Source organism: Lissotriton helveticus, chromosome 6, assembly GCF_964261635.1.
Source record: "Lissotriton helveticus chromosome 6, aLisHel1.1, whole genome shotgun sequence".
Taxonomy (NCBI): domain Eukaryota; kingdom Metazoa; phylum Chordata; class Amphibia; order Caudata; family Salamandridae; genus Lissotriton; species Lissotriton helveticus.
Window position 1 is genome coordinate 577794445 of NC_136067.1, and position 72089 is coordinate 577866533.

A 72089-nucleotide genomic window follows, 5' to 3' on the forward strand; every position below is an offset into this window, starting at 1 on the left:
ATTAGTCAAAAGGGAAATTAATGGAGATTGTCTGTGCACAACTTTCATTTCCAAAAAAGAGCCATTTTGGAAAATATGTCTGACTTTGCCTCATTTACATCCGATGTTTAAATTAATATCCACCAACTGATGATGGCAAGTGAGAACGCCCAACTCTATAATTCCTGGCGTATAACACACAACCCTAAGAATGAAGAACAAGAAAAAAACATTACGAGTAAGTGAAATTCAGCCTGCCTTGGGTGTGTGCTTCCTGCTCTTCCATTATTCCACAATAAATATGTAACGCACAACCCCTTAAGTAAAAACCAGCCACTAATGGTACAGCCAGTGAATCACACCACGCTCCACGTCAAAATCTTAAAACCCGTCCTCGACAACAATATAACCCTCGACAACAAGACTGATTCTCTGATGACACTTTCTACTAATGCCTTCGATTCTTCAAGGTTCTCCTCTTACCTCATTCTGAAGACTGTCTAGTAGTATGGGAAGGCTACCTTTAACCCTGATCTCAATTTTGCTGAGACACTGTTTCTGTGGATGCAGGAGTTGGGCATTGGTACTCGCGTTTAGGGACAGGGACATTTCATCATCAAACTTTCATCCACAGCAAGATTTTAAAAAAGAAGAAAAGGAAGAAAGATATGAATACAGTAACAAAAGGAGAAAACAAGAATGAGAAGTCGCTGGATGGTAGGGCAATACAAGAAAGAGGCATGAGATGGCCTTAAAACTAGGCAGCCTCCGACCTTCCGATTCAGACAGTGCTCCAGTGTGTCTTGCCACATTAACTTTGTTCACATCTTAACATCCTGGGCCCTCATTTATGAAGAGCTTGCGCCGGCGGTGCGTCAAAAATAATGGCGCATCGTCGGCGCAACGCATGCGCCATATTTATGAAGTGGCGCATCTCCGACGATGCGCCACTTTCTACCCACTGCGCACGGAAATCCACTGCGTGAAAATGCCCTGCGACACGTAAGTATTAATGTATGCATGGTGGGCGTTACGACGGAGAAACATGCGCAAAAGTGACGCATCCATATTAATGACTCAATCCACTTTTGTCGCATCTGTTGTGGAAAATGCGCATCGTTGCGGTTACGTCAGAATTGGTGCGCCTGCAAAACGGACGCGCAGGAAATGACGCATCGGCACATAGCAAGAGGAGAGGCCACAGTGGACATTGCTGCAACAATCCCCACACCATGGAGGTGGTAATGCTGCGAGTAGCTGCCAGACGGAGACGACTAGCACAGGGAATCCAACCACAACCCCCTGCCCCACAAAACCCCCCCCCCCCAAGGCAACGCCGCAGAAAGGAGCGGTTATTCCGTCAAAGGAGTGTCCTGAGAGGCCTCAGGAATGAGGAGGTCATAAGTCTATTTCGCCTCAAGAAGCAGACCATACTACATCTACTGCGACTCATTGGACCAAGGCTAGAGGTAGGAACCAACAGGCCTACCAACATACCGCCACAGGCAAAGCTCCTGGCTGTGTTGCACATGCTAGCGTCGGGCTCCTTCCAGACAACAGTTGCCAAAGTGGCAGGAATATCCCAGCCAGCTTTCTCATCATTCCTACCAACTGTCCTGGATGCCATCATCCAACTGACACCCCGCTACCTCTGTTTCCCCAACAATCCACAACAGCAGATGGAGATCAAGCAAGGATTCTATGACATAGCAGGCTTACCCCATGTGCTGGGTGCCATTGACTGTACACATGTGCAATTAGTACCTCCGGCAGCAACAGCACATTTGTACATAAATCGCAAACATACATATTCAATCAATGTACAGGCCATTGTGGATCACCGTGGACTATTCACCAATGTGCTGGCAAAATACCCTGGCAGTGTACATGATGCCTTCATATTCCGGAACTGCATCATAAATGACCGCTTCAAGAATGGCCAGTATGGCAATGGCCTACTTGTAGGTAAGCAAAAGAGTATGATACAATGCACCATCCATGCTACCATGCTGTTAATATTGCTTCAATTACGCTTTAATGAGGACATGGATGGAATAATGTTGCACTGCCATATACATATACATCAATAGAAGGGGCATAATTAATTTAGGTCATGCGCTGCTGGTGCCTAACTTTAAAAAAATTACAAAGTCAGGCACCAGTGGCGCAAGTCCTTCAAAAAAGAGGGCCAAGGTCATGTAGAGGCATATAGGGAGTCAATGCATGTCCGCCCAAATCTGTGTCCATTTCCCAGCATAACTATGTGCCAAAGGTGTCTTGCATGTGAGTCACTGGGTGTGTTCACTGCAACATCCATGCCCAATGGACACTGTCAAAAGAAATATTACACACAACATATGGCCTGTACTCGACCAGAACCATTACAAGCATTTCATTGTACCTTCTCATTTATTCCATTACAGCTGACCAGGGATATGGCATCCAGCCATGGGTGATGACACCTTATGGAAACCCACAGTCGCCACAGGAAGTAGCGTACAACCAAGCACATTGCAGGACCAGGAACATTGTCGAAAGAACATTTGGTCTGCTCAAGGCCAGGTTTCGGCGCCTGGACAAGTCTGGTGGACGTATGCTGTATTCACCAGAGACAGTGTGCAAATTAATTTTGGCTTGTGCAATACTGCACAACATATGTGTGCTCACAAAAGTCCCCTGGGATGAGGGACCTGAATTAAATCCACAAATGCCGGAGGATGACCAGGAGGACGGCCATGCTCCTGTAAACCAAAGCACAGCAGCAGGCATCCGCAGACGTGCTGACATAGTGCATAATTTTTTTTAACAATGTCAAAAATAACAGCCTCAGCATGCATTTTGAGTTTTTGTAAGGATTAATAAAAATACATCATACTACCTTTACTCCCTTGTGTATGATTAGTTTTCTAAAATTTATACTGCAAGTTGAATGACAATCTCATATGTGGAGTACACAATCAATCAATCAATCAAAGCTATTATATAGCGCACTACTCACCTGGAGTGTCTCAAGGCGCTAGGGGAGGGGGGGTCCGCCACTGCTCGAACAGCCATGTCTTCAGCCACTGCCTGAAGGCAAGGTGGTCCTGGGTCAGGCGGAGGTGGGTCGGAGGGAGTTCCAAGTCATGGTGGACAGGTAGGAGAAGGACCTTCCTCCTGTGGTGGCTCTTCGGATGCGGGGGATGCCGGCGAGGGCGTGGACGGTCGATTGAAGCTGGTGTGTGTGAGCGTAGAATTTGAGGCGGATGTTGAGGAATCCTGGGCCTTGGTTGTGTCGGGCTTTGTGTGCGTGGGTGAGGAGACGGAAGGAGAATCTCTTCTTGACTGGGTGCCAGTGCAGATCTCTCAGGTTTCCGGAGATGTGGCAGCGATGGGGAATGTCCAAGATGAGTCGTGCTGAGGCATTCTGAAACCGCTGGAGTGTGTAGTGGAGTCTGGCAGTGCTTCCTGCGTAGAGGGAGTTGCTATAGTCCAGTCGGCTGGTGACGAGGGCCTGGGTAACAATCATTCTGGTCTGGGTGGGGATCCACTGGAAGATCTCACGTAGCATGCGCAGGATGTTGAAGCACGACGAGGAGACTGCGTTGACTTGTCTGGTCATGGAGAGGGAGGAGTCCAGGATGAAGGGCAGGTTGCGTGCGTGGTCTGTCGTTTTGGGTGCGCTGGCCAGGGCGGGGGCCCACCAGGAGTCGTCCCAGGCGGAGGGTGAGGATCCCAGGATGAGGACTACTGTCTTGTCCAAGTCCAATTTCAGGCGGCTGTTCTTCATCCACATGGCTACGTCTGTCATCCCTTCGTGTAGGTTGGCTCTGGCGGTGGCGGGGTCGTTGGTAAGGGAGAGGATCAGCTGTGTGTTGTCGGTGTAGGAGATGATCTAGAGGTTGTGTTGGCGTGCGATGGCAGCGAGGGTGTTCATGTAGACGTTGAAGAGGGTTGGGCTGAGCGAGGAGCATTGAGGAATGCCGCAGATGACTGTGGTGGCTACTGATCTGAACGGGGGGAGGCGGACTCTCTGTGTCCTTCCGGCGAGGAACGAGGTGATCCATTCCAGTGCCTTCCCCTGGAGTCCAACGTTGCTGAGGCGCTGCGCTAGGGTACGGTGGCAGACAGGCCATGGAGAGGTCTAGGAGGATGAGGGCCGCTGTGTCTCCACTGTCTAGCAGGGCTGGGATGTCATCGGTGGCTGCGATCAGGGCCCTCTCGGTGCTGTGGTTGGGCCAGACTACGAGAGGTTGAGCGATCCGTTCATCTTGAGGAAGGCGTCCAGTTGCTTGTTGACAGTCTTCTCGATGACTGTAGCTGGAAATGGGAGCAGCGAGATGGGGCATCCCCATTTAGTGGTGCAGAAAATGATAAAACCACAGGTGAAGATGAGCCCACATTATGAAATCACACAGCAGGTAAAAATAAGAAACATTTCTTGTATGTTGCTAAGTCATGTTGGAGGTAATTCAATAATAGGACAAACATTACATTCATTAATATGTTACACAGTGGATGTGAGGCTAAATATGACCATCCATGAAAAAGTACACCTCAGTGCCCACACATGTTTGCACAATAGAACTAATGTGGCAGGCACATAAATGAAGTAGGTGTATCATACTTCACAATCTCATCCATGCATTCATGACTCTACACACAACTGTGACGTTGGGTCTGCGTACGTCACAATCTGACCCATGCATTCCGGACTCCACGCACAAAAGTCACGTTACACAAGGACCAAAGTGACTTTGGTCAACACATGTCATAGTGTGACTCAGCAGAATTTAGAAACATAAAATATTTACACACAAACATTTTGTGTTCCTGTTGAGACACTTTCACGCTAAGCGTAAACACACATCTTTTGGCCAGCGTCAAAACATACACCACTTAAGATATGCTACAACATTGTCAGATAATAACTGCAATGTGCCATTAATGAAGATAGTGACGCATGCCAATAAAGTCACATCTACATATAACACTGGTCGCACCTTGGGAGTAAAAGATGTCATCAGTCAGCCATGCATCTAATCAATGATGCGACATAATAAAGGTAGTGTCGCATTACAATAATGACGCTTCCACCAGAACTGGTCGCACCTTGAGGGGAAAATATGTCATCAGTCAGCCATGCATCTAATCAATGATGCGACATAATAAAGGTAGTGTCGCATCACAATAATGACGCTTCCACCAGAACTGGTCGCACCTTGAGGGGAAAATATGTCATCAGTCAGCCATGCATCTAATCAATGATGCGACATAATAAAGGTAGTGTCGCATCACAATAATGACGCTTCCACCAGAACTGGTCGCACCTTGAGGGGAAAATATGTCATCAGTCAGCCATGCATCTAATCAATGATGCGACATAATAAAGGTAGTGTCGCATCACAATAATGACGCTTCCACCAGAACTGGTCGCACCTTGAGGGGAAAAGATGTCATCAGTCAGCCATGCATCTAATCAATGATGCGACATAATAACGGTAGTGTCGCATCACAATAATGACGCTTCCACCAGAACTGGTCGCACCTTGAGGGGAAAAGATGTCATCAGTCAGCCATGCATCTAATCAATGATGCGACATAATAAAGGTAGTGTCGCATCACAATAATGACGCTTCCACCAGAACTGGTCGCACCTTGAGGGGAAAATATGTCATCAGTCAGCCATGCATCTAATCAATGATGCGACATAATAAAGGCTTGTGTCGCATGACAATAATGACGCTTCCACCAGAACTGGTCGCACCTTGAGGGGAAAAGATGTCATCAGTCAGCCATGCATCTAATCAATGATGCGACATAATAAAGGCTCGTGTCGCATGACAATAATGACGCTTCCACCAGAACTGGTCGCACCTTGAGGGGAAAATATGTCATCAGTCAGCCATGCATCTAATCAATGATGCGACATAATAAAGGCTGGTGTCGCATGACAATAATGACGCTTCCACCAGAACTGGTCGCACCTTGAGGGGAAAATATGTCATCAGTCAGCCATGCATCTAATCAATGATGCGACATAATAAAGGCTCGTGTCGCATGACAATAATGACGCTTCCACCAGAACTGGTCGCACCTTGAGGGGAAAATATGTCATCAGTCAGCCATGCATCTAATCAATGATGCGACATAATAAAGGTCGTGTCGCATTACAATAATGACGCTTCCACCAGAACTGGTCGCACCTTGAGGGGAAAATATGTCATCAGTCAGCCATGCATCTAATCAATGATGCGACATAATAAAGGTAGTGTCGCATGACAATAATGACGCTTCCGCCAGAACTGTTCGCACCGTAAGGGGAAATATTTTAACTGTACCATGCTTCAAGTCAACGATGCGACATAATTACGTTTTATTCGCATGCCAATTATGACGCATCACCGGAAACGAGTCGCATCGCAACAGGAAATGATGTAACCAGCCTGCCCTGCCCAAAAACAGGAAGTTATATGATACTTTCGCTTTCTCTTTCACTCCTTTGTAGTCTCTGAGAGGTGTAGGAGTGTGTTTGCAAAGTGCTTGAGAGTTTTGTCCTGTCCTGCAGTTGTTTTACAGTGTGTGTCTTGCTAACTGTGTCCAAATTGTCTCTGTAGTGTTCAGTATTGTCTACTTGTGTGTTGTGTGTAAAGGGGTGTCTGTCTGTTTAGGGGTTTTATTATTCATTAATAGGGGGATTTGTGTTGTTTTAAGGGGTTTTCAAAGTTAGTAATAGGGGGAATAGTGTTCTGTTTAGTGGATTTAAACTATTAGGGGTATTCCTGTGAAAGCCACTATTTTTTTTGTAGCATTCACACAGCGTGGCTTGTGCTTTGTCACAATGTCACCCAGGTCTAGGAACCTCACTGAGCAGGAGTATGGGGGGCTACTGTGGCTGATTGTCCACTACCTCCCTAACATGATTGGGAGTGGAGGCAGGGTACTGCTGGGTTACCCAACCCAAGAAAGGAAGCAGAGGTGGGAGAGGGTCCGGTACCAGATGTTGCGAATATTTGGAGTGGACCGGACCCTCCGACAGTACAAGCATCGGTGGGCTGATGTCATCAACCGTGAGCAGGATCTCCTGGACCACCTTGGAATCGAGGTCGAGGGAACAATTGGTAAGTCAAAATACATTTATTTAATGTATTAACAGCTGTATTGTAAGGTTAAGTTATTCAATTGTGAAACTACAGGGGTCTCACTGATGATCCCCTTGCAACGCTGTGACATCAGATAAAGGGCCATATCTATCAACAAACCCTTTTGGTAATCTAAACTTGAGATTAGCAAGGAATCCATATTTATGATTTGACAAATGGTATGTATTAAGAAAAATTACTATTATTTTAGGAATCCATTAATCTTTCGTATGTGCAACTTTGCATGTTTAGCCTTAGCAATTAAGGGATAATTCCTTATGCATTGCCATGGCCCAGGAGGGCCATAGGGAAAATTTAAAATCTATACACTTATTTCAAATCAGCTATTTGCTAATCGACATAAGTGAATTATTACAAGGGTGCAGGGTTGTCTCAAAGACACACTGCTGCAGTCCTCAAAAGTATATGTGTGTGCATATGGTGCACATACATGCCCTATGGCCATGTGTGTGCATCACCTGCCACCTTCCAAAAAGCAAAATTGTGCATGTTGAGAAAAATAAGCACCTTACCATCAACTACAGGTTGGTGTTAATTTGTTAAATATCAAACATAATTAGCTACACAAAAATGCAACATACATAAAGCCAGATTAATGAGGCATGTGTGCCTCTTTGCACCGCTATTGCGTCACTTCATTTGACCAACTGCCGCACAAATAAAGCGCCCTATTCACAACTTCGTAAAGCACTGCGCCATAAGAAGGCGTTCCTGCGCAGGGGGGGGGCCTTCCTGCGCAGGAACCCCTCATGAAAGTGGCTGAGTGAAATCAATGAAATTTCACTCATTAACTTTCTGGGCAATGCTGCTTGAAGCAGGCGTAGGTATTGACGCAGCATTGTGCAGATGGTGCATCCCCGTGCCTTGCTGGAGCTGCGTTGCGCTTGCGACGCAACTCCAGCAATGGCCCACGATTCCCACACAGATGCCTCGCGCATCTGTGCCGTTTGTTCACCATGGTGTGCTGCTTTATAAATGAAGTCCCCCATAAAAGCACAATCACATACATCTACACAATGCAAACATATTATCGATATGGGACAAGTGTGCAAGTATTTGGCAAATGCCATCTCAATGTGACACCACAAACAAGGGATCACATGTGTGTCATACATGCAGTGGAAGAGTGTTAGAACCTGAGATGCCAGGTCACCTAGGGTAGCCTGGCCTAGGGGTAAGACATGCAATTTCTAGAGGCACAGTGTGAAGGTTGCAGACCACCCAAAAGTAAATTCACGCAATAGCACACAAAAACAACACTACACCAAATTTCAGGAAAATAAGTACTGCTGTATAAAAATAATATCTTCTATTCTTTTATGCTTTAGATTTTACAGTTCAGTACTTTACCATCAGTCAGGTGAAATCACTATCCGCTAAAGTTTTGGAAGAGAAACTACTACTCAATATACGCAAAGGCAGATATCATCACAGTATTAGCATTCTTTTTAGCAGAGTCACTGGCATTAAGAATTCACATTACATTACTAGAATTTCTAATAGTTATTTAGGCATAGTTTCTAAATATGATCTATACTCTACAACTGGTCTCAGCAATAGCAATAATACTCTTAAATTACTATGCTAGTTGTTAATTAATTCCAATAGCGCATTACAGTTAAATATGCACCACAACCAGGTCTGGTAGGTAACCCTTCTAATTCCATAGGACCGTTAATTATGCAATATGCTTTCATTTTGGCTTTTCAGACACTCTACTCCATCAGAAGGGGGCAAACTGTCATTGATGGTCAAGAGCCAGGGGTTGATTATGATGTTATACTCCTGGCACCCCCACTGGTAACCAGGCTTCTTGAGTCAGTTAGTGTTTAATAATTAAGCCTCTCGTTTGCCAGGCTCTCCTCCCTCCTCCTCTCTCTCAATTATAATCAGTGTAGGGAGGAAGCCAGACGATCAGGAGGCCTGACCAGCTCTCCCACGCTACCCCTCACTCCTCCCTGCTTACTTGTGAGGGTGGCCAGCAGGCGGATCTTCCGCTCACCCCCTGTACCTTTCAGATGCTTCTCTCCTCCTACTCGGCCTCTCCGCCCCCTGTGGAGCAAAACCGAAGCGCTAAACACAGCGCAACAGCCGCTTAACAGGCTGCTCCTCACCACCACGGATCTGACCCTCGGCGCGCAGATCGGTCCCAGCCACTCGCCGAAGCCGCCTCCTCACAGCTCTCCTCAGCGGTGGACGACGACGTTGATTTCCACACCCATGGGCTCCACTGCCCATGCGCGGGGGAAAAGCGACTCCGCACCGGGCCTGCTCAATCCTCGGCCCCTCCTCTCCAGGCAGTCCCCCAATTCAGTGGGGAATTAGCGCGCTGGCGCCGGGCATGAGCACTGCGCTCACTCTCACTCCTGGATTCACCGGACGCCGACACAGAGCGCGACAGGTGCCCCCGGGGTCCCGTTTACGGCGCTGGCCTCACAAGGCTGCCCAGGCTCAAGGGAATCTTCCTCCAGTCTCCAACCACTGGTCAATTAGTAAAGTGTCGGCTCCCTGCCAGTCCTGACACAGGTAAGAGATGCCCAGTGCCACCCAGGTCAAAAGCTTACTTCTTGCCCTCAACAGGGAAAGGGGGGATCAAAGGGGCTTCCACAGAATGAAGCCACAGGGCGCTTTTTCCACTCTAGGACCCCAGCCCTTTTTACTGGACAGTTAACAGGAGCCCTCTTTAGTACAGTTCCCACCACTGGGCAGAGGACTGCGCTCCACAGCGCCGCAGTCTCCTTATCCTACCTACACCCCACTATTTTGAAGCTAGGGGTCAGTCAGGCGCCCAGGGTCTCCCTTAAACTTCCACAGCGGGGACAGGACAAGGAACCCATTGGAGAAATAGAGAAGTGGAATTATTAGGCTGCTTCCCAGTCCAGGAGTTCAACCCTTACACTAGTCTCCTCCCACCTGCCAGGATAGCCTGTCCTCCAGCTGACTCTCACAGGTAGACAAAAAGGCGGCCCCGCATTCCGCCTTTTATAGGCTGCCCTTCAGTGGTCCAGAATGGACCAGAAGGTTCTGGAATGCCCTATGCTGGTCTATGGGTAAGTTCTGGACTTGGCAGTTAGGGCAGTTGTTAGCCACCATTTTGTGGCTCCAACTTTCCCTGTCAGAACAGGCCTCTGGGCCTGAGGTAAAAGATTATGGGGGGAAAAAGAACACCTATCCCCTTGACCAACACCTATAAAAAGTAGTAGACACAAAAATATTAAGGGTATGAGGGGCAAAAAGGGGACAAAATAAAGAATAATGAGGAGGGACTACGCAAAAAATCCAGACAGGTCTAACAAAGAGTGTGCTTCACATGTGAAGCACTTAACCAGAGACTGTTGTATGAATCAGGTTGCCTCATGGGATGCATCGTAAGCCAATGTTGAAGATACCACTGACTCTCATGTAATCTCTGTACTATGTTGAAATATGCAACATACGCTGAGAATCTGCTCTATTGTCTTTCCCTTGTAGGTGGTCCACCACCATACACAAGGGGTGAGGTGGAGTCCTTCAAGGATCCTAAGGCCATTGGTGAGTTAGAAATCCTTACTATGTTTGTCTGTATGCTTAAAATGTCTCCTCATGCATGCCAAGTATGCAGACAGTGCCAAATTCATCATTCTTGCATGCAGCATGTTTACACATCACATGTGCATGGAAGTGTGAAGGACTCAATGGCACCATGTGGAAATCCATTTACTCAATGATAAGGGTCACATGTATGAGGTGTTACAGTGTGCAAGGGACACAGTAACAAATCTTGTGCTGCTGTAAGTATCTATCACATAAAATTAGACCACAATCAAACTATACATCTATACCTCCATAGAGCACCATACTCAGGTGTGAGGGTCGGAAGGCACTGAAGGGAGGGGGTGTGCTGCTACTGATGAAATAGGCAGCTCTTGAGTTCTTTCATTAAGGTAAGATGTTCCTGGTCAGTCGTAGTTGTGCGCCAAGGGACTTTCATGTCTTGGTGCCCAGGTATGAGGATGATCTACGTCCAGTGGTGGATGAGTCAATCCTTGGGATGGTGGCCAGTGGGAGGCTGGTGGAGCAGAGTTGGCGGGTAGGATGTGAGAACGAGAGGCGGTTGAGGAGTCATTCTGGGCCCATGTCATGTGTCTGTGTGTGTGTGTGGGTGAGGAGCCATAACGTGATCCTTGTGTTGAAGGTGACCCAGTGTTGGTCAATATGGCCTGTAGAATAGCAGCTGTGGTGAGGGCCGTCGAGGATGAGTTGTGCCGATGCATTTACTATGGGTAGTAATTGTAAGTGAAGTCTGGCAGTGGTTCCTGTGTATAGGGGCTTCCCGTTGTACAATTGGCTGTTGATGAGGGCCTGGGTGACCGTCTCACACGTTCCGGTGGTGATCCACCAGAATATCTATCCGAGCATGTGCAGGGTGTAGAATCATAAGGATGACATGACGTCCACTTGTTTGTTAGTTATGAGTGAGTAGACCTGGAAGTATCCCAAGTGGGGTGTATGCTCCGTGGGTGTTCTTGCAGTCACCATTGTTGTGGACCAATAGGCGTCGTCCCTGGCGGATGTTGATTTGCCAAGAATGAAAACCTCTGTATTGTGTGTCTACAGTATCCGCTGACTGACCTTTTTCCATTCTGCTGCGTCTATCTTTCCTTCATGGAGGTTGTTTTTGTTCGGGGCTGGGTCATGGGTGAGGGACCGTACCAGATGGGTGTCATTCACATAGGTTTGTATGTTGTGGTGTTGTGTGCATACAATGGTGGCAAGTGTGCACATGGAGATGTCGAAGAGTGTCATGCAGAGCAAGGAGACTTGGGGTACGTGACAGTCAGTGTATGTAGACCATGGCTACGTGACACATGCTAATTCCAGTACAACATAGACATACCTCCTACAAGTAGGATTTCCTTGTGCCCCATGTGTGTCAGTACTTGCTATTGTTAGAGGGATGCAACAGTGCTGCAAGTCCATCATCAATCAGCACTATAATAATGCAGTTACCTATGCAACTAAAAGGGCTACCGGCAGATTTGACTATTGACATCAGTATTAAATATGCATTGATGTACATGTCTATAAATGGCCATAGCATCATTTATCATGCATTGTCAACTCACATACCAGGCCTTGATGCTGGCCATTATATGACGTCCCCTGTGAAGATGCGTCTAACATGAAAGTGTTGTGCAGTGTGTGTTGTGTAGTGTGAAAATGCAGCACTTATGTACTCCCAAGCAGCACCCCATGTACAAGAGTTAAATGATAGGAGGCGGTGCACAAATCAATTGCAGTGCACACCTGTGTCTTTCCTTGAAACACAATCCTAATTTGGCCATGTTTTGTTTCCATGGGGCATTTTACATGGGTGTAGGCTTGTGCAGCATACAGGGATGATGGTCCATATACCTTGCTATGTATCTGCGTATGAAGAGCACAATTACAATGCCTATACAAACCTTGCCTGCACACAGATGCACAGGCATCATTTTGAGAAGGGGCCTGCATATGTGAATGGCGAGCATTGGGTTCATGGCCAGGACATATGATTTGGAATGCCCCATCTCATATGTATTGAGGCCTTACATGTCATGTAGATTATTTATCATGTTAGGTAGTACGCAATATCACTTAGCATCCCTGTGTATGACCATAGATGATGATGCCACCATGCTTTTAAATTGATGCCCTGTTAACGATAGCTCCGTGACAAATGTACCGAAGGTTGCATGAATGTGCATGTGTACAGGTGTCAATGTGTTAGTGCAGACTGATGTGGATGTCATTGCTCCATTACAGAAAACATGACACAAGATGAGGAGAGGCAGTATCGCATCCGTCTAGAGAGATACCGCCACATACGGAATGTTGGTCGTTCATTCAGGCAGATGGGACGCCGACATGAGCACTCACGTGCTGATGGAGCATGGAAATCACCAACTCCCACTCCACCATCCAACACGCGGAGCCGGAAGGAAAAGGCCAAAACCTCACACATGCACTCCGGACCACCAACAGGATCATGTGAAGATCAACATCCCCAGATGGACACTGAATCACCTACAGGGAGTGGACCATCAGGCATGCAGACATCAGCACCCTCAACATCAGGTTTGGTTGCACCCCCAGCTGATCTTGGTTCAGGATCTGCTACTCAATCCACTTCTGGACATCCCTCAGATATGACCCCAGTGACAACCACTGCTCACAAATCGCCAACCACCACAGCAGAGGCCCTTCCAACGAGTCCAGGTGGAGGTGCAGTAGGGCAACTTGGACGTACAGCAACAGGGCATGCAGCAGCTCCCCCTGAGATCGACGGTGTGCTCCTGATGGCCAAAATTAACAAGATTGAGGGGCAAATGGAAATGTTTGAAAAAGGCCAAAAGGAACTGACATTGAAGGTTGCGGGCATGCAACTGCAGCTGGCCACCCTGCTGTCCATGGTTGCGGACATGAAGGCCAACATTGAACAAATGGACGAGCAGGAATGAACACATAGTTAACAACTGTGGTCGTTGTCCATGACATGGAATTTCACATGTCAAGTTACGGACCTTGTTATTGTTTACATTTTTTACATAGTATTTAGGATAGTTGTAGTACTTAGGAATAGTGTTAGGATAAGTGTTAAGTTATTAGGAGTGGGTGGGGGTTGATGTATAGTGTATGTTAAATGTATTTTTATATGTATAAAAAAAAAGAAAAATATTAAAAAAAATATATCATTTTTTAGTTAGGTAGGTTAATTAGTATGTGTTTAGATTAAGTGTATGTATGCCTGATGTGTGATTGTTGAATAGGGGGTGGGGGGTCATCTGTGTGTTGTGTAGTATGTGTGAGGTAGGTATAGGAACAGTTAGACAAGATAAGTGTAGATGTTAGTGCATTAGATTAGATTAGTGTAGGATTTTATAAACATTTTTGAATAGTGTAGTGTAGTTTAGCATTACATTTAAATAGTCTGAACAATTTTTGTTAATAAAACATCTGTTTCAATTACAATCAGTTGTACTTGTAGGCATATGAAGTAGAGAAATCAGCTCTGGATGAGCCTTACCCTTGCTGGCCAAGGAATGTGAACAATGATCTCATAGCTGAGATTACCGTTACATGTTAGCTATTGTAAGCGAAATGTTCATTACCCTATCACTAATTCATACAGGCCAATACTCACCCTTGAGGGACTTTAGGTAATGTGTCTCAGGTGAGCCCATGTGATCAACAATCATGTGTAAAGATTCTGGGACCTCTGTCATGACGTTTTTCCGTAGTGGAGCACAGCAGGCCTTCCTGTAGCGCTACCCTTTTGCAGGATGAAGTGCAGGACCGTGCCGTATCTGCTAGTTACTGCGCAGTCCTGTTGTTCTCACCAGCACTGTTGCACAATGTCCTGTTCATCGCTAACGCAGTCACCTTTGCACAATGGGGCAAGTGTGTCTGCCTTGCTGTGAACATCAGACTTGTACAGGAACGGACACCTCTCAGTTAATCAATCATCACAACGGCCTCTTCCTCTTACTATGTCTACTGCATTGTGAGGAAAAGGGGAGACAAGGAGAAATCATCATATTTGTCAACATTGAGCCTTCTTCACGCCTGCACTGGGTCTGTGTAATTTCTGGACAGTGCCTCACATTTCATGTTCCTATTACATCTGTGGCAGTGTCAAAAGGCAATGGATGTTGCTGGGAAGGCACCCAGCAACACCCATTGCACGTGCCTGTACCGCAGATCAATGCGTGCAAGGGTTGGATTAACTGCATGCAGCATTATCCCATGACTATGTGCCTTGGTGATGGATGATGACTGTTAGGCAGGGATAGGCATCACACAACGTCACAACAAGTGAGGGTCAGATGGCACATGGGCCGTCATTTATTGGGCCACCTGGTATTGAGACTGTACCTCAATGTTTGCAGTGTTTCCCAATGCTGAGGGCCAGTATGACCCACGTCTTTCCTGCAAGTGGAAAAGAAAGCAGGTTTACAGCCTGGCTATGTAGATGCAGGGAAATGTGACCATGGATAGGTCTGTATTGCAGACGTATGTCTTGTGGGCCTAGAAGCAGATTCATTGGTAGAGGTTTGCTGGCCCAGGGTTCTGGCTGACTGTGTAGGTGTGTGTGAGCTCCTTGAGTGTCAGTATGTCTGTATGGGTGTGGATGCAGTAGAGCTCCTGTATGTGCAGGCGGAAGTGGTATTATCATGTGAGCCACAGGGAACGTCTACCTACGGTTGTCTGGACATTAATCTTTTTTGTACAGAGGGTATTTTTTGATAATGTTATTGAGGGCTTTCACATTGCACAGGCTGATGATGATGGGTGTGTGGCAGATCCAATCAATGCATCAGTTGGCAATAATTTTGATGCACTTGCAGAGTTAGCAGAGGGTGATGAAGTATGGTGAGGATACTACTATTATCCGTAATGACGGGGTGAGGGATGTGTTCTGTACAATGTATAGTTTGTGTGGCACATATGAGTGCTGAACTGTTTATCCAGCCCAGGGTACCCCCAGGTATAGTTCCATGTGGTAGTGGTTCTTGGGATTATGATGAATTTTTTTTGACAACAAATGGAGATGTGTCCAGCTGAGGCACATACTTGTTGGCACATCTCGCATCCATTGTGGTTAGTCGTGTCCTGTAATGTTGGGTACCTTGGTGAGTGAGAGGCAGAGCTGTGTGTATTAGGCGTAGGGTACTATGCAGAGTCCATGTTCACTGATGCCCTCAGCAAGCGGAGCCATGTAGACATAGCAGACAAAGTTACTGAGGGACAGTCCCTGAGGAACTCAGCATCAGTACTCTGTGTGTTGCGCTGTGAAATGTATTAGGCTGAATCATCTGCTCCGGTCTGCAAGGGTGGAGACATTCCAGTGTGGTGTTTTACCTTGCCTCATGCCATAGTGGAGTCTAACTGCTAGTGTGTTGTGGAACATTGTTTCTTGCAATGATGCAATGTATTGTGTATATGGAGTGGCAGTGTGACCTACTTTGAGGATTGTGTGGATGTTGTTGTGGCATGTAGGAGGGACATCTTGATGCCGTTGTTTGTCATGGTGGAGGATTGGGGATGTTCAATGTTCCTATGAACATCAGTGGGTGCATGATGACCCTCTGGTTAAGGATTTAGACTGCATATGTGTGTGGAAAGATGTGCCTGTGGGTCTTCACATCTGTTTGGTCAGCAGGGGTGTAACTGCTAATGTCATGTAGCTCTCAGCATTTGCTATTACTGTGGAGGTGCATGTTCCAATGGTGGAGGCCATGTACTGTCACTGTTTGTGTGCTGTGGGGGATGCAGCCCTGTGGAAGATGTGCTGTGGGCAGGGGTGTGTGGGTGCTCCTTAAAGTATGTCCATCACGGTGTTTGTCATGTGAAACATGTAGCCAAGTGGACACCAGAGGATGGTGTGTAGTGTGGCTTACTTGGGCTAAGGTGTAGTGTGGTATGCCTTGCTTATGTTCATCTAGGTTGACATTCACCTTGATGATCTAGTGGTAGGAGACTGTACCAAGTGTGTATCTAAGGCAATGAGGCATGAGGGCCACAGTCTTTGCAGCAGCACTGAATTATTAGTAGGAATTCATACATGAGACACCATGTGAGTGTTGAATGATGTTGTTTCAATCACTGGTGTGAAGCATGTCCCTATTCCCATGCTTAAGTTAATAATATTGTGTGCTACTCTTCTTACCTTAGGATGTGCCTCTGATGCCAGCCACCTGCTGATGTTTTCCTTTCATACATACATGTGGTATGTCAGATATTTCATCATCACATACATACACCTTGGACTGACCCACAATCATGTTAGCGTGCAAGCATATCTGATGTTCCCCGTCACCCCCTCCTTGTACAAACTTGTAGTGTTACTCATTAGAACTAAAGTCATCATTCGTAATGTTGCACATTTGCTATGCTGTTGTACACACGTTACTACTCACTTTATGAACTTTGCCAGTTGGACTTTGCATGTTGTGGGTGCACATTGATGTAAGTGACACAACTTAGCAATTGGCAAGGTATGACAGGACTATAATGATCAAGGGCCACATACAGTAGGGTTGAGTTTGTACATGCACAGTCCATACATCAACATGACATTTGAGACATGCATGAGTGAGTAGTGTTTTTATTGTGTGAGAAGGGAGTGTCAAAATCATATGTTCACCTCATGGAGGGAGACCGCAGATAATTCATTGTACATCCATTGGCTAGCAGTAATTTGTTGTTCATCATTACTGTGGTACAATGTCAGTTTTATGTGCACCAGACAGTGTATATGTATTGTCCATGTACAATATGTCATGCTAACGCATGGTTCTGCGGAGGACTGGACAATCTTCAGACTCTTCTTCATCAGATGTGTTTATTGTCACAGCTGATGGTGGACTCAGTGGTGCAGTTGACACGGGAGGCATAGACACATCAGGGGCTGCAGATGTAGATGGGATTGTACCAGCATCATGTTCGATGCCCATCAGGTACCGCATGAATGCACTGAGCATGAGTTGTTGATTTTCAAGCACAGCTGTTACATCATGTTGGTAGTTAGCCAATTTGGTCAGGTAGGCATCCTGTTTAGCATTCATATCTTTAAGGGTGTCCAGAATTTCCTTCAGTGTGTTGGCCACTTCAAGACTGCCACTTGTGTTAGGCATTTGTCTGTGCCTCTGCTGCATGACCTCTGATATCTCATTCATGGCGTGAAACAAAGTACGTGGTGGTGCATCATTGGTGCTACCAGTTTCCGCATTGCCACTATTGGATGTTAGGCAACGGAGCACTCCCTCTAGGGTGCCTGCCATGCTCTCAATGCCTTTACGCACCTCCTGTGCCAACTGCCCCTGTACATCCACGACACGTTGTTCAAAAATATTCAGCGTGTTTGGCGAGTGGTGAGGCAGAGATGTTGTGGGAGGTGGCGTAGGAGTGCTTCCAGGTTGGGCAAGCGGAGATCCCACTGTGCTGGTTTGCCTTCTGGGGCGGGGAGAGGGAGTCTGTATTGATAGTAAGAGGTCCTGGATGACGTCTGTGTCCACACTTGGTACACTTTCCACGGCGTCATCATCGGATTCAAACATAGGTTCCTGCTCATGAGGATGTGTACCATGCTCTGAAATAAAAAATAGATGTATGTTTATGATCATGTCTGACATATGGTGTACAAAAGCACAATTCTCAGTCATCTACCCTTTTTGAGTTTGATGTGTGTCAACATGTCAAAGTTAAAGCTACACATCATCACTCATGTTACCTAAAATGACATGGCATGATTCATTTGATGGATTCTATATATTTGTCTAAAAACATGGCACATGGCCAGACAGTGCTTGCACACTTGCAACATTCAACTTGAGTGCATGTCCTGATGTCTGTTTTGTTGGTGTATATTGGGGACTCATTCCAGCACAGTAGCAAGTCCAAGTGGCTTTATGCACTCTATATGTGTGCAACAGGTATCAGGCCATATTACAGAGGATTGGGGACATGGATTTCTTACCATCTCCCATCATCCCACATGTCATAGCCATCACAGCTGTGTTGTTTGTGTGTGGACCATTTCCTGTGTCTTCATGCTAATTACGTTACATTTTGATAATACAGATTGCTCCTGGTATGTTGCTCAACCTACACCCAGCTCCCCCTGTGTGCCCCTGCTGCCGCTGCTGAGTACACACTGGCAGGTGTGCAGTTCCACCATATTAGTGTCCCATTAGTGGCCTCATTACAACTATTTTACACACTGTTTGCACACCATTTTTGTTTCTGTGCCACTGTTCCACCACCCCATGCACACATGCTGCTCCCGCCTACCAGCTGCTCCTCCCTCCCACATCCCCATATGTCCCAAACTGTGCTCGACTGTGCTACTTGCGCACCAGAGACACACCTTAAGCAAGCCAGTCTGCTGCCATCTGCGCCTCGACCATGCCCAGCGGCAGGACCCCTTGTGGCCACTAACGCCACTACACCACACTCAAGTACTACGCCGGTACCCTCCATGCACTCAATGCCATCCAACACAACAGTTGTTTCCAGCCCACCACAATAACATACACACGGGACCCTTCTCCTGCCGCACATGCAGCTTCACATGCAAGTGAACCACCAAACCCCCATGGAGTGGACCCAACCACCTCTGATGCATTATCCACAACACCCACTCCACACGAACACAGCCCATGTGGCTCTCGGATGTGCTTGACACCTCCGCCCCAGATGTGTGATCATTAAACTTGAGCTGGTGGGACTAGTCCTCTGCAACCAACATCCCCATAGACATCCCAGACAGCTACAAGTTGGATCGCAGGGATTGCGCTGACTGATTTGGTGTATGGGTCACCATCGACCACAAGTCCCCCCTCAAGGTCGGCACCCATGCAGACAACACCATCAACACCGCCAACCACCTGCACATACACATCCACACCAACACCCAACACCACCTTCAGAGGACCCTCATGTACAGCACACCAACCCTGTGCTCAGTTTTGCTGCTCCATCAAGGCCCTCCCCAGCACCCACACACTCCCCTCCACGCACCACATCATCCTGTGTGACCTGACCTTACACCTCAAGGACAACAACGACGACAACTCCACCATACTGATCAACGACCTGACCAGACCCGGCTGCAGACTACTCGGGACCAAACCCACGCCGCCAGCCACAAGCTGGACCCCGTCTTCTCAACAGGCACCCACATCACCTCCAACCACACCACTGACCTGCACTCGACCGACCACGCCTGAAGCAGAGCCACCCGGTTCACCGACTACCTCCAGACCTACCAAGGCACATGCCGGAAGATGGAGTGAACATGGCTCCATGGACACACACTGCACAACCACACAGTCCACAAGGATGCCACGTGTATACATCACCACCTCAACAGATTGGCAAAATGCTCCTCCTTCCAAACATTTCTGGATACCAATGCACACAACAGCAATGATGTCTTCTGCATCGTTATTGAACAGAGAAACCCATGCGAAAATGTTGTCAACATCCCACCCTCACAAGAAGTGTGGGACTCACTGTCCATCTTCTCACAGCGCACGTTTAGTGCCATCGACGACAGCTTCACCACCACATCCACACCAACTTTGCCAGACTCCACCTCCCCAGCGAGGACCACCAGCCCCAAACACAGCACATCCTGGTACTACGTCGACAAGGACGCAACACACAAGGTCATGAACTCCGTACACTCTGGATCACCACCAGTACCATCACCACACCACTTATTGTAAAAGGCAGAGGAAGCGATCATACCCCAACTACACAAGTTCATCTACATTTACTTCAATGCAGCAACATTCCATGAAATATGGAGGCACGCCACAAGCAATGCCCTCCTCAAGATGCACAAGTCACACCCCGAGGCCCTCGGGGACTCACCGCCCATCTCCCTGCTCACGTTCCCAACGAAGTTCATCTAGGTAATGAAGAACATGCAATTGTGGCGCCGGCTGGAAGACCCCTACATGTTTCACCCGTCCCAGTCCAGATTCATACGTACATACAGCAGCAAGACAGTCCACATGTCCAGCACAGACAACATCATGCACCAACTAGCCAGCACCAAGTCAGCAGCCCTCTTCCTCCTGGACCGGTCAACCGCCTTTGACACGGTATGCCATCACACTCTGAAGACACACCTCCGAGAATCATGATTCCAATTGAAGGCCCTACACTGAAGAACGTACTTTCTCTCCCGCAGCACCCAGAGCGTCCAGAGTGTCCAAAACCCATCCATCAAATGGGACGCCCTGAACATCATTTGCGGCTTACCCCAGGGGTCATCCCTCAGCACAACACTGTTCAACATGTACATGTCCCCCTCGTACAGGTGGGCCGCCATCACAGCCTCTACATCATCTCCTACACCAACAACACCCAGCTCATCCTCTCCATCACCAGGGACCCACTCACACCCTCAACAAACCTCGACGAGGGACTGAATTCCCTCACCAAGTGGATGAGGTGCAACAGTATGAAATTGTACTTGGACATGACACAGGGCCTCATCCTTGGACCCACACCCTGAGCCTGGGACGACTCCTGGTGGCCAACCACACTGGGAACAGCAACAACACCCACTGACCATGCACGCAAATTACTATACATCCAGTACTCCTCCCTCTCCATGTCTGAGCAGGTCGACGCCATGTCCTCCTCATGCTACAACTGCCTCCACATGCTATGCTGGATCTACAAGCGGATCCCCACCACAGACTGACATTAGTGTGACGCAGGCGCTGAGCAGCAGCGGACTGGACTACCGCAACGCACTGTACTGAGGATTCCCAAACAAACACTTACAAGTACAGCAACTCATCCAATACACTTACGGCTCATTGATTGTCAACGTCCCACACCGCAGCAACATCTTCCCCCAAATGTGAGACCTACACTGGTTCCCCATCAGCAAGTAGATTAGCTTCAGGCTCCAGACCCAGACGCACAATACACTCCAGTGGCCCGGAGCAGGCTACCTGTACAGCAGACTCAGCTTGTACACCCCCACACGCCAGGTCCACTCCACCAGCCTCCCCCTCACCACTGTCCACCGCATCCTATGACCAACCTCCAGCAGCAGATCCTTGTCCTACCTCGCCGCCAAGACCTTGCACACCCTCCCGGCCCACCTACGGCAGACCCAGGACCTACTCTCCCATTCAGAAGACTCATCATGACCTGTCTCTTTGAGCAGTAGCCGCAGCCCCTTCCCATCAGAGTGGGAGATCCAACAGGTGTTTTTACATGCTGGAAGAGTTGTTCCAAGTCCCTAGTTGGCCTAAGGATGAGGCGAAGAGGGAAATTCCTCAGTTAGATTAACATTGGGGTAGGGGGGAGGGAGGGGGAAGCCAATCGGCCAGAAGATGCCATCACCACATGAAAAATAAATCACAAAATATGAGGGAAAATCTTAAAAACACAATTCAAAACACAAAGTATGCATATTTGTACAAAATTTTTTTAATACACAGTATACAGATATTGATATAAAATGTCAGTTTAAAAAAACATAAAAATGTACAATAAAATGTACATGGGTACCAAGCAATAATTTAAAAACACAAGAACACAAGATTGTCGACGCAGCGTTTCGGTTTCTAGGATTTGACCTTCATCAGGACAGGGTTTCTAAAAGAAGAAACATCTTATTAAGAAATAGATCTATTTCATTTTGATCTGCATTTTATTACCAACTTAACATCATTTAAAAAAAGGAACCCACGTTATCAAACATGATTAAATGACAGGTACAGTGTCTAGATTTTCATTTAACATAGATGGGCACATTTCCGCCTCTTTTATTAAGCATGTGGTATGGACTTATGGAACGGGGGGGGGAGGCCCGGGAGGCTGGGGTTTATATGATTAGCGCGAGCCCAGGGATTTGGGTGGGGGTGGCTCATATCTACAGGATCTTTCGGTCAGTTTTTTTTAAAAAAATTACTGGACCCCAAGAGCGATCTTTAATTTCCTGTCATTCTAAGACCCATTATGCTAGAACTGTACAAGTACCTTGCAAAGGAGAAGACGCAGTCCTCTCTGTTGGGTTCTATAATTGTGTGGCGATTTTCAATATTATGATGCCACGTTCAATTGGATGATTTGGTAATTCTAAAGGAGTGTTAGAGAAATTTTATATTATTCATATGAGGTCATCATGGAGTTGTTACTTAGACCCGAATACGTTATACACAATTACCTTAATCGTTAGTATTCATGGTGTATCCGTTAGTCTTTGCACCGATCAGGTGGTTCGAATACGAACTCTATGGAGGCTACCTTCTTCAATTGGTAAGTCTCTATGGGGGTTCTGTACTCTAGAAAGACAGTGCATCACATATATAAAAACTCTGCTACTGTATTCAGAGTGTCTGATGGAAATGGTTTAGGCAGTTACCTTAGTTCAATTTGGTGTTCGTGGTATATGTTTACATCTTAGACCACCGCTGGGTTTGATGAAATGGGTCTCTTAAGAGGTTACTTTCATTAATTAGTAGTTCTCTGTGGGAGTCCTCGGGTGTCCTGTGTAGTAGGAAAGGCAGTATAATATATAATCTCCTTAGTTGGCAATACATGGGCCTCTTTATAGTCCTGTATTAATTTTTAGTAATTACCTTATATCATTCATAAGCAAGGTAGAGGAGAGCGGGTAGCCACCGTTTATTCAATGTTCACTGGTCAGTTCTAAAAAAAGTTTAATGGACACTGTTTAATGTTTGATCCTCTGTCACTTTTTCAAAAAGGTAAAATCCTGGTTATTCAATACTTACCCAGGTCTATATATTTTTAATTTATTCCTTGGAATGGTGATCCAATTACTGTTGTCTCGTCGCAGGGAATGACTTGCTGCGGGGACTGTGTAATCTACACGCTGGGTATGTTGTGTCACCAGGCTACAAGGAAGGGAGCATGGTGTTAAATTACGCTATTTGGAGGTGCCGGTAATCACTACAGATTAAGTCTCCTTTGGGCGTCTTGGCTCTGCCCTGTTTATCATTGTAATTCCTCACTCACAACGCTAGGTATGTACCTTGCAAGTATTTACACAGCTTTAAGGGTCGTTTTAGGTTAGGCATAGCGTGGGTTGTTTACCATGCGTCAGGCCTCTGGAGGGTACATCACCCGTATTGCTTCAACAGATTGTGCAGTTCCTTAAACTAGGGCGCTCATGCTCGCTTTGCTCTTTAAGATTATGCACCTTTAAATGCGCTTTAAGATATTGCGCTTTTAAATAAACTCTCCTTTGGTGCAGCTACTTAGTGCTACAAGTATCTAGCCTAAACGGAATAACTAATTTACTCCTACCGGCATGCTCGCTTACCTCGTAAATGTAGTGCGGCCTCTCTGCTGCCTCGCGTCTCTCTGGTCACGGATCTAGCAGTGCGGCGGCAGACTCTATTTATGTATAACGCTGCGGCGGTTAGAACAGCCGGCGCTAGTTGCAGATAATTAATTAGCGCGCGCTTTACGTCACGTCTAAAACTACTGGGGTAGTTCAGCAGGAGGAACTACTCGTGTAGTTTGGGCAGTGTTCCTGCTATTGGTGTTGTCTCACTTCCTGTCATACTGACAAAACTAGGCTGCATTAAGGAAATGAAATTGCCGCGCGGTTGTTACCACGCTACAGGCCGCTCCGTTTAAAGAAAAAGGAACTACTCGTGTAGTTTGTATTCTCTCGCTTCCTGACAGGGAGGCTCCCTTCCTGTTGTAATAGGAATTAAAAGCCCAAATAGAGGGCAGAGCAGCACGTGCTGGTGTTTATTTTAACTCCTCGGCCATATTTATTTAGTCATTATAGTTTCCGGGGATTAAAGGGATATATGCATTTCTCCAAAGTAAGCATAAATGCCTACATGAGTAATCCTCGTTAGAGCAAAAGGCATAAGTCATTTGCCTTCCTGGTTTTTTGTAGGGAGAATATTATTTAAATGCATCTAAAACGTTTTGGAAATTGCAAGTGTGTGATTACAGTAAGTCATTATGTGCTTACTTCAACGTTTCAGGAGTTGCGAAGTTATTATAATTTGGCAACCCCTGTTCAGGCTGGTGGTTAATTCACCAAAATATTAATTCAACACTGCGCGGTGCTATGTCCAGCGTGTGTCTTAGCTTAAGTTTTATAACCCCCTCTATTTGATCTACAATTAGTGGCACGTGCCCAATATGTCACTTAGGTAAGAGTGACTTAATGAAGCATCTTGGTAAAGCATAGTGGGCTGCAAAGTGCCATGGGTGTTCATAGGATCAATAATCCTATTTATAAATTCTTATTATGGCCACTTTGCCTGTGTCAAAACAGCATACAGTGTATATTCTAAGATCCTGGAGCTCAGGGAAACGTGTGTAAGATTAAATTAAGATACGATCCCAATCCTCTTTGTTGTTTAAACCATTTTTCACTGTTTTGAATTTAGACATAAAAAATTGTTCTCTTTTCCTACGTTTGGTATCAATATCACCGCCTCTGGCGTTCATGTGTATTAGTTCCAGCACACACCAGGATAGATCCTCTAGTGTGTGATTGGCTACCTGCCAGTGTTCAGTAAGGGGTGCTCCTTTCTTTTTTGTTCTTATCGCGGACCTGTGTTCATTTAGTCTCAGGCGAACTTCTCTGGAGGTTTCGCCAATGTAAGGCAAGTTGCAGGGACATTTGATCAAGTAAATTACATTTTTGGACCTGCAGTTCATCATTGACTGAGTTTTGTGGGAGTTTTTGTTTACATCTATACAGGCACCCTTGATTATTGACTTACAGTTACCACAGTTGCCACATGGAAAGGTCCCTGTAGGTAGAGGTGCGTTATTAATGCTCAATTGTAGGTCAATTTTAGTTTCCCTGTATGTGTGAACCAAGCTATTCCTTATCGTTTTGTTGCGTCTGAACGCGAACATAGGTTTGGGAAATTTCTCTTTCTTATTGTTGGTCACTAAGTGCCAGTTTCGATTTATTATATTCTTTATTTTATTGCTCACAGAGCTGTAATTAGTCACAAAGATGAGTGGTTTTGATGCTTCGGTTTTCTTTAACTTGTTCTGCAGGAGGTTGTCCCTGTTATAGTATTTTGCTCTTTTGTAGGCGTGTCTGATCATCCGTTTCGGATAACCTCGACTGACAAATTTCTCAGTGAGAATGTTGGCATGTTTATCAAAATCTTGCATTTTAGTGCAGTTGCGTCTAAGCCTAAGAAATTGGCCGAAAGGTATATTATCTTTCTGGCATGGTGGGTGGAAGCTATCATAATGCAACATGGTATTGCGGTCAGTTTTTTTAGTGAACAACTCAACTATTAGTTTGTTCTCTTCGGTTTTAATCAAGATGTCTAGGAATTCGCACTGTCGTGTGTCATGGTTAGAAGTGAATTTTAGGTTGCTATCACCTAAGTTCAGCCATAAGATAAATTCTTCTAATGTTTCTACTGGGCCTGTCCATATGAAAAAGACATCGTCTATGTACCTAGACCAATTAGATATATTTTCATAAAATGGTGCCACAGGATTAAATATGTGGTTATCCTCGAACCTGGCAACGTATAGACATGCCAGGCTCGGCGCACAGGTGGCTCCTATGCTGGTCCCTTTGATTTGTTTAAAAAAGTCATTTTGAAACATAAAGATGTTGTTTTTCAATACTAGTGTGACACAGTCAACTATAAAAATTTCTTGTGCGTTGAGGTCCCTCTCTTGACTAGTAAAAAGGCTTTCTATCATTTCGATAGTGTTGTCTTGGGGTATATTTGTATATAAAGCCTCTATATCGAGGGTTACTAGAATTTGGGTGTCACTATTAAACGGAATTCCCTCAAGTTTCTGGATGATATCTCCTGTGTCCTTAACGTAAGCTTTCTGGTTGGTGACATGGGGTTGGAGAAAAATGTCTGCGTATTGGCTTAACGGCTCTGTGAGGGAACCGATGCTGGAGACAATGGGCCTCATGGGTGGGTTCCGAATGTCTTTGTGAACTTTCGGTAACCCGTAAAGAGCCGGAATTACTGGGTTCTCATTAAAAAGGAATTTATATTCTTCATTACAAATCACCTCATCTTCTAATGCTTGGTCTAGCGTTCTTTTGACTGTGGTTTTTAGTTGTGACCAGTCTTCTCTTTTGACCTGTTTATAATGGTCCTGATTGTTTAGTAGAACATGCATTTTTTCATTGTACTGTTCTGTTGACATTATCACAATGCTACCGCCTTTATCTGCGGGTTTAATGGTAAGTGTCTGGCAGTTCTGTAGTGTTTGTAGAGCCTGTTTTTCTTCCTTTTTCAAATTTAAATTAGTCCAATTCTTTTGGTCTAAGAGATTCGAAATCCCCTTTTCCACTACTATCTCAAAAGCTTCTATATCTTTGTTTATTTGGCCTATGTTAGGGGTCCATGAGGATTTCGGTTTCAGTCCAGATTTATTGGAAGAAGGTACTTTTTCTTTACCATCAAAGAAAGTTAATAATCTAACTTTCCTGAAGAAAGCTTGAAGATCTCTCTCCAAGTTGAACCTATCTACGGGGGATGCAATGGCAAAGCCTAATCCTTTTTCTAAAAGTTTTATTTCTACTTCTGTTAAGTTAGTGTCTGAGAGATTAATTACAGGGGCTTTTTTTAGGTTTCCCAGGTTTTCTGGCTCCTTGTCTGATATCGATGGTTGTATTGAGGTCGAGGGATGTAGTTGCTCTTGCCTCTCGCTCTCCCTCGGTTCTGGGAGAAGTTTTGTCGCTGCTCTAAAAAAGAGAGAGTGTCTCTAGATTGAATTCCAGTCATGTCCTTGTCTTTTAGGGAGGAATGTTGTCCGTTTTCGGTTGTCTCTGTTTCTGAGTCGGAGCTAGTGTACGAGGTATCAAAGAACCTCACTTTTTTGCGTTGGAAGGTTTGTCTTTGATTTTGTTGGCCAGGTTTGCGATACTGGGGATATTCCCGTGGTCGCTCATAATAATCTTTCTGGAGGTAGGGGTACACGTGTTCTGGATTACATTTTTCTATATCCTTCTTTAGTTTGTTGCTCTTTTTGTTTATCAGATAGTCCCTATAGCCATTAACATCATTTTGGATGTCTTCTAATTTTTTTCGGGCTTCTTCCAGACCGGTGCATTCTTCTAATTTTTTCTCTAGTTCTTTAAGTTCCTCCCTTTCTATAATCAGGATATCGGTTGCCGTTTCGATTATTAGCAGCATCCAGTCCCGACTACATCTGTTTGCTATAAGTGTCCAATTTTTGATAAATTTTTGGTTATTTATAAAGATCCCAGGTTCATTTGTGACCTGGAGACCTTTGGGGATAGTCCCGTGTCTACAGTAATCTATTAAAAAATCTGAATGTAATTCTGTTCTTATTATCCTCTTTTTGTTGTTCCACAGGATGCGCCATTCTTCCTCATCACTGTTATTATTATTGATAGTTGTTACATTTTTAATAGTGCTGTTTTATGATCTTATTAAATTGATCCTCACTGTAGCTCAGTGTTTTCAGGCCTTCCATAGTGGCCTAAGGAGCGGGATTTGCTCTGAGGTATGTAAAAGAACACCTCCCCGGTTAACAAACCGTGTATAAACAAGAAAATGAAAAGGGAGGTCTCCTCACAATCCGTTAGGGGACGAGGAGAAAGACAATAGTTACAACGAACAAAGAGTCCCTAGTTGGCCTAAGGATGAGGCGAAGAGGGAAATTCCTCAGTTAGATTAACATTGGGGTAGGGGGGAGGGAGGGGGAAGCCAATCGGCCAGAAGATGCCATCACCACATGAAAAATAAATCACAAAATATGAGGGAAAATCTTAAAAACACAATTCAAAACACAAAGTATGCATATTTGTACAAAATTTTTTTAATACACAGTATACAGATATTGATATAAAATGTCAGTTTAAAAAAACATAAAAATGTACAATAAAATGTACATGGGTACCAAGCAATAATTTAAAAACACAAGAACACAAGATTGTCGATGCAGCGTTTCGGTTTCTAGGATTTGACCTTCATCAGGACAGGGTTTCTAAAAGAAGAAACATCTTATTAAGAAATAGATCTATTTCATTTTGATCTGCATTTTATTACCAACTTAACATCATTTAAAAAAAGGAACCCACGTTATCAAACATGATTAACTGACAGGTACAGTGTCTAGATTTTCATTTAACATAGATGGGCACATTTCCGCCTCTTTTATTAAGCATGTGGTATGGACTTATGGAAGGGGGGGGGGGAGGCCCGGGAGGCTGGGGTTTATATGATTAGCGCGAGCCCAGGGATTTGGGTGGGGGTGGCTCATATCTACAGGATCTTTCGGTCAGTTTTTTTAAAAAAAATTACTGGACCCCAAGAGCGATCTTTAATTTCCTGTCATTCTAAGACCCATTATGCTAGAACTGTACAAGTACCTTGCAAAGGAGAAGCCTTACATTGGCGAAACCTCCAGAGAAGTTCGCCTGAGACTAAATGAACACAGGTCCGCGATAAGAACAAAAAAGAAAGGAGCACCCCTTACTGAACACTGGCAGGTAGCCAATCACACACTAGAGGATCTATCCTGGTGTGTGCTGGAACTAATACACATGAACGCCAGAGGCGGTGATATTGATACCAAACGTAGGAAAAGAGAACAATTTTTTATGTCTAAATTCAAAACAGTGAAAAATGGTTTAAACAACAAAGAGGATTGGGATCGTATCTTAATTTAATCTTACACACGTTTCCCTGAGCTCCAGGATCTTAGAATATACACTGTATGCTGTTTTGACACAGGCAAAGTGGCCATAATAAGAATTTATAAATAGGATTATTGATCTTATGAACACCCATGGCACTTTGCAGCCCACTATGCTTTACCAAGATGCTTCATTAAGTCACTCTTACCTAAGTGACATATTGGGCACGTGCCACTAATTGTAGATCAAATAGAGGGGGTTATAAAACTTAAGCTAAGACACACGCAGGACATAGCACCGCGCAGTGTTGAATTAATATTTTGGTGAATTAACCACCAGCCTGAACAGGGGTTGCCAAATTATAATAACTTCGCAACTCCTGAAACGTTGAAGTAAGCACATAATGACTTACTGTAATCACACACTTGCAATTTCCAAAACGTTTTAGATGCATTTAAATAATATTCTCCCTACAAAAAACCAGGAAGGCAAATGACTTATGCCTTTTGCTCTAACGAGGATTACTCATGTAGGCATTTATGCTTACTTTGGAGAAATGCATATATCCCTTTAATCCCCGGAAACTATAATGACTAAATAAATATGGCCGAGGAGTTAAAATAAACACCAGCACGTGCTGCTCTGCCCTCTATTTGGGCTTTTAATTCCTATTACAACAGGAAGGGAGCCTCCCTGTCAGGAAGCGAGAGAATACAAACTACACGAGTAGTTCCTTTTTCTTTAAACGGAGCGGCCTGTAGCGTGGTAACAACCGCGCGGCAATTTCATTTCCTTAATGCAGCCTAGTTTTGTCAGTATGACAGGAAGTGAGACAACACCAATAGCAGGAACACTGCCCAAACTACACGAGTAGTTCCTCCTGCTGAACTACCCCAGTAGTTTTAGACGTGACGTAAAGCGCGCGCTAATTAATTATCTGCAACTAGCGCCGGCTGTTCTAACCGCCGCAGCGTTATACATAAATAGAGTCTGCCGCCGCACTGCTAGATCCGTGACCAGAGAGACGCGAGGTAGCAGAGAGGCCGCACTACATTTACGAGGTAAGCGAGCATGCCGGTAGGAGTAAATTAGTTATTCCGTTTAGGCTAGATACTTGTAGCACTAAGTAGCTGCACCAAAGGAGAGTTTATTTAAAAGCGCAATATCTTAAAGCGCATTTAAAGGTGCATAATCTTAAAGAGCAAAGCGAGCATGAGCGCCCTAGTTTAAGGAACTGCACAATCTGTTGAAGCAATACGGGTGATGTACCCTCCAGAGGCCTGACGCATGGTAAACAACCCACGCTATGCCTAACCTAAAACGACCCTTAAAGCTGTGTAAATACTTGCAAGGTACATACCTAGCGTTGTGAGTGAGGAATTACAATGATAAACAGGGCAGAGCCAAGACGCCCAAAGGAGACTTAATCTGTAGTGATTACCGGCACCTCCAAATAGCGTAATTTAACACCATGCTCCCTTCCTTGTAGCCTGGTGACACAACATACCCAGCGTGTAGATTACACAGTCCCCGCAGCAAGTCATTCCCTGCGACGAGACAACAGTAATTGGATCACCATTCCAAGGAATAAATTAAAAATATATAGACCTGGGTAAGTATTGAATAACCAGGATTTTACCTTTTTGAAAAAGTGACAGAGGATCAAACATTAAACAGTGTCCATTAAACTTTTTTTAGAACTGACCAGTGAACATTGAATAAACGGTGGCTACCCGCTCTCCTCTACCTTGCTTATGAATGATATAAGGTAATTACTAAAAATTAATACAGGACTATAAAGAGGCCCATGTATTGCCAACTAAGGAGATTATATATTATACTGCCTTTCCTACTACACAGGACACCCGAGGACTCCCACAGAGAACTACTAATTAATGAAAGTAACCTCTTAAGAGACCCATTTCATCAAACCCAGCGGTGGTCTAAGATGTAAACATATACCACGAACACCAAATTGAACTAAGGTAACTGCCTAAACCATTTCCATCAGACACTCTGAATACAGTAGCAGAGTTTTTATATATGTGATGCACTGTCTTTCTAGAGTACAGAACCCCCATAGAGACTTACCAATTGAAGAAGGTAGCCTCCATAGAGTTCGTATTCGAACCACCTGATCGGTGCAAAGACTAACGGATACACCATGAATACTAACGATTAAGGTAATTGTGTATAACGTATTCGGGTCTAAGTAACAACTCCATGATGACCTCATATGAATAATATAAAATTTCTCTAACACTCCTTTAGAATTACCAAATCATCCAATTGAACGTGGCATCATAATATTGAAAATCGCCACACAATTATAGAACCCAACAGAGAGGACTGCGTCTTCTCCTTTGCAAGGTACTTGTACAGTTCTAGCATAATGGGTCTTAGAATGACAGGAAATTAAAGATCGCTCTTGGGGTCCAGTAATTTTTTTTTAAAAAACTGACCGAAAGATCCTCTAGATATGAGCCACCCCCACCCAAATCCCTGGGCTCGCGCTAATCATATAAACCCCAGCCTCCCGGGCCTCCCCCCCCCCTTCCATAAGTCCATACCACATGCTTAATAAAAGAGGCGGAAATGTGCCCATCTATGTTAAATGAAAATCTAGACACTGTACCTGTCAGTTAATCATGTTTGATAACGTGGGTTCCTTTTTTTAAATGATGTTAAGTTGGTAATAAAATGCAGATCAAAATGAAATAGATCTATTTCTTAATAAGATGTTTCTTCTTTTAGAAACCCTGTCCTGATGAAGGTCAAATCCTAGAAACCGAAACGCTGCGTCGACAATCTTGTGTTCTTGTGTTTTTAAATTATTGCTTGGTACCCATGTACATTTTATTGTACATTTTTATGTTTTTTTAAACTGACATTTTATATCAATATCTGTATACTGTGTATTAAAAAAATTTTGTACAAATATGCATACTTTGTGTTTTGAATTGTGTTTTTAAGATTTTCCCTCATATTTTGTGATTTATTTTTCATGTGGTGATGGCATCTTCTGGCCGATTGGCTTCCCCCTCCCTCCCCCCTACCCCAATGTTAATCTAACTGAGGAATTTCCCTCTTCGCCTCATCCTTAGGCCAACTAGGGACTCTTTGTTCGTTGTAACTATTGTCTTTCTCCTCGTCCCCTAACGGATTGTGAGGAGACCTCCCATTTTCATTTTCTTGTTTATACACGGTTTGTTAACCAGGGAGGTGTTCTTTTACATACCTCAGAGCAAATCCCGCTCCTTAGGCCACTATGGAAGGCCTGAAAACACTGAGCTACAGTGAGGATCAATTTAATAAGATCATAAACAGCACTATTAAAAATGTAACAACTATCAATACTAATAACAGTGATGAGGAAGAATGGCGCATCCTGTGGAACAACAAAAAGAGGATAATAAGAACAGAATTACATTCAGATTTTTTAATAGATTACTGTAGACACGGGACTATCCCCAAAGGTCTCCAGGTCACAAATGAACCTGGGATCTTTATAAATAACCAAAAATTTATCAAAAATTGGACACTTATAGCAAACAGATGTAGTCGGGACTGGATGCTGCTAATAATCGAAACGGCAACCGATATCCTGATTATAGAAAGGGAGAAACTTAAAGAACTAGAGAAAAAATTAGAAGAATGCACCGGTCTGGAAGAAGCCCGAAAAAAATTAGAAGACATCCAAAATGATGTTAATGGCTATAGGGACTATCTGATAAACAAAAAGAGCAACAAACTAAAGAAGGATATAGAAAAATTTAATCCAGAACACGTGTACCCCTACCTCCAGAAAGATTATTATGAGCGACCACGGGAATATCCCCAGTATCGCAAACCTGGCCAACAAAATCAAAGACAAACCTTCCAACGCAAAAAAAGTGAGGTTCTTTGATACCTCGTACACTAGCTCCGACTCAGAAACAGAGACAACCGAAAACGGACAACATTCCTCCCTAAAAGACAAGGACATGACTGGAATTCAATCTAGAGACACTCTCTCTTTTTTAGAGCAGCGACAAAACTTCTCCCAGAACCGAGGGAGAGCGAGAGGCAAGAGCAACTACATCCCTCGACCTCAATACAACCATCGATATCAGACAAGGAGCCAGAAAACCTGGGAAACCTAAAAAAAGCCCCTGTAATTAATCTCTCAGACACTAACTTAACAGAAGTAGAAATAAAACTTTTAGAAAAAGGATTAGGCTTTGCCATTGCATCCCCCGTAGATAGGTTCAACTTGGAGAGAGATCTTCAAGCTTTCTTCAGGAAAGTTAGATTATTAACTTTCTTTGATGGTAAAGAAAAAGTACCTTCTTCCAATAAATCTGGACTGAAACCGAAATCCTCATGGACCCCTAACATAGGCCAAATAAACAAAGATATAGAAGCTTTTGAGATAGTAGTGGAAAAGGGGATTTCGAATCTCTTAGACCAAAAGAATTGGACTAATTTAAATTTGAAAAAGGAAGAAAAACAGGCTCTACAAACACTACAGAACTGCCAGACACTTACCATTAAACCCGCAGATAAAGGCGGTAGCATTGTGATAATGTCAACAGAACAGTACAATGAAAAAATGCATGTTCTACTAAACAATCAGGACCATTATAAACAGGTCAAAAGAGAAGACTGGTCACAACTAAAAACCACAGTCAAAAGAACGCTAGACCAAGCATTAGAAGATGAGGTGATTTGTAATGAAGAATATAAATTCCTTTTTAATGAGAACCCAGTAATTCCGGCTCTTTACGGGTTACCGAAAGTTCACAAAGACATTCGGAACCCACCCATGAGGCCCATTGTCTCCAGCATCGGTTCCCTCACAGAGCCGTTAAGCCAATACGCAGACATTTTTCTCCAACCCCATGTCACCAACCAGAAAGCTTACGTTAAGGACACAGGAGATATCATCCAGAAACTTGAGGGAATTCCGTTTAATAGTGACACCCAAATTCTAGTAACCCTCGATATAGAGGCTTTATATACAAATATACCCCAAGACAACACTATCGAAATGATAGAAAGCCTTTTTACTAGTCAAGAGAGGGACCTCAACGCACAAGAAATTTTTATAGTTGACTGTGTCACACTAGTATTGAAAAACAACATCTTTATGTTTCAAAATGACTTTTTTAAACAAATCAAAGGGACCAGCATGGGAGCCACCTGTGCGCCGAGCCTGGCATGTCTATACGTTGCCAGGTTCGAGGATAACCACATATTTAATCCTGTGGCACCATTTTATGAAAATATATCTAATTGGTCTAGGTACATAGACGATGTCTTTTTCATATGGACAGGCCCAGTAGAAACATTAGAAGAATTTATCTTATGGCTGAACTTAGGTGATAGCAACCTAAAATTCACTTCTAACCATGACACACGACAGTGCGAATTCCTAGACATCTTGATTAAAACCGAAGAGAACAAACTAATAGTTGAGTTGTTCACTAAAAAAACTGACCGCAATACCATGTTGCATTATGATAGCTTCCACCCACCATGCCAGAAAGATAATATACCTTTCGGCCAATTTCTTAGGCTTAGACGCAACTGCACTAAAATGCAAGATTTTGATAAACATGCCAACATTCTCACTGAGAAATTTGTCAGTCGAGGTTATCCGAAACGGATGATCAGACACGCCTACAAAAGAGCAAAATACTATAACAGGGACAACCTCCTGCAGAACAAGTTAAAGAAAACCGAAGCATCAAAACCACTCATCTTTGTGACTAATTACAGCTCTGTGAGCAATAAAATAAAGAATATAATAAATCGAAACTGGCACTTAGTGACCAACAATAAGAAAGAGAAATTTCCCAAACCTATGTTCGCGTTCAGACGCAACAAAACGATAAGGAATAGCTTGGTTCACACATACAGGGAAACTAAAATTGACCTACAATTGAGCATTAATAACGCACCTCTACCTACAGGGACCTTTCCATGTGGCAACTGTGGTAACTGTAAGTCAATAATCAAGGGTGCCTGTATAGATGTAAACAAAAACTCCCACAAAACTCAGTCAATGATGAACTGCAGGTCCAAAAATTTAATTTACTTGATCAAATGTCCCTGCAACTTGCCTTACATTGGCGAAACCTCCAGAGAAGTTCGCCTGAGACTAAATGAACACAGGTCCGCGATAAGAACAAAAAAGAAAGGAGCACCCCTTACTGAACACTGGCAGGTAGCCAATCACACACTAGAGGATCTATCCTGGTGTGTGCTGGAACTAATACACATGAACGCCAGAGGCGGTGATATTGATACCAAACGTAGGAAAAGAGAACAATTTTTTATGTCTAAATTCAAAACAGTGAAAAATGGTTTAAACAACAATGAGGATTGGGATCGTATCTTAATTTAATCTTACACACGTTTCCCTGAGCTCCAGGATCTTAGAATATACACTGTATGCTGTTTTGACACAGGCAAAGTGGCCATAATAAGAATTTATAAATAGGATTATTGATCTTATGAACACCCATGGCACTTTGCAGCCCACTATGCTTTACCAAGATGCTTCATTAAGTCACTCTTACCTAAGTGACATATTGGGCACGTGCCACTAATTGTAGATCAAATAGAGGGGGTTATAAAACTTAAGCTAAGACACACGCTGGACATAGCACCGCGCAGTGTTGAATTAATATTTTGGTGAATTAACCACCAGCCTGAACAGGGGTTGCCAAATTATAATAACTTCGCAACTCCTGAAACGTTGAAGTAAGCACATAATGACTTACTGTAATCACACACTTGCAATTTCCAAAACGTTTTAGATGCATTTAAATAATATTCTCCCTACAAAAAACCAGGAAGGCAAATGACTTATGCCTTTTGCTCTAACGAGGATTACTCATGTAGGCATTTATGCTTACTTTGGAGAAATGCATATATCCCTTTAATCCCCGGAAACTATAATGACTAAATAAATATGGCCGAGGAGTTAAAATAAACACCAGCACGTGCTGCTCTGCCCTCTATTTGGGCTTTTAATTCCTATTACAACAGGAAGGGAGCCTCCCTGTCAGGAAGCGAGAGAATACAAACTACACGAGTAGTTCCTTTTTCTTTAAACGGAGCGGCCTGTAGCGTGGTAACAACCGCGCGGCAATTTCATTTCCTTAATGCAGCCTAGTTTTGTCAGTATGACAGGAAGTGAGACAACACCAATAGCAGGAACACTGCCCAAACTACACGAGTAGTTCCTCCTGCTGAACTACCCCAGTAGTTTTAGACGTGACGTAAAGCGCGCGCTAATTAATTATCTGCAACTAGCGCCGGCTGTTCTAACCGCCGCAGCGTTATACATAAATAGAGTCTGCCGCCGCACTGCTAGATCCGTGACCAGAGAGACGCGAGGTAGCAGAGAGGCCGCACTACATTTACGAGGTAAGCGAGCATGCCGGTAGGAGTAAATTAGTTATTCCGTTTAGGCTAGATACTTGTAGCACTAAGTAGCTGCACCAAAGGAGAGTTTATTTAAAAGCGCAATATCTTAAAGCGCATTTAAAGGTGCATAATCTTAAAGAGCAAAGCGAGCATGAGCGCCCTAGTTTAAGGAACTGCACAATCTGTTGAAGCAATACGGGTGATGTACCCTCCAGAGGCCTGACGCATGGTAAACAACCCACGCTATGCCTAACCTAAAACGACCCTTAAAGCTGTGTAAATACTTGCAAGGTACATACCTAGCGTTGTGAGTGAGGAATTACAATGATAAACAGGGCAGAGCCAAGACGCCCAAAGGAGACTTAATCTGTAGTGATTACCGGCACCTCCAAATAGCGTAATTTAACACCATGCTCCCTTCCTTGTAGCCTGGTGACACAACATACCCAGCGTGTAGATTACACAGTCCCCGCAGCAAGTCATTCCCTGCGACGAGACAACAGTAATTGGATCACCATTCCAAGGAATAAATTAAAAATATATAGACCTGGGTAAGTATTGAATAACCAGGATTTTACCTTTTTGAAAAAGTGACAGAGGATCAAACATTAAACAGTGTCCATTAAACTTTTTTTAGAACTGACCAGTGAACATTGAATAAACGGTGGCTACCCGCTCTCCTCTACCTTGCTTATGAATGATATAAGGTAATTACTAAAAATTAATACAGGACTATAAAGAGGCCCATGTATTGCCAACTAAGGAGATTATATATTATACTGCCTTTCCTACTACACAGGACACCCGAGGACTCCCACAGAGAACTACTAATTAATGAAAGTAACCTCTTAAGAGACCCATTTCATCAAACCCAGCGGTGGTCTAAGATGTAAACATATACCACGAACACCAAATTGAACTAAGGTAACTGCCTAAACCATTTCCATCAGACACTCTGAATACAGTAGCAGAGTTTTTATATATGTGATGCACTGTCTTTCTAGAGTACAGAACCCCCATAGAGACTTACCAATTGAAGAAGGTAGCCTCCATAGAGTTCGTATTCGAACCACCTGATCGGTGCAAAGACTAACGGATACACCATGAATACTAACGATTAAGGTAATTGTGTATAACGTATTCGGGTCTAAGTAACAACTCCATGATGACCTCATATGAATAATATAAAATTTCTCTAACACTCCTTTAGAATTACCAAATCATCCAATTGAACGTGGCATCATAATATTGAAAATCGCCACACAATTATAGAACCCAACAGAGAGGACTGCGTCTTCTCCTTTGCAAGGTACTTGTACAGTTCTAGCATAATGGGTCTTAGAATGACAGGAAATTAAAGATCGCTCTTGGGGTCCAGTAATTTTTTTTTTAAAAACTGACCGAAAGATCCTGTAGATATGAGCCACCCCCACCCAAATCCCTGGGCTCGCGCTAATCATATAAACCCCAGCCTCCCGGGCCTCCCCCCCCCCTTCCATAAGTCCATACCACATGCTTAATAAAAGAGGCGGAAATGTGCCCATCTATGTTAAATGAAAATCTAGACACTGTACCTGTCAGTTAATCATGTTTGATAACGTGGGTTCCTTTTTTTAAATGATGTTAAGTTGGTAATAAAATGCAGATCAAAATGAAATAGATCTATTTCTTAATAAGATGTTTCTTCTTTTAGAAACCCTGTCCTGATGAAGGTCAAATCCTAGAAACCGAAACGCTGCGTCGACAATCTTGTGTTCTTGTGTTTTTAAATTATTGCTTGGTACCCATGTACATTTTATTGTACATTTTTATGTTTTTTAAAACTGACATTTTATATCAATATCTGTATACTGTGTATTAAAAAAAATTTGTACAAATATGCATACTTTGTGTTTTGAATTGTGTTTTTAAGATTTTCCCTCATATTTTGTGATTTATTTTTCATGTGGTGATGGCATCTTCTGGCCGATTGGCTTCCCCCTCCCTCCCCCCTACCCCAATGTTAATCTAACTGAGGAATTTCCCTCTTCGCCTCATCCTTAGGCCAACTAGGGACTCTTTGTTCGTTGTAACTATTGTCTTTCTCCTCGTCCCCTAACGGATTGTGAGGAGACCTCCCTTTTCATTTTCTTGTTCCAGAGTTGTTCCAAGGACACAGACTTCTGTTATCTCAGATTTATATTTTCAAGCAGCTGTGGTTCATGCAGACTGCAATGTAATGCATTCCACAATGTTGCAGAAAAAAACCTGCGCAGCCAAAACGCGTCTGCTACACTCATAGTAGACATCCCGCACCAAGATCACATCACCAGACACCTAAGAGACCTCCACTGGCTCCCCGTCAACAAAATCATTACTTTCCGCCTTCTCACCCATGCACACAAGGCCCTTTATGATATAGGACCCAAATGCCTCAACACTCGACTGTCCTTCTACAAACCCACACACCAACTAAGATCATCCAATCAAGTCCTCGCCGCAGTCCCGCGCATCCAATATTCCACCATGGGGGCCAAATCATTCTCCTTCCTGCCCGCCTAGACCTGGAACTCACTCCCCACCCACCTCCGCCTTACTCAGACCCACATCCCCTTCAGATTAGAACTGAAAACCTGGATATTCGACAAATAATGAACCCCTCCCTCTAGCGCCTTGAGACCCTCCGGGTGAGTAGTGCGCTATATAAATGCCCGAACTTGAACTTGAACTCCCTGGTACAATACTTTTTGTAGACCCTTCACAGTTCATGACATTGCATGACTACTCTTTCCACTACACGTCTGTAATTGAGCCGGCTACCTTACTTTATGCACTGCACAACATTACCTTCTTTGCACAGTTCCCCTTGTAGGGACTTACCCTGTGTGTCTTGCGGTTCCTCATGCTCTGCACTGTCCTGTCCTGGGACGCCAACCACCAACTCCTCTGGGATGACCGCCGCTACCCGCTCCTCAAGGTCATCCAACTCTTCCTGTAGTGATGGGCTGCCTCCTCCTGTCACCCCAGCTTCTTTGCGGTTTCTTGCCATTTTCTCTTTTGTCCGGCGCTTTATGTCGTTCCAGCGTTTCTTCAGGTCAATGACTGTCCTCTTAGATTGGGCCACACAGTTGACCTTTGCCAATATGGACAGCCAAATTGCCTCTTTTTTTGATAGTGGCAACTTTGAACTGGCAAAGAGGTGGTGCTGGTGGTCTGTGACCTCATTTATGAGGATGGTGTTCTCCTCAGCGCTGAAATTAATTTTCCTCTTCCTCTTGCCATGGGTTTCTCCCTGTGTTTCAGGCTGCGCTTCCTGGGTGCCATGTGGCTGGACATCCTGGCTGCCATGTGGAAGGTCCCCTTGGCTGCTGCTGTGTCCTTCAGGCTCCATGGTAACAATTTTTTCCATTTGCGGGAGAATTGGGTGATGGATGCGTGTATTTTTGGCGTTTTCCAGATTGTGACGCAACGTAAATGTGACGCAGCGATGCGTAAGCTTACGTCAGTTCCGCGATTGCGACTTGCGGCACTTTTCCCGCACTTGCGTGACTTTCCGGTACGTCAGGACGCCAGCGTCTGCGTGTCTTTTTTCCGGCTTACGGCATCACTTGCGACATGATGCGCCGTTCCATTAATGTGACGCATTCGCGTCGCAAACTTCTGACGCAGCGCGACGTAAGGAATTGTGGCGCATCCCTGCGCCTGCGCAAGGATGCGTCACTTTTCATAAATGAGGGCCCTGGTCTGGTGCTGATATTACACAGGGCGCACAAGGTGAGCTAGAAATTCCTGCAGAGAGTGGGCTTCCAGCTTGTGTACTGCTGTTGTCCATCAGGAGTATTGCTATCTCTCTAGGACATCAACTGTAGCCTCTGGAGCTGTTATTGTTCTGGTAAAAATGGTTTTATGGTTGGCAGCTCTGCAGCCTAAGCATTGGGCAATCCCGAAATTCAAAAGAGCCGTCCGCGGTCTCACAAGAATCACGTTGAGCACTTAAACCTATTGTTCTACCATCTAAGCACTGCAGCCCAGACAATAGATCATCTGACTTAAAGTATTCTAGAACATATCAGCAAAACCAGCAACTGTTAATAACATAAGCACTTGAGCTACCCATCAGCACCAGCACTGTGTCAGAATCTCTCCCGTACTCACAAATGCATTCATGGGAACAACACATATTACAACAGTAACAACTAAGGGGCATATCATCAAGACGATTATTGCCGCTTTAGCAGCCGTTTTCGTCCGTAAAGCGGCGATAATCCTAACGTGGTATTAGCAAGGGCACGCTAACCGGCTTTAGAGTGTGTAACCTTGTGGCATCGCACATTTCACCAACGCCTTGCATCTCATCGCTAATGAGATGCAAGGTAGGCGTTCCTGACATTCACTACATGTCTGAACATTGATAAAGCAGCTTGGCGCTATCAACAAGGATGCCCCATTCCCACATTGCGACCATAAAAGTCACGCAAAGAGCCGATTAACACTGATTCCTTACGCCAGGTTAATTGCTGATTTACCCATATTTCGCTATGGGGGGTGGATTATCATGCTGAATCCCCCATGGCATATCAACAAGGACTACCCTATCGCTGATATGTTATCGCTGGATTACCAGCGATGTTGTACCATTTCGCCGCTATTGCTGGATATATTATCGCTTTGGAGTTAGCCGCTGTTGATAACGCGCTATCTCAGCGATAATATCCAGCGATAGCCTGCGATAACTTCAATTAGCGATATTTATCGCTGGGCCTTGTAGACATGCCCCTAAGATCTGGTCTTCAGAATAGAAATCAGAAAAAGTCTCAAACACTCATCCTACCATATAGAGCCTCTTTTGTTTTTTTGCAGAGTTTTATATAGCGCGAACTAGACGCTAACCGAATCGGGTATCAGAGCGCTTTACATAGCACCAGTTACGTTACATGTGGACACACGTTCATTTTAGGCACGGGGAGATTAAGTGATTTGCCCAGAATCACAGGAGGTTTTGGCATCGTTACCGAGACTGGAACCCAGTTCCCCAGGTCCGAGGTCGAGCGCCCTAGCCGTTAGGCCAACCCCTCTCCCCCTCACAAACTTTCCGTTTTCAGAGCTGTACTATACACGTGTGCGCAATCCTTATTCAACTAACTAATTTTTTATTCATTTAAAATACTATAGGAAAGAGCTTGGGCTTGGGGTTTCGGTGTCATACAGAATTCTATTCTTTGTTATTTCACCTATGAACATTATTTGTTGTTTGGTTTTTTTTATAATATGGTGACTTGAACAACTTTTATTGCAGAAATGTTCTGGTGGGAATTCTATATTTATGTACCAATGAGGTAATAGCCAAAATACCCTTGTGAGATATCAAAGAGTTTTCTTTTTGATAAGGATTTATTTCATTTTCCTTGGGAAAAATGCTGCCTGCCAAAATAGATGGTAAACTGCGCTTTGCTCAAATTTATGTCAAGCCAAGTTCAAAGATGAAATAATGAAACATTCTCAGGGCAATAACATCTGATATCGTTCAATGAGACTAAAGAGCTAATGCTTACAAATCAGTAAACACTGAAGTCTATCAAAGAAATTAAGATTTTTTATTTATTTGTCATGCTTAGTTAATTAAACCATTCCATGTCTAAAAACACATGAAAACAATACCAACTAACGTACAATTAATTTCAACTGATCCTGACTAACTATTAGAACCATGCAATATCAGGATCAGTCAGGATGAGCACAACACAACAGGGAAATTAATCGAAATAAATACTCAAAATCCACAGGCGCCAGCTTTAGTAAAGTCCCTTTAAGCTTTATTTCCTGAAAGGCATGAGTCTTTATACCTGTTCAGGTAATAAAGTGCTTATTATGCTTGCAATCAACATACATTGAGGTAAGTGCCATGCTGCTTTTATAATACCTACAAATGATCATGCGCTCTTTTATACAGATACTAGGGCTCAAGTTGAGTTACCACCGTTCATGAAATTCATGTTAATAGGAGTATTTGGAAATAGATTCCAAAACTGGACAATTTTGGGAAGATAATACATGTAATCTAAATACAATTACCTTGGTGCTAGTTGTATAAAATGTGCTAAACATTAAAAAATGGCTCTAGCACTGCTTTAAAATATTTGAAGTTCCAGAATATACTGATCGGCTAAATTACAGATCATTAAAGTGCCATTGTGCTGCTGAAGTTGTCCAGAGCCTCCTTAATTTACTCTGTTCCAGAGGTTAGTTTTCCTTGTAGTATCAGGAATTTCAACAGTTTACAATTGATCTGGGGGTCCTAGCGATCAAGACTCATTACAATAGCCATCCGACACACGTTAATAGGAGTATTTGGCAATAAGTTCTAAAAGTGGGCAATTGTATGAGGATAAACTGCATGAGGTGCATCATAGCTGCAGCCTAGGTCTTGAATGCTGGTATTTCAGGGCTTGTGGCGGTATCTGTGTCAAGACGATGTTACATCCTTGACAGTTGACAGGGTACTAGGGCTGATCTTTGGTCTGGTCCAAGCGCCAACTGTTGGCTGTTTGAGGTGTAGACATGCCCCTGGATTGTGACAGTGTTGTCCCTATGTCGCGTACTTGATGTTGAGCTTTTAATATTTACACCCTTTTTTGCCATAAGGTCTTGATGCTGGTATGAATCGGTTATTGACGGGTCCAGTTTTTAAGGTGTAAGAGGGTTTGGCAAGACCTCAATGTTTTCTGTTGTGGAATAAATAGTTGCTGCTGGATCATTTAAAAACTTGAATTTACCAGTACAGCTTGACTTCCCAAATAAAGCTTTAAGAGGTGATATTAGTTGGCTAACCTAGCCTTTGACTGCATTTGATGCGTTGGTCACCCCAATAGTTAACTTCGGCTTCTTGGGGGCTTTTTTATATACTGGGTCTTCTGCATAGTTTGTTGTTGTCTGACCATGCCAGACCTCATGTTCCTTTTACCTAGGAGTGATCTGCTTGGCATTTTTGACGATGTTTAGTTAATTCTACATTTTAGTAGTTTTATAGCCGCTTTTATGGCATTCGACTTATAAACCTCACTAAGCATGGGCGTAAAATCCGTTCCGCTTGCGGATTTTGCGGATTTTCGGCAAATGCGCAATTCGCAAACTCTCGCGAACTTGCCGAAAATTCGTAAATCCGTGCGAAGCGGATTTTTTGCTTGGTCGCACTTGCCAACTAGAATACTATACAATTTCGCGGGAGTAAACACTTGCGAACACGTAGATGCGGCGGGCAGCGACAATCTCGCAATTGCAAGATTGCAAAATTTACAGTTTCGCACAAGAAATCCAGCAGCAGGCAGCATAAACCTTGAAAATTATGATTTTTATCAGAATAACTCTTCAGGTTGACATTTGCCTGCACTTTTTTTTTGCAAGGAGTCCATTTTGGGGCGGGGGTGGGAGGAAGGAAGTGCCCCACAGTCTTCAACTTCCTGTTTCTGTCCAGCAGGCTCCTCCCAGTGCTTTCTTCATGTGCTGGTCACTTTGATTTGGATCTTGACCTGGAAGGATCACTTTTTGTGGATGCTGCTGGATATTTGGATTTTTGCAAAACTGAAAGCACTCAGTAGGTGCAAAAGTTTAATCTTATCATTAGTAACCATTCCCTGTAGTGCCTGGAAGGATTACTTTTTGTGGATGCTGCTGGATATTAGGATTTTTGCAAAACTGAAAGCACTCAGCGGGTGCAAAAGTTCAATCTTATCATTAGTAACCATTCCCTGTAGTGCTTCCTGAGGGGCCCCTTCAGAGTTCAGTTGCCTTCTTGCAACTATTCTATGACCCTGCTCTGACCCTCACAGCAGGCTCAGAGAATAGCTACAAGTATACAACAAAGGTCCTGTTTAAAAATTACACTGCAACAGAAAGCAATTACAGATAAGGAAGCATGTGCCAGCCTGGAAGTTCAAATTCAGTGACACATTAATCAGCCCCTAATTCATTCATGTCAGTTGAGGCAGGGCAGGTGTGCTTTTCCCCCCATAATCTACAGAACTAGAGGGTGGCATGGGTGAGCAAGAGGGTGGCATGGGTGAGCCAGAGGGTGGCAGTGGTGAAACAGAGGGTGGCAGTGGTGAAACAGAGGGTACTGTGATGAACCGGACGTAGAAACAACATGGTCGCGACCGTTGCTACCCAACAAGTAAGTTCGCATTTGCGAACTGGTAAAAAACCCTTGCAAAATGGCAGAAACACTTGCGAACACAAAAAAAAAAAGGAATCCGCAAAATTCGCGAGAGTTCGGGGTTTTTGCGGATTGCGAATCCGTAAATACGCAATTTCGCGGATTGCCAATTTGCAAAATCCGCCCATGCTTAAACCTCACCCAAACTCTTTGTGGTCATTTCTGCAAGGCTGCAGACAGTCCTTGAAGACACTGCAGCATGGACTTCTGCTGCAAGTTGCCTTCTGATGTGGGCTTTGTTCCCTTCTTTAGTAAGCAGGTTAATTTAATTGTGCTGAATTATGTTCCACCTCACCTTTCCCAATACCTTGCGGGACCTTTTGCCATGTATGGAGGGGAGAACAAGCACACACACCCACACTGGTGAATGCGCCCGTCCCTATTTGGATCTAGTAGTGCACTCTCCTGGTGTAGTGTAGTTCCTATATTCCCAATAGGCTCTGCGCATTGGAATAACATAAACGATAGTTTTAGACGTAGGACTTAGGTCGACTGGGTCTCTATTGAATATGTTAGACTTAATTATGAATGCAAGCTAGCTCAGAGGTCACTAGAAACTTTCTCGAATTCACAAGAAGGGATTAGTTTCTGACAACCACATAAACATGACAACTTTGCTCCCTCAAGAATAAGGAGTATACCTCCAGAGTCGCGGAAACAATAGATAGCTATTTTACTCAGTCAATCGTGCATGCTTAGTTTCACCAGAAGTGCAGAGAAACAGAGAGATGGGCATTTTCAATAAAAGAGGTTATTTATTGAACAGTCTTTTTCTCATGCAAGAGAAGTGAATTGCTACAATCGCAATACTTGTCATAAAGTAAAGTGCGTACAGTAAAAGGAGTACTATAAAATAATACTGTAAAAGCATGGTATGGTTCTAAGCCATACGGTGTTTAAAATGGATAAAATACATACAATTATAAAATATTGACTAAACGTACTCAACTGGTGCTTCTAAGATGCGCCTTCCCCGGTGTACCTAACCGAAGCCTAGTACATGGGAAGGAGTAAGTGAGATGTAGTTTGAGTGAAGATAGTTTCTGCCAAGAATCTAAATCAAGAATTCTCTAAGGGTTTAATCAGCTCCGTACCTTGGTTATAGAATGAAGGAGGTCTTGTATCTCTCTCTCAGGACTCGATCTCCCAGCAACCCGCAAGGGTGACAGGGAAACACTGGAGCTGGATTTCTCGGCAGGAGAAAAGACAGCGTCTCTCTCAGTGCATCAGCGGGAGGGTCGGCTTCTTTCGGCACTTGCTACAGCAGGGCGTCGGGCAAGTAGATAGTCGATCTGCTCCATACCACCGTGTGTCTTGCTAGGGCAGATGCTAGTATATTTATACCTGGAAGGTGCCGAGTTTGACGTAAGGTTGGACTTAAGACGTCACTAAGAACTCGCAGTTCTTTCAGGACTCCGGGAGTTCTAGGACAAATGACTACAGAAGCAGGGGGAATTTCCGGGCTGCTGGAGGCTTGGTTTATCTAAGAACACGTTGTGCTTTCTAGGAGTCTATGGGAGTAGCCTCGCCGTATTTGGACTGCATTGGCTATGTCTTAATATGGGTATGATTCTTATGCCTATATAAGGATATGATTTGATATAACCACATAAGGGCATACATCTGGAATACTTAACTAGAGTCCTAGATTCGTCTACAACACCCACTCCACGTATAATGTCCATCATTACTAAATACTAAGCAATTTGAAACATATCTATGCATGTGTTTTCCATCCCACCCCAAAATACATAAAATGCATTTGAAAATGGTATGAACACGAAAAATGAGTATTATACTGTACGTTTTCAAGCAGTGGGATCATTCAGATAATATATTTTTAGTACATTGGAATATTGACTGAATGAAGCACGAAATTTACATTTATGAAATGGCTCTTAATACAGAAGAGAGGGTCGAGACCGTTTCATCACATATTTATACAAGACTGTACATGTGCTAAAGGCTAAGTCAAAATATTGTCTCTAGAGTTTTCAAAAATAGAAATCTTGTTCTCTAAGAATAGTTCTACTGTAAGCAGAGGATCATGTGCCATAAGGTAAATATTTTGAAAACGTGGAAAAAATTATAATTTCACTTTTAGGGGAAAAAAAATTGTTCCTGAGTTTTTAGAAGTTCTGTTGATCAAAACTGAAGGCCGAATTCAGAGTTCAGGGAACGCTGTGTGCTCGTGTTTTCAAAAGCTATTCTCGTTGTTAGGAGAGAACATTAACTCGGATAGGCTGGCAAAAAGAATTTGTCTACAACAGTAGGTGAAAGTTGAACCATGTCCGAAAAAGTAGAAATAGTGCATATGTGAGTTGCATTGCCGCCTTCGGTGTCTAGATCAGCAATGGTCACAGAAGGTTGTACCTGTGTGCCGCTTTCATCTCGTACCTCACCGCCACCTAGTCGTAGTGGTGAGGTCTCAACGAATGCCATCATCAGAATAGGTAGCCGCTGGGGACAACACGTTGCATGAGCCGTTACCGAACCAAGCAAAGTATCGAAATCCATAGGTACTGCTGATGGGAGTGTGAGACAGACGTCTAACACGCATTCTTCTCCACAGAGCAGGCATCGTAGAACAGGTAGGATGCAATCTTGCCAGATTGGTCTGAATGAAAGAAACCAGGTAGTATTCAGATCTCTTAGCCGAGCCAAGCCGAGGACTTTAGGAATCCGATCTCGGTATCGCATTGCTAGGAGCGTTTCTTCCATTGTAGCCTGAGTTTTGTCTGTGACTGAACTTGCCATATCGGATCAGAAGGAACAGAAATAAGATTCCTGCTATGAGTCCCAAGATGAGAGGTAGGCTGCCGAACACAGAGTGCACGAAATTCGGGAAGATGCTCAGGACTGCTTCTAAGGGTGCTAACAGTCCCGAAAAAATTGTCTTAAATACATGTGTGATGCCACTGGCATCAGACATATTTAAGATTTGACTTAACATTTCTACGAAATGCACGGGGCAATTTGTTGATAATAATGCATGTATCTCTGCTGCTGACCTTGCGACTTGCAGATCATACGTTTCTTTAGACGAGGTTAAAAGCACAGTTGTTTGTAAAAGAATGGATTTCATTCTGCTTAAAGTATGAATTGGAATAGAAGAGATATTCAAAGAAGGCCATATTGTTGTCTCCCTGTCTGGTTTGCTGTTTGGATACAATACTTGCATATAGCAAGTGACCCTGGATGTAACACTGACGAGATAGGCCGTTCCTTTGCAACATGCCACAACAGCTGCGGTCACTTAACATAACGTAACTGCCGTTGGAAAGTTGTCTGAAAAAAGGCTCTATTTGTGTAGCAGGGGTGCCGTGCAGCTGGCATGAAAGGTTATTTGATGAACCTTCGCAGGCTCCATGCAAGTTCATTCCTTTACACAGAAGTGTACCGCTCAGTGAATTTTTACAGTTGTTACCACTAAGAAATACCTCTTTTTCCCCCCACTCCAACATCTACGTGTGTAAGGTAAATTCCAGGTTGACTTGATGTACCCTTTACCCAACCTTTCATACAGGCCCGCTGGTATTTGCTTTTGGCAATATTGAAACTGAAAAGTCGTTATCGGAATTGTACTGGTGCCATGTATTATCCATTCAATGACAGGTTTTTCGGAGACTGTCAATGGTAATCTCTCTAGTTTTTCAATGCTCATCACCGTATAGTCTGCCCCTCTTTGTGCCAAAGAGATTTGTTTATCTGTAAGGTTAAAGAAAGAAAACAATGACGTTGTGTTGATTAGACGCCATGGCACGTAGCCTGAACGGAGATTTTGTAACGTCCAGCCTAACTGTACAATAGAACGTAATTGGGACTGGCCATGTTGTAACATTAGCATATCCTGTTCTATTATATCAATAGCCGATGATACAATACTGTCTAGTGAATAAATTCTGGAGGACAGAGTCATTAACCCATTGTCCACTACAGACAGTGTTTTTTCTAAATTAATACGATCAATTTCTTGTATTTTTTCAGCAGTTTCAATTTGCGTTACTTTCCAAGCTTCGTTGTAAGTAGCATATATACCTGCGTATATGAAACGTTTTTGACGCTGTTTGCGAGATCCCAATAAGAAATCTCGCAAGTCAGCACCTTCTTTAAATAAGGTCAAGTGTTGCTTAATTTCAGGTAGTGTGGATTTCTGTAGCCATTCCAGGCATAGTTTTCCTACACTGTATGTTGTTATTATCCCTGTATGTTGTCTCTGGGAATATCTTGGGTCTGGCCTGTTCTATTTGAACCCCTGTGTTTTGTTCAGGAATCTATCTTGACAGTTATTAGTGTCTGTGGGCCAGATCAAAATGTGTTTGGCCTGGTCCCAAAAAGGTCACCAGGGCTCTAGCGCGCACTACAAGAAAGCTCAAATTCTCCAATTATACGTTTCGAAACAGCTTTATCAATAATTCATCATTGTTTCATTATTATTCATACATTTGTTACACGATGAACATTATTTCCAAATTTAAACGGTTACATCATTATATCATGAATACATGTTTCACAAAACAATATATTGTAAAAAACCCAATGCATTTCGGGGCTCAGGCCCCTTCGTCGGGGGTCTGTTGAAGAAAAGAAGGAAACTTAATTACTAAGGATGCCGCGGAGGCTCTTGTAATTTGAATTTTATGTCATTTAATTTTTCTTACCACAGGCGTAGGGTAGCTCGATAGAAATTAAATCGAGTGGAATATTCTGTAGGTTACAGTCGATCTACAAATAAAGGGATTGTACAGGCTTCTTATATTCTGTGAGTTTGTTATTAGCGAAAAACATAAGCAGTTTTGAATTAATAGAATGATTTACCTGAATTTTAAACGCAGATTATCTGTAAAAGATTATATTGATGGTCATTCAAAAGGAATTTACCGCATATCACAATTTCAGCGTGATACATAAGCAAAACAAAAGTAATCACAACAATCATGATTTGCTGGCTCACCTGCGAGTATTACGTGTGGCCACAATTGTAAATATCTGGGGGGGTAAAAAAATCCAAAGGCATCACTAAGTATCGTTAATTATGACTCAAAATACCGTAGTTCGTGTAAGAAACAAACATCATTTACCTGCGAGCCTCTTTGTCAGTTCAAACGGTCTCGCTGGAAAAATTAAGGCGATTCGACTGAAAATGAAAACGAAAAAGAACCGCATTTAGTGACTGGTTCGGGGTTAAACCGCCATGCGGCTGCCGTGTAAGTAGAATTTTTATTCTTACCGATTGCAAAAGTGCTTGTTCTATGTACGGCGTCTCCGACCGATCTGTTTGATGCGGATAAGACCGTTTCTACGATAGTCCTTTTTTGTTTGGACTGATAGGTGTCGAAATAGAAAAAGGGCTATTCGAAAAGTGTTGAACCGCTGCCATTATTGAAAGGAAGACTGAAGCATCAAAAGCCCTTGGTTTGTTCGAACTGAAGGGTTTAACACGTGACTAAAGTTGAAGGACTAGTCAAGGAGTATTATTCGACCGTCATTATTAACAAACTATTCTTATGAAGAACTCAGCTTATACTTGACAAATGTCTATAAGTTGTAATTATCAGGGTAATTTTGGGGGTAATTTGCAAATGAGTTATTTCTTTTACATATGGCATTTACGAACAACCAAATAATCGAAAAACAATTGAAACTGCATACATTAAAATTAATAATAAACTCATGAAATCACATTCTGCCTATTTACAATCTCATGCTAGCATAAATTTACTAATGCGCTTATGTTTGCTGCAGGTGTGTATTTCGTGTATACCTATCACTGTGCACTGGAAGCCCTTGAGGATCCGATAGACATAAATATAGGCGTTTTTTCATGATTTAAGTTTTACAAGAAGCAAATCATTTCTACTTTGTCATTAAGCCCATTGGGGGCCAGTGTCTGGAGTTTACATATCCAAAAGGTTTCTCTTTGGAGCAGGATTCTAGCATTATCAAAACCCAATCGTGGGGGGAACTAGTTCAACTATCTGAAAACGCAATTGGGCTATGGTATGACCCATCTCCATCCAGTGTTTTGCAAGCGGAGATGTGTAGTTCTTATTGCGGATACGACTTTTGTGTTCTGAAAGTCGTGTTTTCAATTTTCTATCTGTCTTTCCGATATACAATAGTCCACAGGGACATTTGATTGAGTACACTACATGCTCCGAATTACAATTAGTGGAGTGTCTGAGTTGAATTCTTTCTCCTGTGCGGGGGTGTAGTAGAACGTCACCTGGTATGACATTATTACAGTTCTTGCAATTATGACATCGCATTGTCCCTTTGTGAATTTCCTGTCGTTGATTGATCTCATCTTGCAATATTGGTTTACTAAGAAGTTCCTTAAGATTCCGTGTTCTTTTGTAGGTGAATAGGGGCTTGTCAATGAACAATAGTCCAAAATCTTTTTCTACTTGCAAGATCTCCCATCTTTTCAGTATGATCCTTTTTATATCCCTTGATGCTGTTGAGTATTTTGATACGAAGACCATCCTTTTGTTGACAGTTTTATCTTTCTTCTGCAATAGTTCTGTTCTTGGTACTGCCTTGACTTTCTCAATTTGTGCCTCCAATAGTTTTTTGGGGTATCCCCTGTCAAGATAACGTTGTTTCTGATCTTCAAGATTTTTCTTGCATTGTTCATCATCAGATGATATCCTTTTGATCCTCATAAATTGTGATACCGGAAGGTTGTTGACCAAATTTGTCGGATGGAAACTTCCATATAATAGCGCTGTATTCTTGTCAGTCGGCTTTTTATACAATTTCGTGTGGATTGTGTTTTCAGTTATTTCGACTAGAACGTCCAAAAATGGTATGGATGTTGTGCTCGTTTGGCTTGTAAACTGTATCCTTGGATTAGCTAAATTCAAACTTTCGATGTTTTTTTTGAGTTCTGAAACAGGCCGTTTCCATATTATGAAGATATCGTCTATGTATCGTTTATAATACACGATGCCTTCTTGCCAGGTACAATCTTCCAGTATGTAGTCCAGTTCAAACTTGGCCATGAATATATTTGCATATATGCATGCCCCGGGAAAACCCATAGCTGTGCCACTAAGTTGGGTGTAGTATTCCTGTTGCCATGTGTAATAACTGTTGTTCAAGCAAAATTCCAAAAGTTGCATTATCAAATATTTGGTTTCTTCAGGTTTGTCAGTTCTGAGTAGGGCCCATTCCATGGCCTCCAATCCTTGCTTATGGGGAATAGACGTATACAAGGATACGACGTCTATAGTACATAGTGTCCAATTCATGCATCCCTCACTTTTAATCGTTGAGGGACTTCTTAGAAAATCCGATGTGTCTTCCAGGTATGTTGACCAACCCTGAATGAATGATTGCATATGCGTATCTATGAAGATTCCTATGTTTTCAAAAATTGATGAACATCCAGATACAATAGGTCTAACTGGGGGATTATGTAGATGTTTATGCACTTTTGGTAAAAAATATATTTTAGGTCTTCTTGGATAAATTTGTCTCAGATAGCGTTTCGTGGTGTTACTAATCCAATTTAATTCCTCTGCTTTGTCTAGAATCTTATCTAGAGTTTGTGAGATTTCATTTGTTGGATCTTGCTTCAATTTTGCATAAGTCTTCTCGTCCTGAACATGTTCATTTCCTTTTTGGATATAAAATTCCGAATCCATAATGACTAGACCTCCCCCTTTGTCCGCCTTTTGGATTACGATTGCTTTATTGTTAGTCAAAGCTTGTATTGCACTATGTTCCGCTCGTGTCAAGTTGTTCAGTTTGCTTCTGTATTGAATTTTATTCATGTCTGCCTTTACTAAAGTTTCAAATGTGTCCAAACGTTTGTGTGACACTGGGCCAGATCAACCATTTTCTCTAATCAGGATTAGTTCTATTTTGGTGTAAAATATGGGATACGTCTATATCCACATCTGTAGTGCTCTTACTATCAGGTATGGGCTTTGGTATAGAAGGTTTGTTTAAGTCCTTAATCCTGGCTAGGCCAAGACAGGTTGTTTGTTGAATGGTGTCATTCATGAACATTATCTGTTCTGGGATCATGCAGGCTCTGAATAATGATTCTAAACCTTGTATCTGCCAGTCTTTTGTACCCCAGACAGTTTTTGTCTCAATGTTGTTTTTCCAAAATTCAAAACCAAATGTAGACAATTTTTCATAAAATTATGCACAATATATCAGTTTAGTATTTGTCAACATGTTTTTCATTCCTGTCTTATTTATAATCTTAAAATAAAATGTTTCTGGATCAGTGTTATTAAACCTTGAGAAGTATGGGGATTTCCCATAAAATGTTTTCGAGCTGCCTTTTGTTCCCATTGATTATAAGTGAAAACATTTCTAGGATTTGCAGATTTATGCAAATAGTGGTGCCCATAATGATTAAAGCAATACATTTCTTCATAATCTGATGAACCTTCTAAATAATCATGTTCTGTACATTTTGCTGACATTTCTAAATCTGACATCATATTATTAATAGTTTCAAAGTCCCATTCATCAGAGAAAGTGCAAAGTGATACAAAGTCACTTAAAGAAACCTTGAACTGATGTGGATATTTCAAGAGTTCAACCAGGCCATAGATGTCGTAATCAATAGCGTCCCATGCTACACCACCAGGTATAGGAATGGCTGCGATGTTTACTGATGATAGTTCTCTTTTTTCAATGTGAGAAGATCTGTGAGGCTTTAGAACCAAGTTGATTTTCTGACTTGCTGTGTCCATTGTACTGTATTTTCCATCAATCATTCTTCCCAAGCTTAAAACCAAAAATGAGCCAGAGTAGGAAGAAAAGTACACCTAACACAATCCACAATTCAATCCATGGTGAAATCAGATATGTTTCTCCAAGTTGATGAAAGAGTTCAGTTATTTTTTCTTTGAAAGTTTTATTTTTATTTGCTGGCTTTTCTTCATGTTCACTTGTATCTTCAGAAAAGTAATCGAAATTGAATAATTAGCCAGATGCAGTTCAGTCAATTGTTGGAATTGCTTCCGGACTTTCATTAATCTTTGCATTTGTATGCTCAGAGGCTACCTCATTATAGACAGGTATTTCTTGACGAGCTGTTGCAATTTGGATTTCAAGAGGCACAAGTTCCAAGGCTTTGTTGCATAGTCCTTCTTTATTCACTGCAGGTTTATCAAATGTGATTAGTCTCTCAGTTTGAACCTCTTGAATTGTAGCAAGGTTTGGTCTTCTGCTACATATTGGGAGTCCACTGGGCCTACTACTTATTATTGGCCACATGATTGTGGTTTTACCAGGTCGATTGATACAACTCTGTTTTCCTTTTTACCAGCAAGAGGCGGTAGTACTACTGATCTTGTTCCGCTGATTGCTAAGACAGGTACTGCTTTCCTGTAAGAAGGCCCAAATTCCTTCTTCACCGCGATCTTTTCTCTGACCAGATCCCCAATCTTTGGAATCCAGACAGGTCTTGCTGGGACAGGTGGTTTTTCTTCAGTGGCCGTTGGCTTTAGCTTTGTGTTACTTAGACTTCTTCTTGTCTCATTTAAGTCCTGTAAAACAGCCAAACGATCTTTGATATCAAAGGTTTTTTGTTCCACCACTGAAGTCTGACTATCGAGGTCTTTGATTATCATTCTTGTACCAAACAAAAGTTCATACGGAGTGATTCCACCCAGAGAATGTCTTGTCAGATTATTAAGACGACGTTGGACACTTTAGATATTTGACCCACCCATCACCCGAACCTAATACCCTCGCTGTTATAGATTGCTTTATGTCATGTTTTTTTCTCTCCACTACCACATTTCCCTCAGGATGGAATGGACTAGAGTACCGCAATGCAATGCCCCAGCTGGCCATGGCCTCCTTGTAAGCTCGAGAGCTAAACGCAGGACCTTGGTCAGAATGTAGCATGCCAATTGCGAATGTGCCGATAAAGACTCGCACATCTTTTATAACAGTTCTGGTGTCAGCCGAGCGCTGGGGCCACATCCAAATGAATCTCGTCTTAATATTTATGAGATCGCTTCTTTCCGTGTGGATGTCTGTGTGTAGATAGCCTAATGCTGTCTAATAGAGGTGTCGGGGCTGGTATCTGGTCCGGTTCACAACTGCGGTCTCTGTTGCAGTCCTGACAATCGAATGCAAAGTTATAAACATGCACGCTCATCCCCGGCCACCAATATTTTGATTGCAATTCTATTAAAGATTTCAAGATCTCTTGGTGCCTCAGACTCATTCCCATGTGTGCTTCTTAAATCAAGTAAGCCCTCCTGTTCCTGTTTGGGATTACTCTGCTAACCAGAACGGAATTTGTTCCCGTTTTGCGGGTAATTTGCCAATGACTGATTGTATAGTCTGTGATGTAATTTTATTTGTGTTCTCCTGGTGAGGGGTGTGCTGTGGAATTTTTATTGCTGGTTGGACTGTTAAAGTCCGCATGACATAATTGGAACAATTGTCTATGTATTTTAATTATTTGTTTTAGCTGAACTAAAAGTTCTCTGTCTGACATTTCTTCAATGTCAGGATGTGGTGTATAGCTGGCTAGAACTGGCCATGTGGCTCCTGGTCTACCTAGTGGACCGAGCCTGGTAATGTGATTTTGATGTTTTAGGGCGCCATTAAACCAGAGCTGATGCTCCTGGTAAGTTAGTGGAATTTCAACGTCCTCGAAAGGAACGTATTCCACCGGAGGTTCCTCTGCTTTCTAGTAGTGGAACTCGTGTGTCACAGCATTTGCTGCTGGAAAAGCTACCCATGAATAGAATACCTCTGTCTGCCGATCTTCATGTGCCTCTACCAAAAAAATGACTGTACCACCTCTTGATGATACTCCATTATTTATAAGTTTGTAAGTTACACTTCTTCTTATATTTACCAGGATGATTATTGCCTCCGGTTCATTTTGGAGGGCTGTGTCATCTAAGACGCCTTGAGCTTCTATTCTAGCTCTTTCCCTTTTGTCGTCACTTTCTGTCATTTTTGCTGACAGAAAGTTTACAGAGCAAGTTTCAAGGAAACAAAGATTAGGTGCACAATATTTTGGAACACTGTATCCTTCAACGTTGACTAAACCAAAAACTAATTCATAGGATTCTCCTCCCACTAAGTTTTGGCGGATATTATCCTTTCACCCACTCCAGACCTCTATTGGAGTTTTTATGGGAAAAAAGGGGTCTGTGTGATAAGCACGACTGAGTTACTCTAGTATCTAGCGTTAAATTATCGCCTTACCAAACGTTGGGCGCCAACATAAACAATAGTTTAGACGTAGGACTTAGGTCAACTAGGTCTCTATTGAATATGTTAGACTTAATTATGAATGCCAGCTAGCTCAGAGGTCACTAGAAACTTTCTTGAATTCACAAGAAGGGATTAGTTTCTGACAACCGCATAAACATGACAACTTTGCTCCCTCAAGAATAAGGAGTATACCTCCAGAGTCGCGGAAACAATAGATAGCTATTTTACTCGTGCATGCTTAGTTTCACCAGAAGTGCAGAGAAACAGAGAGACTGGCCTTTTCAATAAAAGAGGTCATTTATTGAACAGTCTTCTTTCTCATGCAAGAGAAGTGAATTGCTACAATCGCAATACTTGTCATAAAGTAAAGTGCGTACAGTAAAAGGAGTACTATAAAATAATACTGTAAAAGCATGGTATGGTTTCTAAGCCATACGGTGTTTAAAATGGATAAAATACATACAATGATAAAATAATGACTAAACGTACTCAACTGGTGCGTCTAAGATACGCCTACCCCGGTGTACCTAACCTAAGCCTAGTACATGGGAAGGAGTAAGTGAGATGTAGTTTGAGTTAAGATAGTTTCTGCCAAGAATCTAAATCAAGAATTCTCTAAGGGTTTAATAAGCTCCGTACCTTGGTTATAGAATGAAGGAGGTCTTGTATCTCTCTCTCAGGACTCGATCTCCCAGCAACCCGCAAGGGTGACAGGGAAACACTGCAGCTGGATTTCTCGGCAGGAGAAAAGACAGCGTCTCTCTCAGTGCGTCAGCTGGAGGGTTGGCTTCCTTCGGCACTTGCTACAGCAGGGCGTCGGGCAAGTAGGTAGTCGATCTGCTCCAAACCACCGTGTGTCTTGCTAGGGCAGATGCTGGTATATTTATACCTGGAAGGTGCCGAGTTTGACGTAAGGTTGGACATAAGACTTCACTAAGAACTCACAGTTCTTTCAGGACTCCGGGAGTTCTAGGACAAATCAATACAAAAGCAGAGGGAATACCCGGGCTGCTGGAGGCTTGGTTTATCTAAGAACACGTTGTGCTTTCTAGGAGACTATGGGAGTAGCCTTGCCGTATTTGGACTGCATTGGCTATGTCTTAATATGGGTATGATTCTTATGCCTATATAAGGATATGATTTGATATAACCACATCAGGGCATAAATCGGGAATACTTAACTAGAGTCCTAGATTCGTCTACAACACTGGTTGCAGATTGGTGAGGGAGAGGGAGGAAAACTATGTGCTGCCACACCCTTCCTATGTGTAGGGGACCCAAGCACGCAGCTGTGGTAGCTGTCACCCTGGAGGAGCAAGCCGCACCAGCCTAATACTAGCCACTTACCCCCCAACGGAAAGAGCCGCAGCTTAAGCCTTTTCCACTCTCCATTTTACACCTCCTTCAACCAGCTCCAGATTCTGCTCCTTGCTGTACCTGATGGTGGATGGGAGCGTAGCTTCTCAGCCGGTTGGGGGCTGGTGATGAGAGCCACGAGGCCAACTGCAGGGTCAGCAATTTGGTCAGCAGTTTGACCGAAGGAGGGGAGAGGTAGCTGGCTGAGCTGAATGGTGCTGACCTGAACAGTGGCCCCAGAGCGTTAGTGTTAGGTAACCGTCAGCTGCACAGTGGGGGGCCACTCACCACACCACACTGCCTCGCCACCTCACCTCTCCTTTTCATCTGCTCACTTTCCTCAGAGCTGGAGGTACTGCACGCAGGGGCTGGAGCTGCTCATTCACTGCCTAACCGCCTTGCTTCTCCAAAGGGTGTGACGTCACGCCTAGCCACAGAATCTCTGAAAAGTGAGTAATTTTAGGGCAAGTAGACAAATTATTAAACTGGATGACATACTGATAAGAATTGTATTCACATAACAAATAATAGTGATAAGTGGAAAAGCTGATTAAAGCAAATTTTAGGTCTCAACTACAGATAACTTTAGCTGTTTGTTGGCCAGACTTATTGTTTCAGTCATATTATATTTACCAAGACTGGGCTTTGGGTTAGTAATTCACTCATGATTGGAGGATTTTATTGTCTACCTTCCCTGCTCCTGATTTATTAGCTTTCCTCACTATTCTTGTGTTTGCCCTTCCGACAAGCTTTTGTGTCTTCCAGTATTCTGACTTTCCAGGGAGTATTTATGTCCATCTCTCTCCATTCTTCCTGTAGACTGTTACACGTTAGACACCGTCAAATAGCTTTGTTTTCCAATTCCATCCCAATATGGCCACTGCAGATATGTCCACATTCATGGTGGCTATCTTTGCCAAAAAACACTGTGGCAAATCCAATAGAATTTACTGTGCTGATCTCTTGACTTTGCAAATGTTGGCTTTTATATGGGTGTAAGGTCATGTAAAACCAAATTTTCCACATATTTTTCAGATGCATGTAGTACATACATATTCTTTTCTCCTTGACACTGTCAGTCGCTTCATTTCATTTGTCTTCCCACAGAGGTAGGTTTGTGCAAAAGAGTTCATGGAAGAATGTTGAAACTACATATGTGCCCCAGCTGTGTATGCTAGCAACATTCAGCTTGTAAACCGATGGTAAAAATAAGACTGTTGTGATAAAACCCACTGAAAAAGTCCCAGTTCTAACGTAGATGCCTTCCCTCTCATAAAACATATCAAATCCATAATTCTTCTGAGAACTATGTGCATTATATGAGAAAGAGAATATTTTGCCTACCATTTCAGCATTTACCATAGTATTATCGAAATGCAGTCCAGCTTGCTATACACTTTCACATTTTCTAATATGCAATAGTACAATGAAGAGCATATGAATTATATTGTTCAGAGATAGGGGGTAACCATCTGCATGTGGGTAAGAGAGGAAGGCCTTGTCTAGGACCTCTCCTATACTGTGGAAAAGTAAATTTTGCCATGTTCTGTGTCCCTACGTGTCCCCCATCTTATGCTATGTGTGCATGATAAATATGCATATGTATCCCCCATGTTTGATTAAAGACGCAATTACAGTTGTGTCCATCCCTAGTATGCCAGTTTCCAGTTCTCGTGAAAGCTACGAGTATTAGGCCTATGTAAAGTTGCGTTGCCACGTTTCTGAGTGTGCACGTTATTTCATTGTAAAGTCCCCGTTTCTAGGCCTCAAAAGGGCCTGGACACCAGATTCAGCTCCTGTCTCCTGAACCCTCGCTGAGGAGCGATACAGCCCCCACCTGTATCCTCGACCCTTCACTTACTTCCTGCCTCGCAGTGCCCGGCTTGGCCTGGCTCTGCCTACGAGTCTGCCAAGAGTATGTTATGATTCTAGTTATCAGTCCAGCCCTCCTTCTCTGCATTCCTAAGCTACTGAATCGCATCAATAGTTTCCGTCATTGTCTAGCCTTTACGTCTCCATGTAAGAGAAATACTGTATTAATGGTCATTTAATATTCCTCAACACGCACTACATGTAGAATAATGCATGCTCCAGTCTTAGAGTCTGTTAGCCTCTCCCCTCCTGACTCTTAGTTTATATCAACATGTCCTCTAAACATCAGATACTAGATAGGGTTTAGGTACATGTCGCCCTGACTCTCCAGACTTCAGTCTCTGCTCCTAGCGCAGAGTTCATAGCCCCCAGCTTCTCCTAGTAACACGTCATTGTCAGTTTGCGCGCACCATTAGGTTAGAGGTCCCGGCTCCTTAGGTAGCCCCCTCCATGTTTCCGCCCCATTTATGACATATTCTGTTACGTTTACATCACATGTCTATGTATACGCCTCCTGTTACACCTACTTTCACCCTTATCTTTCGCGACCGCTATTGACCACACCCACTGCTCCGCCTATCATATGTATTGTAATGCAACTGTTTTAGTATATATGCTTGTACATTGTTATTAAAGTTAGCGCGCTCATTCCCTGTCCCCCCTGCAGGGCTCTGCCATCCTGTTCCCGTGCAGGTTGTCCTGTTCCTGTCCTTATGCTGTATTAAACCTGCAAACTCCTACTACCTCGAATCTTGACTCTTATTTATTGAGCTATCTGTTATTGCTATGTCCAGTCAAACCTAGATCCGGTATTATTTATTTATATACCACATAATGGCGCCCGAACAGGGACTTGCCCTTTCCCCACGCGCCGGTGAAGCCACGCCGGCCCCCTGACCCTCTGCAGCCGTGACGGAACCATACCGTGCACGTGCAGATATTTCTGCTTCAAGTATCCCTCAGGCCCACGGAGGAGACGGAGGTGGCGGTCCAGCATCCAGACGAGGCGGTGGAGGAACGCGGCGAGTCCCGACCAGAGCCCAAGCCGAGAGTCCAAGGTCCGAGGTATCCGGAGGCCCACCCGTAACTGAAGCCCGAAGTTCGTCCGTCCGGCGTCGAAGCAGTCCAGTCCAGTCCGAGGCCTTCCGTTCTTGCTGCCCGGTGAGTACCGTTGCTGGGGTAGTATCTAGACAGGGTCAATCTAATTGTCTCTGGTCCGTGGGTTTTGGTGGTACACAGACCCAAAACGAAGTGTCCACTTCGGTGGATGCGGGTCCTGACGTGTCTCTTTATGAGACCGGTAAGTTTCGTACTGTTTTAGCAGTGCATCTAGTTTCTGTTCTAGTCAGTTCTGTTCTCGAGGAAATTCATGTATTTCTGTTTTCAGTATTCCAGGTAGTATTCTGTTCGAACTGTTATTTTAAATGTTCTTCATGTATTTTAATGTCGTGGTATGAAAGTGGTGTAATTATCGTGTTCATTGTGTATTGTATTGTGTCTAGATTACAGTTCAGTCATGCCCTTATTTTCTAAATTACGTCAGTTAAAAACCAGAAAAGGTCTGTTAGAAGCAGCAGTTCCTGTCCCGCCTAGGGACAGTCCAGGTCATTTTATGTATCAGAAGCATGGCATAAGTGCCATATTATATCTAGATTTATGGGTAGAGTACACCAAAGAGTTAGAAGAAAAGTATAGATGGCCTGTATCAGGCACATGGGATGCCGAGTGCATCATGCGAGTAGAAGAAGCATTATGGAAAAAGAAAGCCAGACAGTCACAGAAAGATGCCATCGAGTTATGGCGCAAAGAATCTCATAAAAGAACCGAAAAAGAAATCAGAAAGTCAGAACTAAGTAGAGAATCCTTAGAACGAGCCCAAGAAAGGGAACTAATCGAGATAGGTGAACGAGTTAAAACCGAACAGTCAGACAGACAGAGGCATGCCCTCATTAAGGGTATGTATCCTCTTCTTGCCGAGGGCTTGCCAAAAGCGACCCCGGAGGCATCCAGTAATTTTCCGCCACCCTTAGTTCCGACCAAGCTACGTCACAAACCGACCGCAGCTGATATTTTTATTTCGTCCTATTTGGACGACACAGTCCCAGAATATACAAATCCTGTTCCGCCAGCTCCTGTAAATAATGTAAATCCTGCTCCTCCAGTCACCGGAGTACCTGTTACGGTACCCCCGGTCCAGCCCACATTACAATTTCCCGCCGCACGAAGAGTATCAGTCGACGATTCCAGTATAGGGGCCGCAGGAGGAGGTCCTCCTGGTACCCCGCCACCACACCAACGTGTAACGTTAGTCGAGTTACATGAACGTGCGTTACAGCGTACGCCCAAATACAAGTCCGTTGCAGAAATCCGACGAGCCCTTACTGAATGCCGCTATGATCCAGTTGCAGGTGATGATAGTACAGTTATATATTCCATCCGTGTAAGACGGGTGACCGGGTATTTGGATACCCTACCGAATATGAAAGAAGATCTAGACAGAATTTATCGTTTCATCCGTACAGGGGATGATCCAGAAAGTATTGGCGAAGCCATGTCTCAAAGGAAAGCTGAGATCCAGCTCATGTTATTAAAGTTTCTGATTAATTGTTTAATAAAGGAACAAGATTATCCGACCAAAGATCCGGCCGAAATGAGAATCCTGACAAGGTGGAGTGATAATATAGCCGAGGGTAAACACAGAACTATCAGTAGTATAGAGAGTATGTACAAGAAAATTCGTAAAGAAATAATAAAGTTACACGAACAACGTAAAGCAGCACAAGTAAACGAGAAAGAAAATGACTCTTCTACAGAAGAGGTAGAGGACGAGAATCCCACTAGAATAGCGTACGTAGGTAGAACTAGACTTTCCGACCGACATTCACGTCTAGACTACAAGAAAACTGTTCCTCATCCAGCACCAGAGCAAGGTTCTCTAGAACAAGTATTTCAAGCTACCGATCACATTCTGAAATCACAAATCGGTTATAGTGAATTAAGTACTATGCATGAACAAGAACTAGCCCGATCAGCAGTCCGATGGACTACTGATTCTACCACTTTTCCAGACGAAATAGTGGCACAAATGTTTCTGAAACTGCCCCCAGCCGAGCAACGACTGGTGGGTATGTATATGATCCAGCACCTCATTACTCTGTATGAGGGTCAACACTCTGATCCAGGTCCGTTACATGATGTCCTGAACGAGTTACTCCAGTATAGATGGAAAGGTCTAGGTACCGATTTAATTAGTGTCATTCTAGAACAGCGCCACAAATATAGAACGTTTTTGAACCCGCATTTTGTTCATGTCTCACCTCCAGAAAGTAAACCCTTTTATATAGATAGACAGAATCCGTTACGAGAAGTACACCCAGTCAGGACAGCAGATGGTGAAATGCAACGAGTGTTTGTGTACACCCCGATTACAAAAATGGAACTCTTAGAGATGAAGAAATTAATTCCTTGTCATGACAAAGATCCAGCAGGGTTCCACCGAGAATTAAAAGACATGCTCCGTATGGGAGAATACACGTATCCAGATATAATTAAAATGTTAAAAGTCCTGTTGCCCGCAGGGGTATATGAAAAACTCAAGGAAAAAGAATGGGAGGTGGGAGAGAAAAAGATCGATTGGGCAGTTCTAGAAGCTGAAGATAAGATACGAGTACCAGGTACCGGTCTTGGAGAGAAATGTAAAGAATTACCAGAATTGTTAATACAAGTTTTGCCAAGATTATTAGCCACTAAAAAGGAAGACTGGGATGCAATCTCAGCCTGTAAACAGAAACAAGACGAAGACACTAGTGATTTTTATTCTAGATTTGAGAAATGCTTTATTATAAACAGTGGCTTGAAGACGAGTAGCGAGTCATACCCTCATCTCTTTGTTACTAAATTAGTCGAGAATTCAAGTCCACAAGTTAAGAACCGAGTTTTGAAAGTCGAAAGTACCTGGCAAGCTAATACCCCGTCCCAAATGTTACAGATGCTTCAGTATCACCAGAATAGAATCAGAGAAGAGCAAGATCATGAAAGAAAACGTATGAAAGACACGAAAATGAAAGTACTAGTTGCACAATCTGTTCCTCAAGACAGTCAGAAGAGGGGTACGAATCAAGCCAGTCATCCTGCAGTTCCCGTTAAAGGGACCTGCAATTATTGTAAACAGCCAGGTCATTTTATAAACGAGTGTGCAGTTCTGAAACACAATATAGCTACCGGTAAGACTAAAGAAAGACCACGTCCGCCTAGGCAAGAACAAGTTTCACAGACTTCTCAGCCACAGAATGCACAACAGACAGTTCTAGCACCGTAGCCTATCGCTGCAACACAGCACGTTACACAGCAGATGTATCAGTATGCACAGTCCGAGTATCCAGAGTATCAGCCATACTCATGAAACAGCCTAGAGAGGGAGGTAGGCTTGCCTCTCATCGAGATTCCTGTAGATCAAGAAGGTCCCTATGTTCACAGTCAAGTATTAGGGAAAGACAGAAAGTTTCTGATTGATACAGGGGCAAGTAGGACCACTATAAGTCACGCCGAAGTTCCAGGGGCTCCGCTCTCAGGCTCTAGAAATGTTTCCCTTGGATTTTCAGGAAAGCCTATTGTAAACGAGATATCTAAGCCAGTTACTCTAGAAGTAGGTCCATTGTCCCGCACTACTGATCTGTTACTTACGAAGTCATGTCCAGAAAATCTGTTAGGTATTAAAACACTGAAAGAATTAGGTGCAGTTATTTGCTGCTCCCCAGAAGGAATACGCTTGTTCTTACGTGACTTCAAGGGTCACTATGTATTACGAGATTTTGATCCGAGATTGTCCAATGTTCCGCAGCATCTATGGGCGCAAGGTCCAACTGATGTAGGTTATATGCAAATCACACCCCATCGTGTGACTCTCAAACCAGGTGTAGTGTTACCACGAATCAGACAGTACAGATTGCCACCTGAGGCTGTAGCAGCCTTATCCAAAGTTATTGACGAGCTCATCGCTCAAGGAGTAGTTGTAGAAACTGACTCCAATGTATGTAATTCTCCGATCATTCCAGTCATGAAACGTACTGATCCAAATGCACCCCCAGTATATCGATTAGTGATTGACCTTCGAGAACTTAATAAATGTATTATTCCCCAGTACCCAGTTGTCCCAGATATCTCTTCCCTATTGACAGCCATTGATTCCGAAGCCTCATTTTTTACAGTCATAGACCTCAAGAACGCGTTTTTCAGTGTTCCCATTCATCCAGACAGCCAGTTTCTTTTCGGATTTTGTTTAAATGGAAGGAGCTATATGTTCACACGAGCTCCTCAAGGTTTCACAGAAAGTCCTAGTATTTATAGTCAAGCACTTAAGAGACAACTAGACAATATTCACATGCCAACTGACACTGCCCTGCTCCAGTATGTCGATGATCTACTGATCACAGCCCGTTCTGAACGTGCTTGCGAGCGAGCATCACTTACAGTCTTGTATTTCCTAGCAGAGATGGGGCACAAGGTGTCCCCTTCGAAGCTTCAATTCTGTGTCCAGCAAGTGATCTATTTAGGCCACTTGCTGTCCAAGAGGGGTAGGCAGTTGACACCTGACCGTATCCAGTTAATAGCGAGTCTTCCTCAGCCCAAGACCCAGAAGGAGGTACGTGCTTTTATCGGCCTCACTTCTTACTGCAGACAATGGATTCCTCAGTATGCATTCCTAGCCAAGCCACTGATACAGTTAACGACACAGGAGGCAGCCGTATCGACTGTCCTCCCTTGGACATCTGAACATACACTTAGTTTTAATGAGTTAAAGAAAGCTTTATGCCAAGCTCCTGTTCTAGCTACACCGAACTACAGTAAGCCTTTTACACTTTTCGTCACTGAACGGGAAGGTACAGCATTATCTGTTCTCACACAAGATCAAGCAGGACAATACAAGCCCTGTGCTTATTTTTCAAGCACATTAGATCCTGTAGCCCAGGCTCTGCCTGCGTGCCTCAAGTCAGTTGCAGCCACAGCACTAGCTATCAGACAAAGTGATTCCATAGTATTAGGACATTCCTTGACAGTACAAGTTCCACACTCTGTGGAAGTTCTTTTAAACCGAACACAGACTCAACACTTGACAATTGCACGTTTAACAGGTTATGAACTGACACTGTTCCAGCCACACATAGAAATCAGACGCTGCAACGTTCTAAATCCTGCTACACTGTTACCGTCAGTTAATTCGAATCCTGCCACACACGACTGTGTGGAAGTAGTTAATATTATGACAAAGCCAAGACAAGATCTGACAGATATTCCATTACCAGATCCCGACCTGACACTTTATGTGGATGGTTCATGTATGAGAACAAGTACAGGAGAACTAGTAGCCGCGTATGCAGTGACTACTGACACTGAAGTTATAGAAACACACCGTATTGACACCCTGTCTGCTCAAGCAGCAGAGCTAGTTGCTCTGACACAAGCCTGCATACACGCCAAGAACCTGAAAGTCAATGTTTACACAGATTCACGTTACGCATTTGGAGTCGTACACGACTTTGGAGTGCTCTGGCAGGAGAGAGGTTTCATGACTTCTCATGGAACCAAGATTCAGCATGGTCTCCTTATTCAAGCTCTGTTAGATGCCATACACTTACCGACATCTATTGCTATCATGAAGTGCAAAGCACATACGAAAGTTACTGACACTATTTCCCAAGGTAATGATCTAGCAGATCGCACAGCCAAGCTTACAGCACAGACTCCAGACATTCCAGTTAATCCGACACAGACACATACTCCAGATCCGACTACTTGTATGACAGTTAAGGACCCCACTCAAGATGTCATAGATATCCAGTTACATGCTACTCCCGATGAAATCAAGAAATGGTCCGAACAAGGAGGGGTCCAGACAGATCAGGGATGGGTAACGAAGGGAAGAGCCACATGGTTTCTCCCCGACTCTATGGTTCAAGTCATTATCAATACCGCACATAGTCCAGCACATTTAGGAGAAAAAGCTATGTTAGACAGTATCCAGAACATTTGGTTTAACAAGCATTTACGAGCTGCAGCCAAACAGAAAGTCCGTACTTGTATGATATGTTGCCAGTTTAATCCAGGTAAAAGTGTCCCGGTGGAACAAGGTGGATTCCAGCCTCCTGACCACCCTTTTGAAGTCCTCCAGATGGATTATATTCAGATGGAGCGATGTCGAGGTTTCAAGTATGTCCTTGTAGTTGTATGCGCTTTGTCCAGGTGGACAGAAGCATATCCAGTTCCAGATTACACAGCCGCGACCACTGCCAAGCAGTTGGTTCGTGAATTCTTCCCCCGTTATGGACTCCCAAGGGTCGTATATTCTGATAACGGCCAGCCATTCTCATCTGAGCTTATGAAACATGTTTCCCTTTTGTTAGGGTACCAGTGGAAGTTCCATTGTGTACGCCATCCTGAAGCAGCCGGTCTCGTAGAGAGACATAACCAGACCCTGAAAATCCGCATTGCCAAAGTCTGTCAAGAAAAAGGTGTGGACTGGCTAGTAGCTCTGCCAGTCGCTTTGTTTTATATGCGTATGGTCGCACATTCCAGATCAGGTCTGTCCCCGTACGAGGTCGTATTCGGCCGCCCCCCTAATGTGTGGGGTACACCTAGACCCCGAAGTATTACAGATGTTTCAAGTAATATGCTGACAGATTACCTAGCTTCCTTGATGTCTGCCCTACACTCTTGTCGTTCACAGGTTGCCGCCGCATTTCCAGACAATACCGAGGTGGCACCGCATGAAATCGTTCCCGGATGCATGGTTCTTGTCCGGAATTTTGATCGTTCAAGTCCGCTGGAGCCCCGCTGGAAGGAGCCCAAAACAGGTCCTCCTGGCCACCCGTACTGCCGTCAAGCTGGAAGGCAGGAAGGGCTGGGTCCACCTGTCTCATGTGAAAAAACTTTACGGACTAAAGACTGTTTCAAAGAACATTTCCGAGGATTTTAAGGATTGCCAAAGTACTATTCTTAAGGACTGTCCCGCAAAAGACAATGATACAGATTCCTCCCTGCTAGAAAAAACTCCGCAGCAGGAGTACAAGCTGAAATTAAGGTCTAGTAAAATAAGTCAGCCAGTTTGATTGTCTAAGTCCTCCCCTAGGTGAAACGGTTAGACCGGTTTCTGACATGTATATAATAGACCCCCACAGAGAGAGAGTTAGTGAGAACTCTAAAAGTTGCACTATTATTTTATGTTTTCTGCTATATCTCAGCCTTATGATTACCTGCACAGGTTATGCATTTTATTTATATTTTCCAGTTTCTCATGTAAATAAGTCTTCTAATACTACAGTAGAGCACACGTTTAGTGATCTGCCTCCTCATGAACTTTCATATCGTCTTGCTATGCGTAATAATTCCGTTATCCGCATGTTACATTATTCACACCAGACCAGCAATGCCACTAATTGTTGGGTGTGTGGTCGACTCCCCCCTTTCCAGACACCGAAGGGAGTTCTGCCACTCTTTCCTTATCCATTTTCACATAATGGTTCGTGTGGAGCATGGTCCACGTTAACGTCATCCTCAACAGATATGTCTTTTCTTAACAGTACATGTTTCCCAGACAAGCAAGGTCTTCCCCACAGAACAGGGTTAGATCTAGAAAATGAAGTTTATAATTTGGGTAATTATTCTTCGAATTTTATGGTCCTGAATGTTCAGTCTGATACTACTCCAGACTTACCTGCTATATCAGTACTACCAGTCAAAGGCGAATTATGTGTCCGAAATAATGGTTCCGTACATGTAGGGCATAGTGATTGTACTACTATTGTCAAGTATAGTGACAGTAGGAAATCTATTTTCAAAGCTTCACGTCATTCTTATTTTGTTTGTGGTCAGACCGCATATGTTCGTCTGCCCCTCGATTGGGAGGGAACCTGTTATATTGCCTTCCTACTGCCACCAGTTTTCCTAGCCCCACCTGACTATCATAGGAATTCCCACCTAGTACATACTAGACACAAGAGAGACCTCCCGATTGTCGATTATACTGAAACTGCTCTAGAACAATACATAGATATCAATAAAGGTGTCTTTCCTTATCTAGGTACTGTCGTGAATAGTAAGCTGATACGTAGATTAACCAGAACCCTTGAAGCAGTAGTGATTGAGACTACTTCTGCTCTAGGTAATTTAACCGAAGAGCAATCCTTTATGAGAATTGTCGTGCTCCAGAATCGTCTCGTCCTTGACGTCATACTGGCCGATAGGGGCGGGGCATGTAGAGTCATCGGATCTAGTTGCTGCATTTTCATTCCTAATAACGCGCCGTCTGTTTATTCAGCTATAACCAGACTCCATAAAATTGCCCATATGTTACACCAAAATCCAGGCACCTGGACATGGTCCGGTTGGTTCTGGAACATAATTTCCGCCTGGGGATGGAAAGTATTGTCATTTCTGGGTATTGCAGTAGCGATCATATTCAGTTGCTGCCTCTGTTTACAATGTGGCCCTGCGATTTGTGGCATTTGTGCTACCTCTTGTATTCCTAGTCCCAAGTCCCGTTCTAAATCCCGTTCCAAGAAAATTCGAGACGAGCAAATGATACTGTATGAAATGATAGATGGTATCATGAATATTGATGTTTCCTGATGGAAACGTAGTGACAAGGAGGGAATGTGGAAAAGTAAATTTTGCCATGTTCTGTGTCCCTACGTGTCCCCCATCTTATGCTATGTGTGCATGATAAATATGCATATGTATCCCCCATGTTTGATTAAAGACGCAATTACAGTTGTGTCCATCCCTAGTATGCCAGTTTCCAGTTCTCGTGAAAGCTACGAGTATTAGGCCTATGTAAAGTTGCGTTGCCACGTTTCTCAGTGTGCACGTTATTTCATTGTAAAGTCCCCGTTTCTAGGCCTCAAAAGGGCCTGGACACCAGATTCAGCTCCTGTCTCCTGAACCCTCGCTGAGGAGCGATACAGCCCCCACCTGTATCCTCGACCCTTCACTTACTTCCTGCCTCGCAGTGCCCGGCTCGGCCTGGCTCTGCCTACGAGTCTGCCAAGAGTATGTTATGATTCTAGTTATCAGTCCAGCCCTCCTTCTCTGCATTCCTAAGCTACTGAATCGCATCAATAGTTTCCGTCATTGTCTAGCCTTTACGTCTCCATGTAAGAGAAATACTGTATTAATGGTCATTTAATATTCCTCAACACGCACTACATGTAGAATAATGCATGCTCCAGTCTTAGAGTCTGTTAGCCTCTCCCCTCCTGACTCTTAGTTTATATCAACATGTCCTCTAAACATCAGATACTAGATAGGGTTTAGGTACATGTCGCCCTGACTCTCCAGACTTCAGTCTCTGCTCCTAGCGCAGAGTTCATAGCCCCCAGCTTCTCCTAGTAACACGTCATTGTCAGTTTGCGCGCACCATTAGGTTAGAGGTCCCGGCTCCTTAGGTAGCCCCCTCCATGTTTCCGCCCCATTTATGACATATTCTGTTACGTTTACATCACATGTCTATGTATACGCCTCCTGTTACACCTACTTTCACCCTTATCTTTCGCGACCGCTATTGACCACACCCACTGCTCCGCCTATCATATGTATTGTAATGCAACTGTTTTAGTATATATGCTTGTACATTGTTATTAAAGTTAGCGCGCTCATTCCCTGTCCCCCCTGCAGGGCTCTGCCATCCTGTTCCCGTGCAGGTTGTCCTGTTCCTGTCCTTATGCTGTATTAAACCTGCAAACTCCTACTACCTCGAATCTTGACTCTTATTTATTGAGCTATCTGTTATTGCTATGTCCAGTCAAACCTAGATCCGGTATTATTTATTTATATACCACAATACTATGGTAGTAGTAGTAACTTTAGTATGTAACCAAGTACCATCAAAAGTATACAAACATATAACATTAGAATAGATACATCGGAGTACATTTTAAAATATCTTACAGCACAGTTCAATTTCCCTGTATTTTTGCAGTAAATAGAGGCTATTCTTTTTCTTCCATTATTACAAGCAGAAGCTGTGGACAGGCTAGGCTATGTACTAATAGTGCAAAACACTTTAAACTATATATAATTTACCTTTCTTCTTAATACGTAAAATACATACATTTGACACAATTAAGATCAGACAATAATTAAAAAAGAATCAAATTAAGCACTAGAAATCAAATTCAGCAATCTACTGTGTTTGTACCAGACGGCCTGTAAAAATTTGCTTGTAGCATAAACAATAACAGGAGTAGTATCGCTTTTTAAAATTCTAAGAGCCACTAAATATTTGTTCACCTTCTCGAGTAGTAACATGCTTTTCCTGAGCTGATCGTTCCACTTCAGGGTCTCCATTACCTTGACTCCTAAATATTCAAAGCTCTTCACCCTCTCCAGTGTTTCCTCTCCAGTTCGTACAACTAGGTTTTTGAGCACTCCCTTCCCAAACATCATGAACTTGGTTTTACTAGCATTCAGCTCCAGACCTCTTGATACACAGAAATCTGTGAATTTGTCAATAAGGAGCTGGAGTCCCATTGGACTCTTGGAGATGAGAAGGGAGTCGTCGGCAAACAAGAGGATCGGCACCTTGCTGCCTTTCTGTGTAGGGGAATAATTTCTGAAACCCTTCAGGATGTCAGCAACTTCATTTATATAGAGAGTTAAGAGCATAGGAGCAAGGACACACCCTTGACCCACCGCCCGCTGTATAGGAATGCATTCGCTTAGCTCTCCTGCCTGCCCACTTCGCACCTGCGCAAAATTATTACTATGCAGTTTGGACATGAGATGGATCAGGTTCCTAGGAACTCCAATCCTGACCCTTGCTTCTAGTCAGGGTAAGGGAGATACACTCTTTGGATAACCCGTGCTCACCCCCTTGGTAGCTTGGCACGAGCAGACAGGCTTATCAAAGGCAATGCGTAAAGTATTTGTACCAACGCTCACAGTAACACAGTGAAAACACCACAAATGGACTCCAAACCAGTTTAGAAAAATAAAGTATCTTTATCTAAACTACATAAGACCAAAATGACAAAAATCCAACATACACATTTCAAGAATGAGATTTTAAAAGAGTTCTAGGGTTTGCGTTAAAATATTCCACAGTTGCGTCAGTTTTAGCCCAAAGTACCTGTAGTTGCGAAAAAAGTTCCTAGCGGCAACTGTTGCATCGAAAAACAAGCGATGCGTTACTCCTGAGACCCCTCCACAAGCGAACAATGTGTCGGTTCTTGCAGCGGCAACAGACCTGCAACGATCTTTCGCTGAGACGGGACTTCTCTCGCACTGTCGACGATGCGCTCCGCAAGCGAGCGATGCGAGCAAAATTGTAGATCTTATTATCTTCTTCTTTTCCAGCACCCCAAACAGCAGGCAACAACCTCCACAGACCCCACAAATGGATCAAGCATTCTAAGCAGGTCAGAACTCACACAGCAGAGATCAGGGGGGACGCTGGGGGTGAAGTCCTTTTGTTCCTGGGTCTTCTTAACAGGAGGCCAGCTCTTCTCAGGCGCTTAAAAGAGCTGGCCTCTTCCAAGGGGACACAGCAACTGCAAAGTCACAGCAACACTTTCCTTGGCAGAATAGCAACTGGAGGTCAGCCCACAAAGACACTTTTATGTCATTTTTTTTTCTAACTAGGTAAGCAGTTTATATTAATACATAACCCTACTCAAGGAGCAACCAGAATCCTTGTCAGGGTGAAGTCACAAGTTAACCCCAAATTAGCCTGTGTTCAATCCTCTGGTAGCTTTGTACAGAGCAATCATGCTTAAATTAG

At 43.5% G+C, this 72089-nt stretch overlaps 3 long non-coding RNA genes across 3 annotated transcripts; 2 read left to right on the forward strand and 1 right to left on the reverse strand.

The window, feature by feature from the left end:
* Positions 1-22104: 22104 nt before the first annotated feature.
* LOC144761444 (uncharacterized) lies at positions 22105-23535 on the reverse strand. The gene is made up of 6 exons (XR_013595719.1): positions 23411-23535; positions 23255-23324; positions 23038-23162; positions 22840-22957; positions 22653-22751; positions 22105-22268 (listed from the first exon to the last, which is right to left on the reverse strand). It is a non-coding gene; the product is annotated as an uncharacterized LOC144761444 (long non-coding RNA).
* Positions 23536-30246: 6711 nt separating this feature from the next.
* On the forward strand, positions 30247-32192 carry LOC144761446 (uncharacterized). Its single transcript, XR_013595720.1, has 7 exons — positions 30247-30335; positions 30764-30886; positions 30973-31042; positions 31135-31259; positions 31340-31457; positions 31546-31644; positions 32029-32192. It is a non-coding gene; the product is annotated as an uncharacterized LOC144761446 (long non-coding RNA).
* Positions 32193-36607: 4415 nt separating this feature from the next.
* On the forward strand, positions 36608-38482 carry LOC144761447 (uncharacterized). Its single transcript, XR_013595721.1, has 7 exons — positions 36608-36690; positions 37119-37241; positions 37328-37397; positions 37490-37614; positions 37695-37812; positions 37901-37999; positions 38384-38482. It is a non-coding gene; the product is annotated as an uncharacterized LOC144761447 (long non-coding RNA).
* The last annotated feature ends 33607 nt before the right edge of the window (positions 38483-72089 follow it).